A 56,452-nucleotide genomic window follows, 5' to 3' on the forward strand; every position below is an offset into this window, starting at 1 on the left:
GAATGGATGGGAGAAAAGAGGAAAGAGAATAGGGAATAGGGGAGTGACATCNTAATAGATGTTCTTAAAGTATCGTGTTTCTCCAAAAATGTGACTACATCACATAAAGTTCGAAATGTCAACGAATTCAGAGGAAATGAAAATGGATATNTAAAAAAACGATACCGTACATTCTCTAATAGAAGCACACCCTATAACTGCATCTGAGCTCAATAATCTCGGTTCCCGTCAAGGATATAAAAAAAGTGGTCAACTGATATAATATAGGTGATATTATTAAAAACCTTTTATTAGTTGATCACTTTTTAATATCTTTCAAAAGAACCGAGACAATTAAGTTCGAAGTGCAGGAATAGGATGGACTTCTAGTGGAGAATTATTAGAGAGATTCCGATAGACTTTACGGAATATCAGAAAATTTACGGTAACGAAGATTATTCTTATTTGGGAAGCTAGAAATATTTTTTTTTCGAATGCACAGTTATGAATACAAAATGCGAAAGAGGAATCTTCAGATGATCACATCTTTATCTCAATTCAATTCAATTATATTATGCACAATAATGGCTCTCCAACGAATGCAAAAATAGACCCAAACGGGCCAACACTAATATATCATTTTCCGGAAACATCGAAGAACTCATGAACATTTTTCTTCTTTTCCATGAATATATTAAAGAAGAGAACTGAAAGAGGGAAAAAAGAGGAAAATGAAATGGAAAACATATGTGATGGTGATGCATTGACAAAAACTGCACTATTCTGTTTTGCAAAAAGGGGTTCGAGTATCTTTTATCTCAAGTTTNGCAATCNTCGGCCCATGTTTCTTTCATAGATTTTTAGACAACTAACTCAACAAATTTCAGAATGGATAAGCGCACCGGAATTCGTCCCGAGATCTAAGCAACTAGCTGATGCTTTTGGATTCCCAACGCCTGATTTTGATAATCAGAATCCTCCTGAATCTGTTCCGTTTGGTAATGATTTTTCTGAATACTTTTAAAAGAGGCCAGACACCAAAAAAAGTTTTCCTGATATTTTGCATAGAGAACCCCCATGAGGGGTTGAACTCATGACAGGCAGCTCAGGGGTACAGCGCTGCTACCGGCTGAGCTACGGGGTCGCGAAAGCGCCTGACGACCGATGGTCTACATAAGCGCGGCGCGATTTCGTCCCCCGAACTGTCCCCCGAAATTTTTGCTGAAATTAAGAATATTTTCAGATCCGAATTACTACGAGTACTCTCTACAGAACCATTTTATTCCACAAGCAATGCCTGTTCCAACTCCATTCAATGGAATACCACCGGGTTATACAGCTAATATGACAACAATCAATCGTGAGTATTTTGAATTGAGAAACTGTGAATTACCATTGGCAGGTTTCCTTTTGAACCTACCGTAAAACCTGAAATAAAAAGGCCCCAAACTTTTAAATTTGAGCCAAATTTTCTGTCAGCGATATACAAAGTTGTCAACTGAAATACTTTTTACCATGATATCAGAAGTGTTAAGTCAGTTGACACATTTTTGATATCTTGAATAGAAATTGAGATAATTGAGCCCAAAAATAGCGGTGTGGGGGCTCTTCTATTACAGGTTCTACGGTATCTGGATTACTGTATAGCCGAGTTCCAGAGCTTCATCAGGTCAAACCAATATCGTTAAAAACTTCAGATTAAAATCAATTAAAGTGAAGATACAAATTTCTTGCAATTTTTGGTATTCCTGGAATACCGTAGTTTTTCAGATTTGATATTTTTTATGAGTTAGTTAGAGTTCAATTTATTAAAAAGGTCTAAGGGCGTTCCTCAACTTTTCATCACTTCATGCCTTCATTTCCCCCTTTATACAAACCATTCTTTCTCTTTTCTTCCACTCACTTTTGCCTCCTTCAGTACTAAATGTTCATCTTCTTTATCCCTTTCCGCCTCCGCGTCTTTTCTCTGCGTCTCTTCTTCTCATATACTGTATCTCTTATCACCTCTTGCAATCCTTGACTCTTTCCCCCTATCTCTCTCTCTCTCTCATAACCTTGGTCATTCTTAACCTTCGGGGCTCTAGACCGGGAACTGCCCAACTAAAAACTACTGTTTTCTTTTTCTCTTTTTCATCTCTTCTCCATCTCCATTTGCTCCATTTCAGCCGGCAACGGTCCGCCGATAGCAGCCATTTTGCTTCGGAAAAAGAGAAAACGTCGCTCAAAACATTCAACTAACTCGATGGTCAACACACATTCGGTGAGTATGGAGAATTCTTGAAGATTCTAAATTTATTTGATTCCAGACATCGCCATGTTCCTCTCATCCATCGGATCCAAATGGAGACATTTCCTCTTGCGATGAGTTCCAAAAGAATTCAGATGCTGAAAATTTCAGCGGATCTTGCCCGGATTTAACAACTCAACAAATTCAAAAATGGGACGACTATTTGGTATGTTTCATGAGAATTAAAAAAATTTTTTCAAAGTATAAAAATTTCCAGTACGAAACAGCTAAGAATGTGAATGAAAACGGGATTCTCCATGAGAGTACTGGTGAAAGAACATCCGAAGATCTGAGCTCTTCTGTCTACGAATGCGCCGCACCAGGAATATTGGAGACTGCTGCTCAGACGATTTCTGGAACTTCCAACAAAGAACTTCAGAAATTAGATCAGGAAATCAACGGGAATGTGATGACGTCATCGATGGTTTTGAGAAAACTCGCAAATCACCATACATACATTTCCGATGGATGTACGGAGAAGACATTGGAGCAAGAAATGAATGAGTTGACATTCAGAAAACCAGTAGTACCGGTAGGGTTCTGTCAGATACGATACGTAAAGGAATGACATTTTTAGCAGAGATACGGTTACCCACAAATTGATAACAATGTGTCGCCTTATGTTCATTTGGCTACCATCGATCCTAAGAAAAAGAAAATCAAAAATCATTTGATTGATAAGGATGCATTGAAAGCTTATGTAGGTTTTTTCCAATCAAAAATATCTGAACATTCCCTAGAAACAAACAACAATAATAGTTTTTCAGCTTGACGAGGAAGCAGAGGAAGAGGAAGATTTTCTAGAAGGACTAAACATCACTGTCAATAACTTTGACACTTGTGAAGTAAGTGTCACTCATACGAAACCCGCTAATACTAATAGCTTTCCAGGACCTGAGCCTTTCGGATGTGGAACAACCATCAAGATTCCAACAATTCCAAGAGGCGATTCGGAAGAATACGGTAGTGATTGCCACAGATTTGCAGGCACCTGATAGACAGTGTTGCACTATTATGTAGATATTGTTTTCTTGCTTAATAAAATGCTTTAATGTTCAAAAAAAGTTTATTTGAGAAAAAATAAAAAAGAGTTCAAAGAGAAGTTGTGCTACTTCCTCCACCACATAGAATTCTTACACTGCAAAAATGAAGAGTTATTGAGAATGAATGTGTTTTTTGAACTCACTTCCACCAACTCAATTCTTCTTTCGGTTCTTCAAAAACATTGACATCAAAGTTGCTGAAATTTGGAAGAAAACTTATTTTAACAAGTTTTCTTTTCGGTGTTTTCAAATCTTACAAGATTTCTGAGAAAAATAAGAATCACCTTTCTGTTGCTCCCTTTGCGAAAACTGGAGACATCGCCGGATTGATATCGAAGCCAACGGATTCTGTTTGCGAATGTGCTTCTCGCTGTTCACTGAAATTTCAAACTTCAAAGATCCCAATAAAATAATGCTAATCTTACTATGTTTCTTGAAAATCAATCGGTGCTGAAGTATCGCATACCCCACAACTCATTGCCAAATACCCAATTAAGCCAAACAAAAATATTATATTGGCTGGAAAATGTATATCTCTTTGAAAATCACAAAATTATAGACATACGGTAACAAGTGCTCAAAAATTCAAATCCGACGAGAAGAGAACTCATGTTTTTCCTTTTCTTTCTATTTACAAGAGAAAAATTACAGAGAAATAATAGTCATAGGCACTGTTAGGAATGAACAAAAACTAGAATAAACTGAGAATATCACAGATACGTGGAAGAGAAATGGTTGCGCGGGAATTTTAAAATTGAAAGACTTAAATCAAGGAAGTACAAAAATAGGTGTGACAGATGTCATCTTCATATCCTTCTTGACCAAACCAAATCTCTGAAGAACGTATCGACGGAGGGAATCCGAAAATATCCAAAGCAGATATGGATTTATACTTGCATACAAATCACTGAAGTCAAAATACCGTAAAACCTGTATTAGAAGGGATCTATTATTCTAAGGTACCTACGGAGGACCCTTCTATTACAGGGGAAATTCTATTTTCCAGGCCATTTTTTCCGAAAATTTTCATTTGAAAGTTCGGGAAATTCTCGTTCAAATTTCATGAAAATCCACCACTTTCACAGAATATGTCCTTCTATTTGGTGGACCCTTCTAATACAGGTTGTACGGTAATTTTACTCGAGACAGTTCTAGACACAAACCTCAATGCATTGTAAACCATATAAAATTGATCGGTTGAGAATCCAAGAATGTCAGATCCTCCAAAAATGAAGAGCAATAAAACCGACATCTGAACTCCTACAGTAATCGTGCTCATTGTGAATAGCTTTGCTTCTCGAATTTTCGTTTTTTCTTTTCGTTTCGATTGGTATCTTACTGGTTGAGACTAGAAAAGGCACAAATTCTTAGAACATTCTATGCGATTTCCTTACCAGAGTATTTTTATGTCTTTTGTGTAAAACGGCAAACAAATAACAATAAGTCAGGACCAGAAACAAACAATTTGCAAATAAGAAAACACCTCCAATCACGAAAAAAGTATTAGTCATTGTCACACTGAAACTGTTTCTGTGAAGATTTTTCAATTTTTTTAGATTTCAAAAACCCATACTTCAAAAACTTTGGTACAATCCCATTTTGCTCATTGCGAAAAAGTTGTGTGGGATTGAAAAATGTGGCAAGACCAACTGAAAGTCCTGATAAGTATTGAATTGAAATGGCAACCCAGATACAGTATCCTTGCCACATCTGGAAATTTTTCAAGATAAGAAAACAATTAACTTTATAAGTTGTACCAAGTGGAATTTAGTTGGAAAAAGCATTACGGAAAGACGATTTGCAGCCAGAATAGAGACTCCCATCGCCTGACAAATACCTGGAAAAAAGACTGAATTGGTTTTTCAGAATCTTCTAACCTGTACTCCAAGCAAAATACAAGTACACATGAGCGTATCCTTTTCCCAAAAACATATAAACGGGAACAAACATTCCCCATTTCGGAAACATCGCTCCCAGATAGTTGGTGAGAAGTGTCCCTGAAAATAAATCATTCGATTTGATTCCAAAATTGAATAAACTTGCAAATATCAACTCCAGCAGTTGCTAAACATAACTTGAAAAACGGGCTCATCAGTTCTTCAAATCTCCGATAATGAGCCTCAAATAGAGCCCAAACGATTGTAAAATGAACTGTGAGAGTGACACAGAAAACGAAGAACTGAATATTTTCAACAGTTCTTACGAGTTTCTCATCTTCTGCAGTTCTTGTATAGTTGATATCCGCCATTTCAAGATTCCAGAATTCGGAAGAAAGAGAAGTCATTTGACTTTATGGAATGGAATGAAATGAAGAATCCGATGTGACTGAAATGTATTCACTGCTCTCAGCATTTTCAACAAAAGTAAACAACATAATTAATAAATTCCGTATTCTTAGGAAACACTTCAAAATCACCTGTTTCATGCAATATTTGGGTTTTAAATGATGTGTTGTGTTATATGTAAAAGTCAGTTTTTTGAACCTGGACTAGTTGATCTCGATGTCAAACTTTACGGAGTTTAATGCATAGATAGAAGAAGACTCATGACAAGAAAAATTGTTCTCTCACATAAAATCTTCCGAAGTTTCGGGAAACAGAAAGAAATTCTAGAAGATTCTGGGGCTCATTTTCGAGTTTCTGATTGAATTCTGAAAAAAAAAATTATTTTTTTCAATGCTCATTCTAGGCCCAGTAGAGATCAGATAGGTAAAAATTACTGGGATTCTGATTTAGTACTCAGGTAATTCTCGAGAGAGTTGTGGGGCTGATATGAGGCGATGTGGGAATTACCCGTGAATTTTGGGAGTTACACAGTCCAAATAGAGTTATAGCTCTATTTGGAGTGTTATAACTCTATCCCCGGTTTGGTTTTAGGGCTTTTGAATAGGCTCATTTTCTAATAGAACATTCAGAAATCCAAAAAAAATCCGAAATTTAATATTTTCAAAAAAGTATATGAATTTTTCAAGTTTTAGAATGTGTTCTATCAGAAAGGTTATTTGAAAACTCCAAAATTGTTTTTGTAGTCTGAAATTTATCCATTCGCCTGTATTATTACGGTTTCAAAATGACGTCACCAGTACTGGTTTTGAAATGATTGGTTTCGAAGTGTCTCGGTTTCGAAGTGACATTGTCTGTAGTGATAAACTGTATCATTGGTAGAAACCATGTAACCTGCTAAATTGTTCAAATTTTCGGGTTGGTTTACATTTAAAAGTTTCCGGAGAAAATGAGTCATTTTTACTGATAAGCGACCGAGTTGTAAAAATAAATAATTTTTCGGACTGTTCATTCGCTTGATGTGCCATCAGTCATTAGAAAATCGCTGAAAAACTTCTTCTCTTGAAAACAGTATTTTTTTTCGCAAAGAAAACCCCATTTCTGAACCTTTTGCATTCATTCTCAAGAGCAAAACTATTGGCCGTGGACGAGAATGTTGCCTTTTCTCTTCCATTCTCCTCACTTTCTTCAAACATAAACAAAGTTTTGTTTTACTTAACTTTTTTCTTTTGTTTTCCTTCTTTAAAAAATTTTTACATTTCTAGGAGAAGTAAATGTAAATTTGCGTTTCGAATGGCGGCCGAAGATATCGCCCGTTCACGAAAAGACCTTGAAGTGCTGTTGAAACAGATCTGCGACACGAAAAATGTAATTTTTTCATATTTTGTTTTCTCAATTATTTTTGAGTTTTTTTTCAGATCAAACAAGGCAATAATGACAACGGTGAATACGCAGAGCAAATGGATGTGAGTCTGGTGATTTCGAAAAAATAAAATCCAAAAACCGATTCCAGAATAGAATGGCATTGTTCAAAAAAGTTATCAATTTTGCACTGAACATGCAAGAATCAGATCAAAGTTATGCTATCCGTGTCTTTACATTCGATTTTCTCGAAACCATGGTTCCGAGATTGGAAAACGCTCGAGTAACGATTTTTCTTTATTCACGTCAATTAAAAAACATTTTTCAGTACTCGGACCAGGATTTCTGTGAAGAACTTAACGATGTTGAGTTGAAGCTTCGTCAGCTGATCTCTACCTGGAAACCAGAAGCACTCGAAGCTGACATCATTCAGGAGATGCGCTGAATTCATCTATCAACGTTTACTCTTCCGAACTGGAATTGACCTATTATAAAAATCTCATATAATATATTGTGATGATAATTCTTTCCGAGTGCCTTTATTCAATAAAATATATATATATATATTCTATTATTGTGTTAAAGTTCAATTTGTTGTTCTCCAAAGATCATTGAAACATGATGTGTGGTGCAGAATATTGGAAGGCGAGAGATAACAGAAATAGAGAGAAATAGAGACAACTAGGAAACAAAAATTGATTTTTCGACTATTTGTTTACCAATGAAAACTTTTTGTTCTATATAAATTGAGATCATTCCAATCAGGTTTCAGATTTCAATGGCACCCAAAACAGTTTTCATAGCCGGAGCAAACCGAGGAATCGGGCTCGGAATTGTTAAAGAGCTTTTGAAAGTGCCAGGAATTGAAACAATCAATGCTGGAGCTAGAAATGTTGAAACAGCCAAGGTTAGTAATTTTTTGGAATTTTAACTCTAATAAAATTTTTTCAGGAGCTCCAATCATTTTCCCAAGCTGATTCTCGTCTTCATCTCATTTCTGTGGATGTTTCTGAAGATGAAAGTTTGGAAAATTCAGTGAAACAAGTTGAGGGTCTTGTTGGCGATCGTGGTCTGAATCTTCTTATTAACAATGCTGGAATTCTTGAACACTACCGTACTACTGATCCTCCAAACAGAGCCACTGTTCTGAGGACCATTGATGTCAATGCAGTTAGTGCTTTACTAGCTTCTCAGGTATCTGAAAATATAATATATCGTATCATTATTGACTGAAAAATTACAGTACTTCCTTCCTCTTCTCAAAAAAGCTGCTGAGCAAACTCAGGGAGACGAATTCTCCGTTTCAAGAGCTGGAATTGTGAATATTGGATCAGATTGCTCTTCTCAGACATTGAATGTCACTGGATTCTGCAACGAAACTCTCTTAGCATACAAAATGAGCAAAACTGCCATGCTTAGTTTTGCTCGATCCCTTGTTGCCGATTTCAAGACATTGAATGTTCCAGTCCTAGTAACAACTATCCATCCTGGAAGGGTACTTACTGATATGGGAGGACCTCATGCCGAGATTACTGTAAGCCTTCTTAAGTTCTGGTAGAATCCGATCAAAAGAATTTTCTTGCAGGTCGAGGAGTCAACTTCGAAAATTGTGAATAGTCTAGACAAACTGAACCAATCTCACAATGGAGGGCTTTTCGATCGTCAATTAACAGCTCTGCCGTTCTAAATTATTTATTTGTTTCATTTTTGGGATTTCTTGTCTCTTTTCATTTGACTGTGAAAAATAAAAACGCTGCTTTGGATAGAAGCGGATGAAATATTATACAAATTCATGATCTTTTTAATCTATTCTACTTCTGTCTGGAAACCAGAAGCACTCGAAGCTGACATAATTCAGGAGAAGCGCTGGATTCATCTATCAGCATTTACTCCCTTCTGAGCCCGGAATTGGCCTACAAATCTCATGTAATATATTGTGATGGTGATCCTTTCCGAGTTCATTCAATAAAAAACCTATGTTCTGTTTTTGTTTTCAATACGTTGTTTCTCCTAGATCATTGAAACATGATCTGTGGTCCAGAATATTGTAGAAGACGCGAGACGAAAACATAACAGAAAATGAGACAAATAGAGACAACTGCAAAACACAAGAATTGATTTTTGGATTGTATGTTTATTTACTGATGAACACTTTTTGCTCTATATAAATTGAAGGAGGCAAGACATCAAAAAAACGTTCTCCAGATATTTTGTGCCATTTTGTTACCTAAACTGTCCCCAAACTTTTTGCTATCTCCCGCCTTTAACATCTTTCCGACCAGTTTTCAGATTTCAATGCCACCCAAAACAGTTTTCATCACCGGAGCAAACCGAGGAATTGGTTTCGGAATTGTTCGAGAACTTTTAAAAGTTTCAGGAATTGAAACAATCATTGCTGGAGCTAGAAACGTGGAAGCAGCCAAGGTTAGTTTCCAGAGATGTGTGGACTCCGGTTTTCGTATTCCGTATTCCGGACTTCGAATTTTTTTGACCGAATTCCGTTTCTCCAAAAAGTCATTCCTGACATCTCTGTTAGTTTCGTTTTAGTTTTTTTTCAGAATTTTGGCGCTAATAAAATTTTTCAGGAGCTCCAATCATTTTCCCAAGCTGATTCTCGTCTTCATCTCATTTCTGTGGATGTTTCTGAAGATGAAAGTTTGGAAAATTCAGTGAAACAAGTTGAGGGTCTTGTTGGCGATCGTGGTCTGAATCTTCTTATTAACAATGCTGGAATTCTTGAACACTACCGTACTACTGATCCTCCAAACAGAGCCACTGTTCTGAGGACCATTGATGTCAATGCAGTTGGTCCTTTAATGGCTTCTCAAGTAACTAAAAGAAAAAATTGTCTGATCGTAATTTATTGAAAATCACAGTACTTCCTTCCTCTTCTCAAAAAAGCTGCTGAGCTAACCCAGGGAGACGAATTATCTGTTTCAAAAGCTGCAATTGTGAACATTGGATCAGATTGCTCTTCTCAGACATTGAATGTCCCTGGATTCAACGAATACACCCATACAGCATACAAGATGAGCAAAGCTGCCATGCTTAGTTTTGCTCGATCCTTGTTGCCGATTTCAAGTCATTGAATGTTCCAGTTCTAGTAACAACTATCCATCCTGGATGGGTGCTTACTGATATGGGAGGACCCAATGCCAAGATTACTGTAAGCCTTCTTAAGTTCTGGTAGAATCCGATCAAAAGAATTTTCTTGCAGGTCGAGGAGTCAACTTCGAAAATTGTGAATAGTCTGGACAAACTAAACCAATCTCACAATGGAGGGCTTTTCGATCGTCAACTCAAGCCTTTGCCATTTTAAATTGTTTCCCAGTTGTTCTTTTTATTTTTCACACATCAAGCAGGTGCGCCTTCGGCGCGATTCAATCTGTTTTTTTCAAATGTTCGTCGCTTCGTTTCTCACTTTTCCTAAATAAAAGGGTCATGTAAATATATATATGTATTTTTCAATTTTTTCAAAAGTCTACAAACGGACAGACGCCTTTAGCGTTTTATTAATAAGGAAGATTTCTCTTACTATCATTGAACTGTAACAAATAAAACAGCTGATTTTGAAAGAATTGGATAAAAAATAAATTCAGCATTTTCTTCTTCAAAATCTGGCCCGCTTCTTCATCTTCTTTTGGTGAATGTTTCCGACGATCAAGACTTGGAACATTTCTAATAGCTGGTGAGGGGAGTCTAAGCGACCGCAGGTGTGGCAAAAATGGGTGGGCGAGTTGAGGCTGAAAACCGCTGATGGGTCAATGATGGTCCGTCGGCTCAAAAATCTGGACACAATTAATTTTTTTGAGATTTTTGACAGAATCTTTCTTATATATAAAACGCTAGAGGCGTCTGTTGGTCCCCCTGTCAGTCTGTTGACTTTTGAAACGCTTGAAAAATAAGTATTGATTACGTGACCTTTTAAGAAAACATGAGAAGCGAAACGACGAACCAAAAAAAAACTAGGTTAAATTGCGCCGAAGGCGCACCAGCTTGCTGGTAGCTAACAATAAGAAATCAAATTCTAACGAACGTTTTTCGAACTTTTCTCAGAAACCTCTCAGTTATTCTAAACAGACGAATGGCGGCTGATCTGTGTCGGTGGGCTACTGACCAGTGAAAGTGGGAAGTGATTGAAAAAATAATGCGAATTTTGAAGTTGAAAAAACATTTGAAGACTACAGTATTGTCATGAACCTGGATAGCCTGAGCTAATCAAGGATGCTTTCAATTGCCTGCCGTCTTGCTCAAACTATAACTAAAATTTTGAAACATTTATTTTTTTAAATTTCAAGTTGACAAATATACAAAATTTTAACATAAGTAAACCTATAAAATTTCGACATCATTTATGTTTTTTGGTTCCAATGTTTTCTACAGCCCAAGCTGCAATTGGAGTACTAGCGACGCCAGCGAGAATTCCAAGCATTAGGAAAATTGATGCAAGCATTCCACTCAATTTTTGATATCTGGCAGGCACTTCTCTGAAACAAAAAGCTGGGATATCGAAAACAAACTAATACTTACACTGGAGTGTAAATCAATGCTAAGCTGCTCATATAACCACAAGTCAACGCCATAATCGTGCATCCAGTCGTGAACCACCACTCGTTTTCAAATAAAACTGGCCATAATCGGGTATCTGGACGATAATTACAGAAAAGATAATATGGTATGAAAATAGTTCGAAGTACAACTCCTATCCAGAGATATTTGGCAGATGGCTGGAAACGGATGTTTCAATTTTAAATAGTTAATTGGAACTCACAAATTGAACATAGTTGGCTAGAGAGGATCCAATCCAAGCAAAGAGATTAAAGTTGAGAAAAGTAGTAATTGGGTAAAATAGATTATCTGAATAACGGAAAAATATTTTTAATTTTTAAAAAGATTTCCAAACCTCCAAAAACAGAAGTCTTATTATGAGCGGGATCCGAATAGACACTGTCAGTCATCATTGCGGGAAAGATGAGAAGAGAGACAAAATAGACGTAAAAGTTGTTGAACAATTGGACCCAACACTTAAAGCTACGGATTGAAAACTAAATTTTAAACATCAAAATCACCATTCTGAAACACTCCCAATACTGTCGCAGGGATGGATTATCCACTGAATCTTCGGATCTTGCTTCCACCCCTTTTGCCATGTAGTATTGATAGAATGGCTGAAATTCCGGATTCGGCTAAAAGTTTGAGAGAATAAATATACTTACCAATCGAACTAAAAAGTAAAGAGAGCATAGACAAACAATCATGAATGCTAAAGAAATACTGAAATAGAGAAGTGCATTCAATTCGATGTCGTTTGGAGAGACTGCAATATTTTTAGTTTTAATTTTAATACGGTAGAACCTGTAATAAGGGCCCCACATTGTCAAGCTTAAGCTGATTCTTCTTGGCTCTCGTGCTAGATATCAAAATGTGTCAACTGATAAACTGTTTATAATAATATCGCAAACATTTCATCAGTTGACAACTTTCTTCATACCTTTAACAGGAACCGAGAAAATTTGCGTTAAAGTTATAAGCAAGCGCTCTTCTATTCCAGGTTTGACGGTATTTTGCCTTTTTTAACTCACTCAAAATGGTCATAATGCTGAGAACGGATGTGAAAACTCCGCATAAATTGTTTCCAATAACCAGAGAGTTAATATAGTTATCTGGGAAATCAGCAACTATTCCGTATACTGAATTCTGGTAGATTCCATTTGCCAAGTTCATTGCCATGATAATGACAAGCGTTACGATATAAAACCAAGTGACAGTATTTGGTGATGGGGTTACGAATATGGCCATAATAACAATCACAGCAATAAGAAAACAGTTGACTATCAAAGGGATAACAACTCGGAGCATCATGAATCCTCTGAAATATCATCTAGAAAATCTACCGTAAACCCTTTATTAGGCGGGCCACCTAACTTTAAAGATTGAGCTAATGTTTCTGAGTTTCTGTTGAAGATAGAAAAAAATGGTCAACTAATAAACAGCTGGAACATTTTTGATATCTCACACAGAAACCGAGAAAAATCAGATCCAACTTGACACCGTGGGCGCCCTTCTATTACAGGTTTTACGGTATGTTTTCTGTGGAATGACTTACACCATAACAACAATTGTATTCAGAATCATAATTCCAACATTTGGAATTTGAGAAGTCACTCCTATAATTGACATAAAACTATCTTGATAATTTGTATTATTGAACCAATAGTCATGATAGTATTGAGGAGCAATTGTGATGAACATGTTCCATGACATGAGCATTCCCATTCCATGCATTGTGAATATAATGTATACCAAATACCATCTATCAATTGGTTTACTGACTTTCCGTCCCCAAGTGTCCCGAGGTGTCACTAGTCCACTTTCCGAATTGTTGACTGATGACTCTTCGGATGTTTCGTCGATCATTGTGCTGAAAATTTGAGCCAATTAAGGATTTCTAGGGACGCGACTCTTCAATGAAATAAACGGCAATTATTTGGTTTTCGTACTGTCATTTGACCTCATAAAAAAAAATGGCAGAGATAACAAGAACAATAGTTACACCATTGTTTTCTGTTCTTCTCGTGGGTATTCGATCAGAGAGAACAGGTTCTAGAGGATGCAGACAGTTGAACGAATTCAATTTTTTTTTTCATTTTGATCCTTTCTTCTGACACTATAATAGATAGAACGGGGCAAGAGAAATAAAGAGCAAAAATCGACATGAGTCAGAAAAGCGAGAGAGTGAAAACGTTTCAAAATGTTATGTTTAAAACATCTAGATCATTCCAAAAGAGTAGTTTAAACTTGAAGAAAAAAACAAACTACGGACACATTTCGTGCACAATTGTCTTGAGAAAAAACTGATAACACAAAGTTCACAGACTCTTCATCAACACAAAATTTCTGACTTCTCTAGTTCTCTTTGCAATCGACCCATTATTTTTCTTTATTTTTCTTAATAATTTCGAAAAAAAACCATAGAACGTAGACAAAAAACACATAGAAACCCATAAAGAATAGTTGAAGAGGTGTGAAATTTTTGCAGTTTGTTATCAGCTCGAAAAGCACCACCAATCCGCTTTTTTTTTGAAATTTTTCAGAGGGGGGGGGGGTATCAGAATGTGTGACTTATCACCCCTCTTTCCGCTTTAGACAAGTATTTGGAAAAGTTGAAATATTTACCTGTTTAGTGGTTTCATTTCCATTTGGTCCATTTTATGAGTTCGGGGGTCTGAAGGCACCAAAATAGGTTTGATGTCGTTGCTCAAGTGGAAGTGTGAAAACCGGAAATCTGAATAAGGTTAAATGGATTTTTATGACACGAAAAGGAGAATAACTTGGTCAAGGTAAAAGTAAATATATCCGCATTTCGTGCTTTTCAACGTTCTTTGAAAAGCCAGAAAACAGGAACAATTACCGTTAAACCTAAAAATAGAAAGGACCCCAGCAACTGTCTAGTTTAAGCTAGATTATCTCGATTCCTATGCAAGATATCAAAAAGCCGGTAACTGACAAACTGTTGGTGATATTATGATAACTAATTTATCAGTTGACTACTGTTTAATATATTTCACAAAAATCGAGATAATTGAGCTCAAAGTGGACGGGATTTCATAATTCATCTTTTGAAATTTTGCTAACCTAATTTCTTATTGTTACCGTAGTAGAGCAGCCTGGAAAAATGTAATGAGCAATTTCCACTATTCTTCCTGTTCCAAGAAAAATGCTCCATTATCTGACCTGCTCCTAAAAACCTGAATTTCGAGAAGAAACCAAGAGAATCCCCTTTATGGATTTACAAAAAAAAATAGTAAAAATCATTTTAAATCAAAAATTTATTAAACAACGAAAGAGAAAAAACCAGGTCTATAAAAATTGCAAAATCACTGGTAAGAAAAAAGTAGAAAGTATTTTAATGGGAAATTACAATAGGCACCCGTATCGATCTGCCTCCATAACAAATCTTCTCCAATATTGTGCATTTCGGAGGGAATTCACGTTTCCAATAATGATTGTAGCTTGTTTGGCTCTTGACATGGACACATTGATACGGTTAGGGTTTGCCAAGAATCCGCTGATCATCTCATTTGTGCAACACAAGATCATAACTTGTCTCTCCATTCCTTGGAAAGAATCCACGGTTCCAATTTTGATATCTTTGTTTTTAATCGTTTCCAATAGCCGTGTAGTTTGTGCTTTGTAGAATGATATAATTCCGATGTCTTTCGGTTGGATAGTGCAGTTCGGATGCGAGAAAATTTGGTCGATGATGCTGCTCACCATCAGAGCTTCGACATGATTGAACATAGATGTATGGTATCTGGTACTGGGTGTACCATTGTGTCTGACCATGATCGGGCATTCGTGATTTGGCCAAAAGTCAGGACGGCTTCTCATGAATTCATCACGTTCATTCGGTTTTACATTGGTAACAAGTCGTCCTCCATAGAAAAGATCTCCAAGCATAGCAGTGATGAACGGATGACATCGGTAGACATTGCGAAGAACGAATTGAGGAAATAATCGATTCTTAATTGCTCGCTCCAAAGTGTTTCCAATACCGAATCTCTTCAAGTTGGTCGTGAGCAATGTGTCACAGTACGGAGGCAGTTGTTGGATATCTCCGACGAGTCCGAAGTCTGCATAGGGAAAATTGGAAATCACTTCGATCAAAGCAGATTCTGGCATCTGACTAGCTTCATCAAACTGGACTGTGTCGATTCCTTTGCTCAGAAATGGGATCACAGATTGAAGGGAATCGGCAGTTGTGATAACGATCTCTGGATTGAACGACTCGAAGAAAAACTCGCTGAGCCTTTCCAAATCCAGCCTTTCTACAACTGGGCAGTTACTGAAGAAATGTTGGCACACTGGATCCATTTCTTCGACTTTGAGAAATTGATACTCTTTCAAATATTTTGCCATCTCAATCATCAGCATCGTGTCGTTGATTTCTTTTTCTCCAGTGACATACGGGATGAAATACTTTTGCATTTGCACTGGGAAATCCAGCTCAGTTCTTGATTCATCGGGCAATTCCATCCAACTGCTTAATGACACGTATCGAACAACTGTACACAAATCGGAGAAACGATTTGTGATGTCCACCAAGTTGACTGAGGCAAAGTTACTCTGCGTAACCAGAAGCTGTTGATGTAGATCCCTCTCGACAGTGCGATATCGAAGAACACTGTAGTAGGCTGCTGTCGCAATCGTCATTGATTTTCCACATCCAAAAGGAGAGTTGGCTATGGTAATCGGAACTTTTCGGATGATACTATTCACATACTCATTTTGATCCACGTTCAAACGAATCGGATTGGCTCCCGGAAACTCGTAATGAACCCCAAAGAGGTGTTGTTCTTGTGGCAGACATGGTCCTCCATATAAAGCCGTTAGAATTCTCGCTCCATTTGATCCATGCTCCATCTTATCCACGAACCCTTCGACAAGTCCTTTTCCATCAGGCATTTCTCTCTGTGACACCATATGCACCTCGTCGGTGAACTCGAAGGCAAATTCTCTGGATAATCTAGCTGATATGTAGAGCATGTCTCCAAGAGGGATCACATTTTCAATCACGGCGTGGGCATCTCTTCTGGAGCATCCAATTGAGATTCTTGTATTTTGTTTCCACAGGGATTCTGGTTTCGGGTCCGAAATGTTTTCAATTTTGAAAGTGACAACTTCCTCAAGCTTTTGTGGATTGATCATTTTGAACGAGCGGCAATCAAAATTTCCAGTTAAAACCGCGTAGCTTGCTGATGCTCCCATAAGTGCACAGAACTCAACAACACCATTTGGATCCGGATTCGCAATGGAATATGCACAATGACCAATGTGCATCTGATTTGTGAAGTGTGGGCTAAACTCATAATGAAAGATGGTTCCAGTGGACCATGGATATCTCGTGATTTCTTTTGAAAGTCCCAGCAACTGAGTCTCCTGCATCTTTGAGTGGCCTGAAGCCAATTCAGGTACTTGCATAGCAATGAATCCACTTCCAACAAACACAAATGTTCCACGGTTTTCCAAATTACCATTATATCCTGTTTTGACAGTTAACGGTTCCCGCCATTTGAGTGCAACTGCAGCTCCATTATTCAAAAATACAAATGGAACATTATCGAATCTCTGTCTCATCAGAACTGTCATTCTCACGACCATCCAGACGCATGGTGACTCCTGATTCATATCTGATGTCTTCCAGCATCCCATCTCCCTTGGTATCCATGGTTGTTTTGCCAATTCACTGACAGCCACAAGATCTCCCAGTGCGAGGTATCCAATACAAGAGTATTCCGATGCATTCGTTCTGGTTCGAGAGTTTACTTCCAAGAAACGAAGATCTCCTCGATGAAAAGCGTGAACATTCAGATGACAAGCAAGTAAAATATACTTGTCTCCTTTATCCGCAATGACCCGGTATATCGCATGATCTCCGTCCATTTTGATGAATTGCCGGACCGCATCCATACCGTATGGAGCAAATGGAAGCTGAGCAAAAGGTGGTGGTCGAAGGTTCCAGACATGAGTCTTCGCAATGAATCGGAGAGCTTTGTGATGTGTGTAGTTATCCAGAAGAGCTTTAATATTCAGTGCGAGATTGTATTCTTCTGAAGATTTCCGTATGTCTGGGTAGTACGGTGTGAATGGATGAGTCTTTGTTTCAACGGCGAGCATTTTTCGAAGAGTTCTTTCTCCTGAAAAAATTTAAGAATTAGGAAAAGAGTCATTGGGTGGTTTGAGAAAACCTTATAAAAATGTATTCTAGATGTTCATTTCATAGGTTGCATCACTTTATTGTAACTGTTCTAAATTATGATATTAAAAAAGGAATGGTCTCTGACCGAAAGGAAAACACCTAAATACCGTGAACACTCGAATAGAGTACCATCCACACTTTGAACTTTGAGCCAATTAACCTCGGCTCCTGTCCAAGGTATAAAAACGTTTTCAACTGATAAATTGTTAATCATAATTTCACAAACATCTTATCAGTTGACAATTTTCGATATCTTTTGAAAGAACTGAGATAATTGAGCTCAAAGTGCATGTAGATGGTTGGCTTCTGTTAGAGCATTTACGGTATGCTTCACTTGAAATTGTGATTTTTTCGAGAAATGCTATCTAACAAGAATGAAAACACCTACTCAGGTATACTATATCATTATTTCGAGAAAGTCAAACTTCTAGAAGGAACAATTACAAAGTTGAAAAATTGAAAAACAGGTCAAATTTGTCTGTTTCTTGTTTCAGAATTTGTTAAACAAGGGGCTCTTGTAGTTGAAAAACTTTTTAAAAATTCATCATAATAAGATAAACCGCTTGAAATTTCATTCAAACAATTTCAGAATTACAAAAAAATGTTTCTTAAAAAATTTTTTGAAATAAAATTTCAGAGCACTCTTACAATTTTGATCAACTTTTGAGAGTGCACGCTCTCCCACAGAACAATTCCGAACTGAAATTTAATTTTTTGATCTACAGAAAAAAGTTTGGCGCGATCACAATTGCAGGTCTAAAACCATAATTTCAGAATTTTTTATCTGATTTTGTGGAGTTCCAAGATGATTCAAATAATTCTTAAAAATTAATTAGTGGGTATAGATTCATGTATGAACGTTTTCCGGAAAAAAAAAGGCAAAAATGGTCATTTTGAAAGGTTTGTAGAGAAAAGATCTATCGTCTCTTTCGGTTGTTGGACATTTCTAGGAGTTCTATAGCTCAAATAAACCGCAATTATTTTCTCTACATTTTCTATGAATGAATTTTTAATTTGTCTGATAAAACTGTTTTTATAATTCAAAAAACTCATGAAATTGCACAAAATCGCATTTCTGCGTTGTTTTTTGATTATAAAAAAAGTTTTATCAGACGAATTGAAAATTCGTCTATAGAAAATGTAGAGAAAATAATTGCGGTTTTTTTGAGCTATAGAACTCCTAGAAATGTCAAAAACTGAAAGAGGAGATAGATTTTTTCTGTAAAAAACTTTCAAAATGACCATTTTTGACATTTTTTCTTTCGGAAAAGGACCATACATGAATCTATAACCACTAATTAATTTTTTAAGAATTATTTGAATCATCTTGAAACTCCACAAAATCAGATAAAAAACTCTGAAATTTTGGTTTTAGACCTGCAATTGTGATCGCGCCAAACGTTTTTCTGTAGATCAAAAATTAATTTGCAGTTTGGAATTGTTCTGTGGGAGAGCGTGGAGTGTTAAATTTAGAAATTTTTAAGTGAAAAAGTCAAAACATTTCTTTCCCGGAACTAACCTCTCCTACAAGAATTTCAATCGGCTCTCTGTTGTTGTGCTCTTCTGTTCTCTGGCGTGGAACAAAGGTTGGACAGTTCAAGTGCCTTTGAGAGAATGTGGGAGTGGTTCTTGGGTCGCCTCTGAAATCACAAAACTGTTTTTTAAAGAATGATAATTCAAATCAACCTGTGCTGATGATTGTTGTTCTGACTTGCAGCAGATCTCCCATTTTGGTTCCCATTCATTGAGATTGAATCTGCAAAAAGTACAAGAATAAAGGTCTAGGGTTAAAAAAAGAGAATGAAAAAGAAAAAGAGAAGAAAAAGGGGAGACTGAGGAAAAGGAGGAAAAACGGAACGAGGAAAAATGCGAGGGAAATGAATAGCTGGTGAATTTATGAGTCATTCACATAAACTCTGGGAGGGTCATTTTCCATTTACTACAGGTCTAGACCAGAACACACAATTCATGCTGAAAAATGAAAAAAGACAGAAGGACGATTTATCATTTGGCAGTTCCGTTTTCTGAAAGATAGGAGGAATACACTTTCTATAGAGAAGATAAGAAAATTAAAAGGAGTTTTAGAGAAAAAGGACTCATACCTACATACTGATTGATTAGGAATTTGAAATATGGTGAAATACCAATTTGGATTGGTGAGAAAAAGAAAAAAAAAGAGATTTAATTAAAAAAGAAAACCGACGCATTGCTCTTTTCTGAGTAGATTGAATATATGTCTTTCATTTTCGCGGTCATTGATTTTGGAGAAAATTGCACTTTTCGAAACTATTCCGGTGTATTAATTTCGAACATCTGCCACCAAAGACAGCTGTAGACGATTAGCTTAAGGTGTCAGGGAGAACACGACCGGAATTAGTACATAGTGGCTCCTCTTCATGTCATCGCGCAAGAAAAAGACCAAAATGTCTATTCATATTCAAACTGAAAAGTCGTTTTTTATTGTTACGAAAAAAGAAGAAGAAGGGGACTAGCGGCAACGTTTGATCTACCACTTTGAAAAGGTTGAGTGTGTAGAACATGCATTCTTTTTTATCAGTTCCTAACTTTTTTGCATCATGATGAATTCAAAAAAATTAATTTATTAGCTTCGGCCTAGAAAATTTTTTTGCAAGATTTGAAAATAGAAAAAAGAAGGGGTAGATGAAATGGCCGATAATCTTACGCGGAGGAAGAAGAAGAAAAAAGAACAGAAGAAAGGAGAAGGAAAAGAAATCCTTCTTTTTCTCTGCTTGACTCTCAGCCGTTCAAATTCAAAAGTCCGGACGTCCGCACTTTTGGTGTATGTATGTGTGTATGTCAGGTTTTTTCTTCCACAGCATTTGCGCTCCACTGCTCACAGTTAAGAAAGAGCAAGAAAAATGGTTGAACTATGAAGTTAACGGGAACTAGAAATATATATTAGTTTTTTAATGAAGTCAACGAGAATCGAAAAAAAGAAAATTGTAGTAACTTGGATAAAGAATTCTGGATTTATAATGATGTCAGGGCCAATCAAGCAGGATTACAGTATACCTTTGAACGAAATTTTCCGTATACCTTAACAGTATACCATTGAAATTAATGTTTTAAATTATCTAAAAGTGCACCTAAAATAACATCTTCCATACAGCATCGGTCCATGAGAAAAAAAAACATATTTTTCAGTTGATTTTCCACCATTTTGATCATTTTCAGGAGTCTGGAGCTCGGCTCTCAAGATTCCAATCAATTTGGAAACACTGGAGGGTGTAAAACATACCTAGATTAATAACTTTCCATTCACAGAATTTTTTCAAAAACTCCTAGTTTTTCAGCTATTTGCCGATTTCTGAAAGACACCTTTTTTGCCTTTTTTTTTGTACTGAAAACGTGAAAAATGAGGTGTCTTTCAAACATCGACGAGAAAATCAACTTAACAACTTTTTTGTATATCTTATGGACCGGTACTGTATATATTCTATGTCTCTTTTTTTCCGAATGAATATAACAGTTTCGTTTTCATTCTGATTTATCTGTATCTCTTCTTTTTCTCACTTCTTTTTGACCATTTCGAAATTCGTGACGATGAGAGGAGCATTGAGAGCTTATGAAAATGAGTATTTCTATCATTCATTGCAAAACGGACAAAATAAAATATGCGAAATATGGCTGACGATGGGCGGTGTGTATTCAATTCAATTCAACAATTCAACTTTTATATATTTTGGACGGAAAACTGAATCAGTCAGTCAGAGGAACAGAGGACTATGTTGATTCCATTGATTATAGTTTTGTCTGTGATTCGTCAAGCCTCCACTTTGGTCACTTGTTCAAGATGTGAAACTGGAACTGAAGAGTGAGTTTTTAAAAAAGATTCTAGAAACTAAGATTTTGAATTTTGGAATTGTATTCAAAAAAGAATAATTTTCCAGCTTCTGAATTTGGAAAAGAGTACAATAGTGGTTGATCAGAAGCCTGTTCAGAGATTTTTTTAATGAATTTTATGTTTTACATAGTATACAGTGCGTAACTAGTCTCTAAAGTACAAGATCCACAAATGCAAAAAAGGGATAATTTCAGATGCAACTACTCTAGAAGCACATGCCGTGGTGACTTCTGTTACCATGCGCAATATTATTATGGAAGCGAAACGATGTCAACTATACAAAAAGGATGTGTAATTGGGGAGGTTGCGCCAGAAGGATGCAGAGTCAATCACCATGGAAATGTGATGTGTTTCTGCTCCGAGTGCGTCGTTTTCCTTCTCTCATAAACTAGTCTAGGCTGAAGGGACTATGATTGCTCAGCAAATTTTTGGCACAGGATACGAGTTCAAACACCTCCGTGTCCCTTTCAGAGTGCCCTTGGAACACTTTACCAGTGCCGCTCGCAGGTGGTGTGTATCTAAAGTGGCGTTGCCGTGCCTAAAATTTTCTGAGATATTAAAAGAAGGGACGAATTGGTTCAAGCCACTAGAATTCAAAAATGGCAGATTGCACAAGAAACCCCTTTTTTCAGTGCGGATTACTGTAACTCGAATTTCACATCAATTTCTGAAATAGCAACCACAATTCTTCCTGTTCAAACTTGCCAACCAGAAAAACTGAACAACATGCCAAAACCAAGATGGACAAAGCCATGTGCAGCAAATTACTGCACGTACATTGCTGCAAAGGTATCATCTGTTCAAATACAGTAATCTAACAATTTTTTTGAGACCCTCATGGAAGTGGACAATGCTAACTACACATGGTCCACTAAAGATTGTAGTTTGGAGAATGAATTCGATTTTTTCCCAACTCTCACCGTTTTCAATTTCTATCCAGGAACATGCGTTTGGTTGAATTATGGTGGTCAACCTGACACACATGCTTGCTATGGATCTGATGTAAAAACTTGGATCTTTTATTTTCCATTATTTTTTCATATTTCAGTCTCTCGATTCTACATTAGTTTTTGATACAACAACAGCTACCACAGAATGCCACGTAGATTATTTCAATCCACGACTTCCGTATACGAAGTCTTCCGGCTCGTGTTTGGGACAGTTCTGTTTCATCAGTGCAACATCAAGAGGAGAAGTATTCAGAGGATGTGTGAACAGCCAGACAGTTGAGGGTGCCACTCCATTGAAGGTTCAATTTTTTCTAATTAGTCAAGGGAACATGAAAAAAGGTTTTTTCTCAAAATTTGGTTCATATAAGCCTCTCGAGGAAGTGGACGCTATGGTGACGGGCCGCCGTTCAGCCGACAATCGATCGTCCGTTCAGAATTGAAAAAAAAGATTTATGACAACAATTTGGACCGAAAACTTTCTGTATCTCCTCCTTTAAACTAAAAAATGTATTTTCAGATTGGCTATACCCGTGCATACACTGGTCTGGAACAATGGATTTGCAGTAAATCCTACTGTAACGCTGATTTGAAATCTGCTGAACTTTCATGGCCACCAGAGTTATATTTATACAGGTTGTGGTTATTGAAAACTGAAAATCAATTTTTCTAATTTCAGAAATATATCAAATCTCCGAGAGTTCAATGTTTTCTACATCGACGCCGCTAGCTCGTCATCGATTTTTCTTGCCATTCCCCTCGTTTTTCTGATTAATTATTGCCTTTTCCATTGATTTAAATTCTTGTCTGTTATCTCTTTCTGCTCTTTTCCAAAACCATGCTTTCACTTATGAACAAATTTATTAATTATGTTTCAAATTATACTTCAATTCAATAAAAATGCACCGGAGACTTTTTCGCTCACATTGTTTCATTCTTCATCGATTTTTCTCTGAACCCATACTATTTTCTTTTGTTCTTCTTCGATGAGTTTTTTCAGCTGAAAAATATATTTAGAAGAGAATAAATTTTATATTGGGCTTACCTGCAAGACAGCATGAGTCATCATGAAACTGACATTATTATGACTTGGAACCACCAAAGTTACAGATCCATCTAGATCTTTCTCGATTTTTAGATCCTGGAAAGAATATATTGATTTCTGACATTTGAAAAATCAGTTACTTTTTCGATAAGCTGCTTTGCTTCCTTTGAACTAATTTTCTCTCCACAAATATGCTCATTCACATCCTTCAATTGTTTCACTGACTTGAAACGAATCTTGACTAGAATTGGGAACATTCGACACCTCTTCAATCTATCGATTGCTGTTTGGTCTACTTGTAGAACACAGTGAAGTCTGGAATAGTTCCCATAATTAAGAGGTGTTCTTCTCTGAAATAACACTAACCCTTGAGCAGTAATATCCATAATATGAGCTGTTGATATGACATGATACAGGTCGTAGACATCATCATTTTGTTTTGAATCAATCACAACTTTATCCTTCAGCAATGCGGATACTTCATCGAAACTTGCAGTCAGAGATTCTCTTGCCACAATCGAGAACTTGTCAGATTCATCAACCAACATTTGAAGAAACGGTTCTACAACTGCTCCGAACAACAGAACAGGTCTCTTCACCTTTGTATCCAACTTCTCCACCCATTCGTATGCTTTCTTTGGGAATGGATTCGCATATTTATTGGCACGAATCGCTTGATAAACTGTTGTAGAACTTGGAATAGCTCCATGATCTCTCTGCCTGCCCTCCTTATCCACTTTCCATGCCATCCATCTTCCCGTTTTGCCCAGTATCCATGTATTGTCTACGAAGACAACGTCTCCACACTTTAATTCCAGTTCATCCTTATTCTCCATTGGTCTGTCTATATTGACTCGAAGGAAGAAGCTGTCTCCATCGGCTCCTAATCTTAAACGGTTCAGACGATCTCCTCCATCTTGGACAAGCAGGCTTGTCAGTTCAGTGTCATCTGCTAGCAATGTGTTGATCGCACACTCCAATGTTGTATTCCGAACACAGTTTCCGTCGATCGAAAGGATAAGATCACCTTCCAACAGTTCAGATCCAAGGGATTTCTCAGCAAGAATTCCTATTGCATTCCCTCCACACAACTTCACATCACACCTCGGAACTTCTACAAGTCTCGGTTGAGATGATCGATTGACAAGTAAAGATTCTGAATGGTGGTTCCCACGTGGCATATGGGGATATTTCTTTGTAGATCTTCCTCCTTCTGCGTAGCTGTGCATTGCACTTCCAGTGGTTGAAATAGAAAAATCACTCCCATCTTTACTGATGCAATGACGTGGAGGTGCACTGTTTCCGCCAGTCAAACTGCATGCAGCTGAAATGGATAAAAGATTGTGCTGATTTTTAGTAGTATCAACTTACAATTATTAGGATACTGATTTGAGAAACTGGTACTTGGGAGACGTATCGAATTACTCGAAGACATTACCGAGGATAATGAATCATCTCGGATTGTTGGGTAGGCTGGAGGATGAGATGGACTGTACACCTGTGATCTTCTGTGTGGTTTCCCTTCCATTATGGTAGATGATGTAGGTGTGAAATGCATTGAGTATGGTCTAGCATCTGACGTTGTTGTATTCGAAGAGAAGCTCGCCCATCCCACCCGCTCCCCCGGTGTGCCGATGATATTTGGGACATTGTTCGTTTCTGTTCACTGTTCTGGCGAATCAGTCGTCTGAAACACTTTTCGATAGAAGGAAGACAAGCTCAGGTAACTTACCTGACAGGAGAAGTAGGCGTACTGAATATTGTGTTCTTCGGAACATAAACTGGGACACCTTCAATGTTAGTTCCAGCGAAAACGAGACTTTTCTCATTAACTGATGACGGACTCCATGGAACAGATGGCGCTGCAGTTGAAGAAGAACTAATTTCTAAATGGGCGGTTGATCTAAACATAAAGATGCTGTAAAGAAGAACTTTAAAATAGGAACATACGCTCCATTGAATCTTTTATCCAATGTGTCCAACATTAGTTTTGAGTGATCAGCTACACTATTCGAGTATGTAGGAGCTCGTAGTGACCCATATCGAACCAATGGGCTCACTGATGCAGGTGACGCTTGTGGCATTCGTAAAGAGCCTTGGCGAAGCAAAACTTGGTCATTCGAGCGGTCGATATTGGCTTTTGCAACTACAGTTCGCTCTTTATCAGCGCCACCATTTCGACTGAACCACTAAAAAACGGAGTGTAATTTCTTTTTCGTATTTGGGAAGTTCCTCACCCTCGAAAAAATTGTAGGTCTACTTTTATCTTTTCCATTCTGATCTCCCCTTTTTGTTGACTGCAGGATTCCAATGACAAGTGGTTCACGAGCGTTTTTAATCAAAAGTTCTGCATGTTTAGCATCGTAAACAGGAGTGTGCATCACATGAACCACTCTCTGACCTGGAGCCAATCCACTTCTAGAAGCAGCTCCATTTGGTTCACAAGAGTTGATGAATACTCCATTTGCAAGTTCAAGACCTACTCCTGGAATTTCAGAGATACTGAAAAATGAATCAACAAGACACTCACCATAATTTAAAGGAAGACAGACATCACTGATTTTGTTACAGTTGGATCTTCTTCTAATGACTAGATGAATGTGATGTGAGTTTGATAACATTCCCATGACGCTTCTCTCATCCATATCGGTCACAGAAATATCATTGACCATCATAATATGATCTAGCTTTTTCAATAGATTTTCAAAAGGAGATCCATGGGCAATATGTCGAACATAAATGGGTCCATGGACGATTGATCCATCATCTGTACGACCTCCACCAAGCATTATTCCGAGATTCGGCTTATTGAATGGCTGAAAATAAACTGCAAAATTGAAAAAAAAACCACGGAAACTCTTACCAAGTTAACTTGAACTGAATGCGTATTCCAAATATCAACAATAGCATCAACTGAAGTTTGTTTACATCTCATAAGTGCTTCATCCCTCTCTTCGGCCAGTCTGATTCCATTTTGTTCTACTTCAGATAGTCTCGCGAGTGCTGCATCTCTTCTTGCATTTGCAGTTACAGTCTCTTCCACGTTAACTTGCAGAAGCCGTCGGGTGTTTTCCAATTTCTTCTTTAATGCTGCCACTTCTTCTGACTCCTATAAAATATTTATGATTGAGCGTACAGAAAATCGGATCTGTGGATAAGAAAGGCTGATGGAGGCGACCATGGCCGAACTACCGTAATTACCAATTTTTAAAAATAAACTTGGACCGAAAATTTCAGGTTACTGTGGTTTTACTCGTTTTTGTACGAGCATCATACCTCTTTCATTTTTTCGATCTGCTTTTGAAGACGTTCTCGTTCTTCCAACTGCCGAGAGTTCTCTTCTAAAACGATACTTCTCTCCTGCATCGTTTCTTCATAATCCCGTTGAAGTGCTTCATACTGTAACCTTAAGCGTTTATTCGCTTCTTCTATTTCCATTTTGTATGTTTCACTTCTGAATACGATTTTTTTAAATACAAATTTTTAATTTTTCTAACGAAACCTGTGTACTTGTATCTGCATACTATCAATTTTCTCCTCAAACTCATCAATTTTCCTTGCAATTTCATCTCGCTCTTCTGTTGCTTTCCTCACTTTTTCCATCCATTTTCCTTCCACTTCTCTTATTTCCTTCTCCATTTCTTCTTCTATTCGTTTCCTTTCTGATTTCTCCAACCTCAATTGCTTCACCAACTTTTCCTTCTCTTCATTTTCATATTTTTCTTCATTCTCATTTTCATCCTCTTCAACTGACAACGACGGTTTTCCGTCCACTTCTACCATATAGAATTCTGAAGAAAAAGACGAGAATAAATGGGTCAACTGGCGGACGGACGAAAGAAGACGAATTCGACGACGGAAAAGAACTAATTATAGGAGAGAAAAGATAGAAACCGGTCGGAGAAAACGAAGAAGACAAACGAAGACTAATATCACATTGATTTGTTCGTTCGTGTTGAAAAAAAGAAACAACGAAATCGGAAATTTCTTCAATTAACAGAATTGGTTGAAATTTGAAGGTTACGGTTAAGACCCACAGAAAAAAATGTCTAGTACTCTTGACAAAAATAGATGGGAATACAGCAGCCGATCTTTGAGATTCAAAAATCCTGAACGAGTTTTCAGACTTTTAAAACTGAAAAATACTAACTTTGTACTTTGAGCCAATTTATCTAGGTCCCTGTGGAAGATATCAAAACGTAATCAATTAACGAAATGCTTATTATAATATCAGTTGATAGCTTTAAAAATATTGGCTCAAAGTTAAAAGTCATGTTCTTACAGGCAGGGATGTTCGGAATGATCTTTTCGGAATTTTTCGGAATGTAGAAAATTCCGATTTTGAAAGTTTCGGAAATTCGGAATCTCGGAATATTCCGATTTTTAAAATTTTCGGAATTTCGGAATTTTCGGAATGTTTTAAAATTCAAATTAGAAATTAGAAATTCCATTTTCCCATCACAAAAACGCAAAAAAACTTGTGAAAATTGAAAGAAAGATTTCGGCAGCGCAAAATACTATCAAAAGTAATTCAGTTCGAGACCTGCAAACGAATTTTCCTCCGACGGACCATAGTCAGAAAATTTAGACTCCGAAAAAAAAGCTTCGGAAAAATTCCGGTCGGAATTTAATTCCGAAAAAATCTTTCGGAATTATTCCGACCGAAATTTCATTCCGAATTTTTTTCTCGGAATTATTAAAGGCGGAATATCATTCCGAAAATGGTCGGAATTTTCGGAATTCCGAGTTCCGTTTCGAACATCCCTGATTACAGGTCATGCGGTAGGTAGTCTTATAAGTTGAAACTATAACAAAACTTGCTGTTTTCAGAGATTCAAAGAAATCAAAAGAATTCAAATCAGAAAAAACTTCGATAACGAGTACATTTTTGTTGAAGATGTTGTATTCATGATATAATCCTGAAAAACAACCCAAAAAATAAATACAATTCACACGGAAGTTGCTAAATGCGTTGATAGTGGGCGGTGCATGGGTCCGCAATAATCCTCTGAAGAAGGAGTGGTAGTTTGAAGGAAAAGAAAAAAAAACACTAAAAAGAAGAAGACAGTCTTTTCAATCACAAATTCAGTCTATAGTTAGAGTCTGTGAGGCACTTATAGAGAACCGTTCTAGACCTTTTTGGGAATTGGCTAACCTTGAAGATGGGAAAAGACTTAAAATGTTTTGGTTTTAAAGGAGGCGAGACAGCAAAAATTTCGGGGGACAGTTCGGGGGACGAAATCGCGCCGCGCTTATGTAGATCATCGGTCGTCAGGCACCATCGCGCCCCCGTAGCTCAGCCGGTAGCGGCGCTGTACCCCTGAGCTGCCTGTCATGAGTTCAACCCCTCATGGGGGTTCTCTATGCAAAATATCAGGAAAACTTTTTTTTTTGGTGTCTGGCCTCCTTTAAATAAAGTTTGATATTTATAAAAAGTTTTAGATCAATTCATTTAATTTCTAATTATTTCTGTGAATATTTCAAGTTAACTGTTTTGTACGGAAAAATGGAACAATGTGAAGTAATTATTGCCGTAAAACCTGTAATAGAAGGGCTCTCTAAATTTTATTTTTGAGCCAATTTATCTTGGTTCCTATCAGAATATCAGAAATGTTTTGTCAGTTGACTCATTTTTGATATCTTGCATAGGAAATGAGATAATTGAGCTCAAACTTGACAATACGGCGACCCTTCTATTACAGGTTTTATACTGTATATCGAAATTGGGTTTTCAACTATAAGGATTTGGCTAAAACTCCTTCGAAACCCCCCAAAACCACATGACTTTTTTCACCTACGATTTCTGTGTATTTACAATGTTTGAGATGTGCGAATCGAATTATTTGAAGTTAGTTCGAATTGAATTGAAATCAAATAGTAAAGAGGGGAAACGAATCAAACACTACTTCTTTCGACAAAAGATGACAAGATTCTGTACAAGAGTTTTCAAAACTTTTGGACTCAAACTTATGTTGAAAATATTCACAAATGTAATAGAATAAAAAAATAAATTCGAGAAAATGTCCAATAACATAAACCACTTCATTATCCTCTCCTCTTCTTGGTCTTCCTTTCCGAGTAGATGAAATTGAAGAGAAGTAGGTTATCAGAGAGAAAAGAGGATACAGGTCGGTTGCTGCTATGGAGGCGCTCTCTCGCCGAAAACGAACAGTTCCTGCGCTACCGGTGAAAAGAGAAGAGTACGGGAAACAGAAAAGAAAAGAGAAATTAAAAAGAGAAGAGACAGAATGTTGAAGTATTAGAGAGAGTTTAGAGACAGGACAACCAGAGAAGAAACTGTACGATATGGACGCATGGAGACAAACACGCTCGTTTCTCTGTGGCTTCTTCTTCGCCTGGAATCTTTTACTTGACCGTGTTTGTTTTATAGGAACAGGAGAGGGGGAGAACGAAAAAAGCATAAAACAAGACCACTTAGTGTTATCCATAATATTTATGTCTTGTTATTATTGTTATGCTGGTATGCAAAAATCAGAGCTGTGGAAGAGAACATCTGTTGGCGGCGGTCACAGCCGAACTACCGTAGCTAGCAATTTTTTTCCGTTTTTCGGAAATTTATTCAATTCAGAAAAATGTTATTTTTCGACTTGTTGGATTTTTCAACACAAAAGTTGTCGAAAAGCAATAGTAATCGAGGAAAAAGTACAGAGAGTTTTAGGTTACCTTGGTTTTCGTTACGGGAACCGTTGGCCACGCCCACAAGCTTTCTTTTCCCCCAATTCCTTACTTTAAACCAAGCATGATAATGTTACGAGAATAAAATGAAACCGAGAGCTGGAAAGATATGGGAACCATGATGAACGTTTGAAACTGACACTCTAGGAATGGGAACTTTCAAAAGATTTTAAAATTGAGAAGATAAAACAAATCACAACATTATACAGGCAAATAATTTGAAGGAAAAAAACCTGAAAATTTTAGATTTTTCGCATTTATGGAATTTTTAACGCTAAATCACCTTGTCCTTGTACACCGTTGTACCTTTCGAATGATGTGCCTATTATATAATTACTGTAAACACTCCGATAGACAGCCACCCGATTTTGAGCCCATATATCTGGGCTGCTGTAAAAGATATCAAAATTGGGTCAACTGACAAAATGTTTTTAATTTATGATAAACATTTTGTCAGTTGACAAAAAATTGATATCTTTCACAGGAATTTAGATATTTCGGCTCAAAGTTAACTGATTGGATGGCATTCTATTTAAGTGATTACGGTATATCACTGGAGATCTCTGAAAATTCCATGTAAACTTCCAACATGTAATCAAATAACAACATCTGATCCTTTATCATCCATAATAATCTAATATTCGAACACCGCGGATCACAAGGACACTCATCTCGATATGCGGATCTTTCGGCGGACCCTATACTTACTTTCTTCTCATTTACTTTGTCTTCAGTTTGTATAATTAGACATTATACTTCATAGAATCAGAGTTTTCTTTTTTTGTTTCATTTAATATTTGACATCCATATTTGTCACTTTCAAAATTACCGTAAACACTCTAACAGAGTTCCATTCAAACCGTTTACTTTAAACCCATATATCTCATTTTCTGTAAAAGTTATTAAAAAATTGTCAACTGATAAATTATTCATCATAATATCACCTATAATTTATCAGTTAACCACTTTTTGATACCTAGGAATCAAGATAATTGGGCTCAAAGTCGACGGTTTCGGTGGGCTTCTCGTTTAGGAATCATGGTAGTACCGGTATGGGTCGTCGTGATTGACGACTCGTCAAAAAAAAAAGTTAAATTAGGGTCCATTGTGGATCTCGGTTCATTTGGAAAACTACAGTATCTCTTCCAGTTTCAGAATGGATCGTCTTCTTGCTCTTTATTCCCAACAGAACACGCATTCAACTCCTGCTGAAATGTGTCGAAACTATCTACTGGATCTTCTGAAAAGCGGAGAAGAAGGATCTATTCAATGGAGAAATCTTGACGCATTGGAGTTCGAAATTACGGACGAGATGGATTTGAAAAGGCGATTCTATGTTAGAACAGGAAAGGATTTCAGCCGTGTTTTGAATGAAGGAACTCGATTTTTCAGAAAGGTTAGTCTCTTTTTTTTTGCTTTTAAATAAGAGTAAATAATTTAGGTCCATGGCCTGGACAACGTTTATCGCTTCCATTTTGTCCCCAGACATCTTCGTCCTCTAATTCCTAACAAAAAATTTGCTCAACGTTTGATGTTCTCTACTGAAACTGCTGTTTGATGCTTTTCAATTTTTTATTAGAGAAAAAGATCTCATTAAATAAAACTGACAAAGAAACCGAAAAATTGTGTTCAAAATTGAAGATAAACGAGGGTTTGATAACAAGCATAAATTACTAAAACAGAGAATCCCAGCAAAGAAACAAATAGAATGCAATAAGAACATTTTTCCGTTGTTAGTTAAATCAGTTTTTAGCAGCTGCCTTTTTGGCGTCCACATCGATTGGAGCTGGCTTCACAAATGGAATGAAAGTGCGGTATTGCTCAGGCATCCATTGTTGAATAGCCTGAAAATTAAGTAATCCTCTAAATGATGATTTCTGAAACTTACAGTTGGAACGTTGATTCCCTCTTCTGTTTGATTGTTTTCAAGGATGGCGCAAATGACACGAGTAGTTGCACACATTGTGGCATTGAGCATATGCACAAATGGAACCTGATAAAACATTGTTTAGTCGTTATTTTTCACATTTTGACAATTTTACCTCTCCGTTCAACTTCTTGGTTTGTCCGTAACGGACCTTCAGTCTGCGAGATTGGTAGTCGAGGCAATTTGAGCAGGAGACGAGCTCGCGCATTGCTCCAGATCCTGGGAACCAAGCCTCGAGATCGAACTTCTTGGCAGCAGCGTTGTTAAGTTCTCCAGAAACAATGTTCACGACGTGGTATGGAATTTGAAGTTCTTGGTAATAGCTCTCTGCGTTTCCAATCATTTCATCAAACAAGGTCCAGGATTCGTTGTCATTTGGACTGCATAGAACAAATTGTTCAATCTTTTCGAACTGATGAACACGGAAGATACCACGAGTATCTCTTCCATGGCTTCCAACTTCTTGACGGAAACAAGTAGAGACTCCAGCGTATTTGATGGGGAGTTCGGTCTCCTTGATCCACTCGTTGCGGTGATATGCGGCAATTGGTTGTTCAGAAGTTGCAATCAAATATTTCTCATCGACTGTGGTATCTCCAGCAACCTCGGATCCTTTTGAACTAACTTTGTAGAGCTCGTCGTCGAATTGACTGAGCTGAGCAACCTCTTGCATTACTTCTTTGCGCATGAAGAATGGAGTGTAAAGTGGTGTGTATCCCTTGAGGTTCAACCGCTGGAGAGCGAGTTGAATTATAGCTTGCTCCAGGAATACCAATGGGCCCTTCAAGAAGTATCCGCGGCCTCCAGCAACAACGGTTCCTCGCTCACCGTCGAATCCATCCACCATCACCACCAAATCTACATGGGAATACTTCTTTCTTGTTGTCAAGTCTCCAAAAGTTCTTTCCACTTTGTTATTATCTTCCTTGTCTGAAACAACGACCGAATCATGGAGCAAGTTTCCGATTTGAATGAGCTTCTCATGACGAGCAGTTTCATGAGCAACCGCTGCAGCTGCGGTTTCTACAGACTTTTCGTCTACAAGAAGACGCAACTTTTTCAGCTGAACAACGGTGAGCGTGGAGAGTTCGTCAAGCTTCAACTCGGCAAGACGAGCGACAATGTCCTCAGCGACGGAATCATCATTTCCTTGAGGCTCTTTCTTCTGAAAATTGATTTCATTGAAAAATAGTCGAAAACAATTTCAGGTAACTGGGCTATTCTGATTGTGGGTGAACAGTTATTATTTTGGATTAGAATGTAAATTTTAAATGAATTGCTTGCCTTCATTTTCTCTCCGATTGCTTTTGAAATGGCATTTTTTTGACGATTAAGCCGGTCAGCTAGGAATTTCTCTTTTCTCCATTTCTCATCCCACTCGATGACTTGATCCACCAAAGTAACATCCTTGTAACGATCACGTTGAGATTTCCGGATTACATCCGGGTTTCCTCCTACAAAATTCGAGAATAAGTCGAACCTCGTTCAAAATTGACACCTACCCCTCTCCACGCGGAACAGGTCAATGTCAAGAACCATTTTGGAAGTTCCGGAAAATGTGAATTACCCTGAAGTAAGAAAAGTGTTGTTTTGAAACTTTTCAACAAGAAAGGTCTTCAAAATTTTCATAAGAAAAAAAGTCGGAAATGTGGGAGAGATTTGGTAAAATTTCGCAAGATTTATTTTGAGGCCTAGAAATTTAGAAATTTACGCACTGGCCGCAGTTGTCCGTACGTTGTAATGCCGGCTGTGTGAAATCAGCTACGGTGAAGCATTTCATTATACGCGCATTAAACATCAGATAAATAAATACATTTATTTAGTTATCGGGTCCAAAAAGTTTTTTTTTTCAATAAAACATAGGTAAGAACTTTGAAGAGTCAAATATTTCTACTGGAACGCTCAAATTTTCATCGAATACAGGCTATCATAATTAGTGAACAAGTAATTGCGTCATATTACAGAGCTCCAGATGAGCGCAAACACGACTCATGCACCCATCGGCTTCAAAAAACGGACAGATGCGGAAAAATTTGCAATAGATTTACTAATTGGTGGAGTTTCTGCCTCCGTCTCGAAAACTGCGGTTGCTCCAATCGAACGTGTCAAAATCTTGCTTCAGGTATTCAAATAATTTGTTCGTGATCAAAAAAAGCTGTAACTATGACTTCAGGTTCAATATTCTCATAAAGATATTCCTCCCGATAAAAGGTTCAACGGTATCATTGATGCATTTATCAGAGTCCCAAGAGAGCAAGGATTTTCTTCGTTCTGGCGAGGAAACCTTACGAATGTGATTCGCTATTTTCCAACCCAAGCATTCAATTTCGCCTTCAACGATTTGTACAAATCGATCTTACTAAAAAATATCAAGCGGGAAAATGTAAGATTTTTTAAAAAATTTAACATTGAAAATATGGATTTGTTTTCAGAATGTTCTATCCTACAGTATCCGAACGCTCGTTTCTGGAGGACTTGCTGGTTGCTCATCTCTTTGCATTGTTTATCCATTGGATTTTATCAGAACACGTCTATCTGCCGATATCAATCACCACACCAATAGAGAATATAAGGGTCTGGTGGATTGCACCCTGAAAACCGTTCGAAACGAAGGTGTCGGTGCTCTCTACAGAGGATTTGCAATTTCTCTTCAGGTAGCTTCTTCTACGATTGTCCGAAACCTCACAATATTTTTCAGACGTATTTCATTTATCGATCAGTTTATTTTGGTTTGTATGATGCAGTTAGAAACACCATAAATACTGACAAGAAGAAGCTACCATTTTACGCTTCCTTCGCTATTGCTCAGGTAAAATAATTAAACTCAATCTTGGTATTATTCTTGTCAGAGAAAAAAAGGCTGAGGCGAAGTGTATGCGAAGTTTGTAAACAAATATCTGAAAGCGTAAACAAAAAAAACGTAAACAACACAGTTGAAACGAGTGCGACAGTAACCCGGCGGGAAAATATTAAATTTACTCATTTTTTAGCTTTTCGCATATTTTGCAGCAAATTTCGTCGAATATATTTTAAAATACCGCAAAAAACAATGAAAAACAAACCATGTTCGACGAAATTTGCTGCAAAATATGGGAAAAACTAAAAAATAGGTAAATTTAACATTTTCCCGCCGGGTTACTGTCGCACTCGTTTCAACTGTGTTTGTTTACGCTTTCAGATATTTGTTTACAAACATCGCATACACTTCGACTCAACCTTTTTTTTCTCTGACAAGGATAATAATTACAAAAATTCCATATTACAGGGTGTAACTGTTCTCTCCTCATATTTGACTTATCCATGGGATACTGTACGGCGCCGAATGATGGTCAAAGGACAGCTGAGCACATCAAAAGCGTTTGCAGCGGCAAGGAAAATTGTACACGAGGAAGGATTCCGAGGATTATACAAAGGAGCTTTAGCCAACATTTTTAGGTAAGGAATGTTCTTAAATAATAAAAAAACATGAGGTTTTGTTCAGAAGCGCTGGTGGTGCACTTGTCATGGCTCTCTATGAAGAAATTCACAAGCATATGTAGCAATTTTTATTAATTTTTGACAATTTATAACCGCATTTCTCTCATGTAGATTCTCAGCTAGCGATTGAAATCCTTGTTTCATTTTTTACGATTATTAGGAACAATTTAGACTTTTTTCTTGTTATTAACCGGTTGCCATCTGCCCAGCAGGTCTTTTTTTACTTTTCTTTTCAATTCAGCTATCAATAAAGCCTTTCTGCAACAGTAGTGTGACGTGGCACATCAGACACTTGTCGCATGCATGCACTATTCGACTCGTTTCATCGATTTTCGATATTTTTCTCACCCATCAAACTCTATAATAAAAAAGAAAGCAACAGAAAAAATTGTTAAGGATAAAAACATTGAAAACAGTATGGTGATAGTATGGTAAGCTCTCTTTAGCAGGTTTCGGTCTTTTAATGCGAAAAAATTTCAGTTATTAACGAAAAATGCGCTGATATTCGTTGCTCTGTTCGTCAATTCGTTCTCTCGGAAATCAACTGATAACATTTTTTTGCTCACTGATGAGGAGATTCGGTATTCATCGATCTCAAAAGTGAGTGAAATTTGATTTTAAAATTCCTTTTCAAATATGTTTGAATACAGGAGGATATTGAATATGGTCGATCGAAAACGCGGGAAATGTTTGAATTCGGATGGAGAAATTACATGGAATTCGCATTTCCAGCTGATGAACTAGATCCGATTCATTGTCGTGGGCGTGGGCATGATCATGATAATCCGTAAGCATGATTTAATATATTGAAAGAGCTCGAGTTTTCAGAGACAACATCAACATAAACGATGTACTGGGGGATTATTCATTGGGACTAATTGATACTCTCGACTCGCTTGTTGTCTTTGGTGAGTTTGATATTCGTATAAAAAATGGAAGTTGTGGAAGAGAAACGCCGGTGGCCGTGACCAAAGATTCCACAGCGATGACTACAGTAACCTAATGATATTCTTATTTTCTCGTTTTTTACGGATTTTTTCCTAAATCAGTCGAAAAATGAACATTTTCAACAGAAAAAAACTTACTGAAAACGGACAAAAACCCAGAAAATATCAATATTTTTAGGTTATTGTAGTTTCCTTTTGTTTCTCTTCCACAGCTCCGATTTTTGATACAAGCATAAAATATCCATACATTTTAAAAAAATTATTTAAGGAGACGCCGATGAGTTCAAACGAGCTGTGAATTTGGTAGTCAAAACTGTTTCGTTTGAAAAGAACACCACGATCCAAGTCTTTGAATCCACTATCCGAGTTATGGGCGGTCTTCTAGCTGCTCACATGATTGCTGTAGATAAAACAAATCGTTTTGGACCATTTTACATGTCGGAGTATGGAGGAGAACTTCTGACACTTGCCCATGATCTTGCTGGCCGCTTACTTCCTGCATTTGAAGGAACTGCTACTGGGATTCCCTTCACAAGAGTCAACCTTCAAAAGGGAGTACTTCCAGGAACCACCAATTTCACATGTACATCTGGAGCTGGATCCTTGTTGCTAGAATTTGGTAGTTTACATTTAATACCGAGACTTTCAAAACAGACAGTTTTCAGGTGTCCTCTCGAAGCTACTCGGAGACGATTCGTATGAAAAATTAGCACGACGGGTCAACGAGAAGCTTTGGACTCTGAGGAATCAGGCAACTGGGTTACACGGAAACTTGATCGATATCCAAACAGGAGAATGGGTTGGGCATCTTGCTGGTCTTGGGGCTGGAATAGACTCATTTTATGAGTATATGCTGAAGTCATACATTCTATTTGGCAATGAAAGAGACCTCGATATGTACAACGAATCATTCCAGCAAATTGTGACCTATATGAGACGTGGTAGAAATGTTTGTGCTGATACGAACGGAGATTCTCCAATATATGTGAATGTGGATGCAAGAGATGGAAGCACATCGAACACGTGGATTGATTCATTGCAGGTACGTTCCGGCTACAAAAGTCACTCAGAGAAAGGTTTTTTCAGGCAAGCTTCGCAGGGGTCCTCGTGCTTGCTGGGCAAGTAGATGAAGCCGTTTGTCACCACGCTCTTTACTACGCAATTTGGAAAAAGTACGGTGTTCTCCCTGAACGATTCAATTGGCAACTTCAAGCTCCTGACGTTTCTTTTTATCCTCTACGGCCAGAATTCATTGAATCGACATATCTACTGTACACAGCTACCAAAAATCCTTTCTATCAGCATGTTGGTCTCGAAATTCTTGAATCATTGGAAACGATTACACGAGTCAAATGTGGGTTTGCTACTGTACACGATGTGGCGGATAGAAGTCTTGAAGACCGAATGGAATCTTTCTTCTTATCGGAAACATTGAAATATCTCTACTTGCTATTCGATGATAACCATCCGATTAACAAAAAAGAACAAGAAAGAGTTTTATTTTCTACAGAGGTAGGATTCAAGAGTCCAATGCTGATTATTGAAAATATTGAATCTTTTCAGGGGCATTTGCTCCCAATTTCCTCATTATTCAATTCGCCATCTAGTCCGCCTTCTATTCTCGATCCTCCACTTTCTACATTGCCACGTGGGAACGCCTCTTCCTGTGAAACTGGCTACGAGTTTTCCGCAGGAATCCCTCCGCTTCGCCATCCTCAAATGAAACAGCTATTCGAAGTAGTTGGAGTAAATTCAAATCTTCACAATTGGGTATAACAAAACCTCTTCATGCTTTCATATCTGACAATTGGGTGCCTTAATTTTCAAATATCGTGTTTTGCTGTGATAGCTGTGATAATATCGAACTGTGATAGCTGTTTTTTAAGCCGGTAAATAAAATAAAGTAAATTATATGTTTTATGTTTCATGATGCTCTACTTCCAACACTGAATTCCATCAATAAAACGGTTTCAATAAAAATGAGAAAATGAAACCTCAACCCCCATACAGTATTTCAAGTTTTCGATAAATTGTCGTAGTTGTTTTTTAAACTGAATCACCTGTGTTGATTTCTGCGGACTTAAACAAAAATCAATCGGAGGCCGAATAACAATGACGCAGTTTTGTAAAACTATCAAAACGACGATACTCTTCTCCAAACCGAGATACGCAGACAAAATGATAAGAGAAGAGAATGCTCGGTGAGCAAAACATGTCCGAGCGATTCGCAATTCAAGATTCTCCTCCCCAGAAGTGTTCTTTGATTGATCTTTCAGTGATGATCGCTGTTTGATGGGCCTCGTGTTGATTGCCAAACGAAACAAGCCGTTGATCGCGATGATGTCTGCGATACTCTTCACTGCCGCTCTGTATTTTGCCACGAGGTATGTTTTATCTATTCTATTCATGGTATTCATATGCAGAGTATCTTTGTTCAGCTATTTATTCAGATCCAGATTGCCTTGATTTGGTTTTCTGGTTTTCTACCTCTACCGTATTCAAACTTAGCTCGTACGCATTTTCATGTAGTTTCTGACGTGTAGTGTGTAAACACCAGTGGATTTGCTTTCTCGCGAAATTAGTTCTTCACCAACACAGTTTTTTGTTCAATTTTCATTTCTTTTTCGTTCTTTTCACATCTGTAAATGTAATTTTTTGTAGAAAATAAGAATAGTGACATTCTTAGTGAATCATTGATGTCTTGAAGAGCTTTCTTCTATCATAGCTACCATATCAGAAAAAAGTTGTCGTTCCTAAAACTGTAAATTACTCCTCATATAGAATTCCTTCGAAAACGGAGATTTGCTTGAAAATACTCTTTATGATTGCTTTTTTCGACAAATGCCCAACTCTATTTGAAGACCTTCAATACTAAGCTTATATCCGCGAATTCACATCTCGTGGTTTCCGAATAGTATGTAAGATTATCACTATCAAATGATAGTAATTCGTTTCGTGCCAATTTGAAATGTTCAAAAGCTTTATAACCGATCGAGACAATTCCATAATTTCAAGGTGAGAGCTAATATTTTCGAATACCCCTGCTCCCTTCATATGAAACGAAAAAAGAAAGCACTAAATTAATTTGTTAATCTTTTTATCCTTTGTTTCAATTTTAGTCTAATCCTCTTCTCGTGACGACATACATAAATCCACACACTATCACCAACTGCATGAAAATGTGCATGCGCAACAGCGTCTCTCGTGCCTTCTCATATATCTCACAAATGTCTGTAGTTGTCATCATCTCTTCCTAGATGATACTGGGCGGTCGAAGTGTCTCTGTGTCCAAGGGGTTTCTGTTATCCTCAACTCGTTTCCTTATGGGCTGTGCAGCAAGTCAGGAGAATGCCATCGCCACCGTTTCCTCGTCTTCCAACACCACTACAACCTCTATCACAGCAAACTCACAAAAATGGGCGACACCCCGAGCAATTCAAGCCTCTCATCCGATCAATAGTAACTTAACACAGGCAAGATATGATCGTTGTGTAGTTTCAGTCTTTATTTTGTTATGTGTAGGTAGCAGCAATACACACCTCTTCAATGGATTCTGGCAGTGAAACGGTGCAATTTTCGTCGCCTCGCGGTAGCTTGACAACTGCTTTCTCTTCCTCGTCTTCTGGAGCGCAACGAAAAATGTCGGCAAACTCGGAGAGGAGTTTACACACCAGGTTGCGTGATGATGTTGTGGCCCTCTTGTTTTTCTTACTTTGGGAGATATATTCAGATAATCCTACTTGATATCGTCACAGCGAGAAGACTAAAAAGTGTTATTTGAGACACTGAGAACAAATAGGTTTACACCGTTCTTTTGGGGTCGACTTTTTTAACCTAGAGGTTTTCAATGGCCAACTCCATAGCAGTATTTAAACAAATACGAAGTGTAGGCGTACTGAACTTTGCACATTCCGCGAATTTCCCTTTTTTGACAAACGGGCGGTGTCAGCTGATAAGGTGCACATAGACACGAAATAAGAAAAATTATGGGGAAAGGTTGCCTATACTTATGCAACAACCCACTCTTTCTACGAATTTCACATGTTGTTTTTTGATGTTATAAAAGTGGTTATTTAAAGCAAGATTTACTTTTCTAGGCATTGCGGACCTCAGGGCTGTCAATGGCCGGTCGCGTTGATAAACTTTTTTAATACGGCCCCGGCCCCGTGGCCTCGGCCGGCCGTCGTTCAAAAAAATTAAGACGCAACTATGGGTTTTCAACAAAAACATTAACTTTTTTCTGATTTTGAGCAGATTTTTTTGACAAGTAAAATTCGAAATTTACAAATTATGACTTCTATTCAATTGTCTCTCTAGTGTTCCCTTGAGTCACAAAAATAATTATTTTTCATGTTAGTTACTCCCATTTGAAAAATAATTATTTTTTAACCGATTTTCCATGTTCTGGTGAGCATTTTCATTTCGTATGAAGTTTCCCTCGGCCCCGCACGGCCGGCCGGCCGAGGCCGGTTTTTCGGCCGCGTTGTCGCTTTCAAAAATAAAAGCCGCGGCCTTCCGGCCCCTCGGCTTTTGGGCCGCAGCCTCGGCCGGCCGTTATTATCGACAGCCCTGGCTGACCTAACACCGTGAACCTATAAGTTCTTCTGCTTCCGAACGTGTCAAACGTATTTTTAGACAACAAAAAGTTTTCATGTTGTATCCACGTTCAGGTCATAATACAAAATTTTAGGAGTTGAATGAAAATTAGCTTAAATACAATTTTGCGAGAAAATGTTTTCTTGGCTTTTCTGTGGACGTTGTTTTCGTAATCCTAACAAGTTCGTTTCCTTTTTAATTAGGTTCATTGTGCTCCCATCCCTGATCGTGTCTAATTATTTATATACAACACTATATATTTTCCTTATCAAAAGTCAATTTGAGTCGTTTCTCTTTCAGGCCCTTGGCGGATACTGCTGTCATCCATAAGACTCAATCATCCAAAATGAGCACTGGAGCCGGAGATTCCCCAGTCTATCAAGCCGTTGAGCGTGGATCTTTGTACAGCTTGGATTATAGAGTATTCATTAGTAAGCCAGATCAGTTCCTCAATTCAACTTCCCTTTTCAATTTTCAGAGGGACCTCAAGGAATCGTTTCTCCATGGCACGACATTCCATTGTTCGCTGACAAAGAAAAGTCAGTCTACAACATGATTGTTGAAATTCCTCGCTGGACTAATGCCAAAATGGAAATGGCCACCAAAGAACCATTCTCACCAATCAAACAAGACGAGAAGAAAGGAGTTGCCCGTTTCGTTCACAACATTTTCCCACACAAGGGATACATCTGGAACTACGGAGCTCTCCCACAAACCTGGGAAGATCCAAACCACGTTGTTCCAGACACCGGAGCTAAGGGAGATAATGATCCAATTGATGTTATTGAGATTGGATCAAAGGTCGCCGGGCGTGGAGCTGTTCTCCAAGTGAAAGTCCTCGGAACATTGGCACTGATTGATGAGGGAGAGACTGATTGGAAGTTGGTTGCTATCGATGTCAACGACGAGAACGCTGACAAGTTGAATGATATCAACGACGTCGAAAAAATCTACCCTGGACTTTTGGCGGTATTGAAATTTTTCTCATTGGATCTGAGTGTATATTTCGTTTTCAGGCCTCCGTTGAATGGTTCAGAAACTACAAAATTCCAGCCGGAAAGCCAGCTAACGAATTCGCTTTCAATGGAGAATTCAAAAATCGCGAGTACGCAGAGAAAGTTATCGCCGAAACTAACGAGTTCTGGAAGGCTCTGATGAAGGAAGCCTCTCCAGCTCTTAACACGTAAGGATACTGACGAGTGACAGTTGTTATAATAGCGAATTTCCAGCGTTTCTCGTGTTCCTGAAGCTGTTCATCAAGCAACAGATGACTCCGCCGCGGCCGCCATCGCAGCAACTCCTGAGCATGGACCGTCCGTTGCTCTTCCAGGAGACGTCGACAAGTGGCATTTCGTTCAGGGATGACTAGCACGCGTCGATGGCCGTCCGGCTTCGGCAAAACTTTAAATTTATTGCACTTTCGTAATTAACTATGGCAACTAAATTCTTTTTTATGTTTCTCCTCAGAATATATTTTTCATTCCATCGTTCGTAATTTTTACTTCAATAAGACACTTTTCAATAATTTCAGGATATAATCTCTTCGGTGTTAAGCCCAAATCAGCCAATACCTTATTCTCCGCGCTTATGTTTCTCACTAGAAAAGGAGGTTTTTAAAAAGGTTTTTTAAACTGGCGCCTGAAGATCTGCGTGTCGTTATAAATCTTTATAGCCGGTTGCGATTTTGTCAAAAATTTTGTACAATTCTCGAGTTGCTACTCTGATTCAAGGAAAAAACGGGCGAAGTCTGAGTTTCCAGCTGCGCACGATTTTGCCGCACAGTTTTCTTTTAAAGTTTGCCATGAAAAAAACTGTGCGGCAAAACCGCGCGCAGCTTGCATATTATGCTTGTCTGAGAAAAAAAAGGTTAGAGAGTATTTTTTGCAGTCTGAATACGGTAGCTGTATCGAAGCGGAGAGCCTAAATATCACACAAACGGTGGAGACGCAGACACTTTTTCTCTGTGTCTCAACTTTTTTTCTCAGACAAGCATAATATTAGGCTCCGCTCAATTTCTTTTCGTAGGAAATGAGTTCCTGGGAATTTGAAGAAACTCGTTAAAATCAGTTGCTGAGGAACTGCTGCCCGTTTTACAACATTCGTGGCGAGACCATAATTCTACCGTAATCTTCTGTTTCTCATTACACATATGTCCCTTTGAAAAATCATACTGTAGAAAATTTGTTTTTCAACAGAAAAACATAATATTGTTTTCCTTTTATGTTCTATACAGTCTCAGATACAGGTTTGCATACTTCTTGGGTGGTTTAAGTATATGTAGAATTTGTTCTGCACATGTATTGATTTTCAAAGCAGTAAAAATGTTTTCTTCTCGTTTTTTTTATAACAAAAGAGCTTCCGGTTTTTCCTGTGTGGATAGACTTGTTAATCTAACTCATGAACCGCAGTTGATCTATGCAAGAGCGCTCTGACGAACTGGTATTTTTTTAGGGTCCTCGGCGCGATTTTTCTTTTTCGTTCGTTTTCGTTTGCCACCTTTGAGTTTGTCTGATCATTCACTCACTTTGAGAGAAAAAATATCTTTTGAATTCTGTTAATTTACCTTGATTATCTCATCCGTTTCAAAACTCTATAAAATCGTACAATTTCGGCCAGTTTCGTTTTGTTTCGTAACCGCAGTTTTCCAGAATCATTGTCTATCGATTTTCATATTACTTGTAAGCACCCTTCTTACTCAAATGTAAGAATGTTCAGCTCTAGAATAGGACCATCAACTAGTTTAGTTTTTTACTTCTGGGTTTATGATTTCTCGAACTTTTCATTCAAATCTTTCTTTCGGACATCTCCAATTTAGACTATTTTCAGTGATTCGAATCTTGCTGCATTAATGACTACTATCCTTGAGCAACCGTCCCCCAACAGTGCCTCTACGAAGGCTTCAATTAGCAAGCAGCGTCAAGGAGATAATGATTATCCTCCAGCGAAGAGATCCAAGGGAGGGGAAGAGGACGAGACTGTGAAAAACGGAAACGGACAGTCCGTTGATTCCTCTAAGCAACAAACGCTGTCTGGACACGATGTAAGTGGAGCTCATTTGTAGTTGAAAAATAGACGGATTCGTTCTTTTTTTTGAATTTGGATTGATGCGAATATAACTACAAAAATTTTTATTAGGGTGTTATCAGTTTTTTATTAGTGAATGTTATGAGTATTCAAAGGTGGGCCCATGACAATATAACTTTCTCGAAGTTTCGATCGTATAAGACCAACGAGAATTTTAACTTATGAGAGGTCATGCTGTTTTAGAACATTTTGTTGTAGCCAGAATGATAACACAAAAGTTTTTCATCTAGAGGATGACTCTCATTAGAAAAACTTCGGTATTTCTCCCTTGCTTTCTATTTTTGATCTCCATCCACCCAGAAAATTAGGGGAGATGTTGCTGTGGCAACGGGGCAATAGCAGATATGCTGCTTCATTCCTAACGGGGGAATAATACTAGTAGATGTGATTCTGAAAACTGATATGAAAACAACTGCTTTTTGAAATCATCAGCGCATTTTGTTTATTGGAATTTGTTTCTTCGCAATGTATACGGCTTATTTGAGGCAATTCTATCCAGATCGGCGCAAGCTAAGAAAGGTGGGTTTCAAGTAGGCATATTGGGCAAATTTTTCTGTACAGTCATGGATTCTCATTGATCATCAATTAAACTTCCGTGATTTGGATAGGTTTTTTGAGCAATTGTTTTCTTCTCAATTTCTCTGTATTTGTGAGTTTGTGTGTTTGTCAATTCTTGGTTTTCTCTTCCACTCTATGTCTCTCATAGTCATCATTTTTCGTTCGTCCTACTCATACTTGATTTTTTTTTTAAAAATTGGAATATCGAATATATTCAATCAATAGCTCTTCTGGGAATGTGGGTACTTTGTATTTCTTCCCTGTTAGGTGAGGGTTTGTATTAGAACACCAATGGGCGGTTCAACTGTCCAGCTGGCCGTCGTCTGCGTCTCTCACACTTTTCATTCCTGCGCTTCCTTTTCATTTCGCAACGATGTCTCTTCGTGCTGTAGGTCTTATTTCTCACACTTCTTTTCGCGTACTTTCCTTTCGATTCCTGAGTAATACGGAATAGTTTTGACATATTTTGTAATCCTTCCATTTCGCTCAATCCACGTTCTCATAGGATATGTACCATCCAGGATGGTGTCATGATAACATAGTTTGCTACGTGTATGTCTAACTGTAATTATTTACAGCAATCCGGAAAAGTCACTGTTAAATCTACCGATAACGGAGGCCAAGACGAGAAGATGGATACCAGCAATAATGCAGGCGGAAATGGGGGCAACGCAGATGAACTTCTTGACAAAAACCTCTATTCTCGCCAAATGTGAGTTTTTGAAAGCATTAGAATTCTTTTATGAGGTTCTTTCAGCTACACCTTGGGAGAATCTGCAATGGTCAATCTCCGAACAGCCTCAGTGTTGATCTCGGGTCTTGGATCTGTCGGAGTGGAGATTGCCAAGAATCTCGTTCTCGGTGGAGTTAGACACGTTACTATCCACGATACCAAGCTTGCAAAATGGACTGATCTTTCGGCACAGTATTATCTCCGAGAAGCTGATGTCGGACACAATCGAGCAACTGCTTGCTACGAACGACTTGCTGAGCTTAATGATAGTGTCAACGTTGAAGTATCCACCGCCGATCTCACCGAAGACTTTGTGAAAAATTTTGATGTAAGACTTTTTTATTGATTTGTGTGATTCAATTTTCTGTTTTCAGCTCGTTGTGCTTACGGACGCTACGCGCACTCAACAGCTTCAAGTATCTAGTTGGACCCGATCTCATAACCGCAGAATTCTCATTGCTGATGCTCGTGGTGTTTTCTCCTACATTTTCAACGATTTTGGAGATAACTTCCGAATTGATGATACAACTGGAGAACAAGTTCGCGAGTTCTTTATTGAGCACATTGATCGAACAACGGGTGAAGTTACCACACTGGAAAACTTGTTCCACGGGTTGGAAGACGGAGATCATGTTACTTTCTCCGAAGTGAAAGGTCTCGACGGAATCAATGGATGTGAACCAATCAAAATCACAGTCAAAAATGCTTCAAAATTCAATATCGGAGAGTTCGCTGCTTCTTTCCCCGATTACATTGAAGGGGGAAGATGCCGTCAAGTGAAAGTTCCGATTTCTGTAACGCATACTCCATTCAAGAAATCTTTGGAAGAACCGGAATTCGGAATATGGGATTATGCTAAGTTCGAATATCCAGCACATCTTCATGCTCTCTGGACTGCTCTCTACGCATTCGAGGAAAAGAATGGCCGGTCTCCAGCTCCTCGTTCGACGGAAGATGTTGCATTGTTGAAGTCGTTCATCCCAGCCGGAACTGAAGAAATTCCAGAGAAATTGATCGAGCTGTTCTCCTATTCTGCTGCTGGAAATCTCGTCACCGTTTCTTCTGTTGTTGGAGGAATAGCCGCACAAGAAGCAATGAAGGGAGTCACTCACCACATGACTCCTCTAAAGCAATGGCTGCACTTGGATCATGTCGAAGCTCTGCCAGGAGATTGGACTTCCTTCGACAACACAAAGCTGTCGGAGACTGACTGTCAACCACGGCAGTCACGTTACGATGGTCAAGCTGCAGTTTTCGGTTGGCCTTATCAAGAGTGCCTCTTCCATCAAAGATGGTTTGTCGTTGGAGCAGGAGCTATTGGATGCGAGTTGCTGAAGAACTTGGCAATGATGGGAGTTGCTTGTGGAGAAGGCGGTCTCATAAAAATCACGGATATGGATCAAATTGAGATCTCCAATCTCAACAGACAGTTCCTTTTCAGACGCAAAGATGTTGGGGTTAGTTTTTGATATCTGTTTGCTTGGAATAACTCAAATATTTTTTTCAGGGCAAAAAATCTGAATGCGCCGCTCGTGCTGTCACTTCATTCAACTCCGATGTTCGCATTGAGGCCCTTGCTGAACGTGTGGGCGTCGACACTGAACACATTTTCAACGATGACTTCTTTGGAGAGTTGAACGGAGTTGCTAATGCCCTCGATAATGTCGATGCTAGAAGATACATGGACCGTCGTTGCGTGTACTATCGTCTTCCACTCCTCGAGTCGGGAACTATGGGTACTAAAGGAAACACTCAAGTCGTTTATCCTTACCTTACCGAGTCATACTCCTCTTCAAGTGATCCACCAGAGAAGGAGATTCCAGTCTGCACGCTGAAGAACTTCCCCAACGAAATTCAACACACCATTCAATGGGCCCGTGAACAATTCGAAACTTTCTTCGCCCAACCAGGAGAAATGGCTAACAAGTTCCTGTCGGATGAGAGAGCTTTCAATGATCACATCAACAAGCTTATCTCTGGGCAACAGATTGATATTCTTCAGAAAGTGAAAGACGCTCTTATCGATGGACGCCCAAGTTCTGCCGAAGAATGCATTCATTGGGCTCGTAATCAGTTCCAGGAGCTGTATCACAACGCAATCGCTCAAATGCTTCACTCGTTCCCACCAGATCAACTTACTGATTCTGGAGCCAAGTTCTGGTCAGGAGCCAAACGTTGCCCACATGTTTTGAACTTCGATCCATCGAAGGAAGAACATTTCAACTTTGTTTACGCAGCTTCTATTCTCAGAGCGGAAATGTATGGTGTTAAGCCAATTCTTGATCGTGAAGAAGTCATTCGCATTGCATTGTCCATCAACCCTGAACCATTTGAACCTCGTTCGGGTGTCAAGATTGCTGTAACTGATGCTGAGGCTAAGGAACAGAACGAGAGAGGAGGCTCTTCCGGACTTGGACTTGATGATGATACGGCCATCGAATCATTGAAGTTGAAACTTGCCACTTTGAACGTGCAAGCCACCAACAAGTTGAATTGTCTCGATTTCGAGAAGGATGACGATTCCAATCATCATATGGAATTCATTACTGCTGCATCCAATCTTCGTGCCGAAAATTATGACATCTTGCCAGCCGATCGCATGAAAACCAAGCAGATTGCTGGAAAAATCATCCCAGCCATCGCAACAACTACTGCCGCAGTTGCTGGTCTCGTTTGTGTCGAACTTTATAAGGTAGGCATTTCTTTCTTCATTGACTTCATATTTTCACGATATATTTTCAGGTCGTTGACGCTAACGGAGTTCCAAAAACCCCAGTCGAGCGCTTCAAGAACACTTTCCTCAATCTGTCGATGCCATTCTTCTCTTCCGCAGAGCCAATTCTCGCTCCGAAGAAGAAGTACGTGGACAAAGAATTTACTCTGTGGGATAGAATCGACATTCAAGGACCGCTCACTTTGAAGGAATTCATTGACGAAGTTCAAAAACAGACTGGAGGCTGTGAGATGTCGATGTTGTCCGCTGGACAGTGCCTTCTTTTCTCGTTCTTTATGAATGGCGCTAAGAAAGAAGAGAGACTCAAGACTGAGTCAGTTTTCCTTTCCATAGTGTTGACTTTTATTGTCTTTTTTTCAGAGTGAAAGCTGTCTACGAAGAATTGCTCAAGAAAAAACTTCACGAGTCGGTTCGCGCAATTGTTCTGGAGCCAATGATGACTGACCCCAATGATGAAGACGTCGAAGTTCCGTATATCCGTTATGCTTTCTAAATTGCATTCAACAAGATGTTTATATGTTTCTCTCTCTCTCGCACCCCCATCTCCCTCCCCCATCCTGTAAAAGTTTTATTTATTTTTTATCACTTCTGATTTCCGTTCATTCGTAAACGGAAATCGTATTTATTTATGGTTTTAATTTGCACTGTGGGGGTTTCTGATAGATTCCCACACACACAATGTCCCCGTACCTCATCATCTCTTTCCACTTGATCCGTTTGAAAAAATACCACTTTTTTGATTAACTAAATGAAATCACTTTTATTAAGCCAATTAATGATATTTAAGTTTACAACCGGTTTTTGAGAGGGGGAATTTTTTCAAATTGCACAACAGAAATTGAGAAGGAAAAGTGAGCAGAGATAGGCGCATCTGCAATTATGGCATTGTGAGAATAAAATTAATTAACAAAAAAGCAATAATTTAACAAATGGTCTGATCACTTGTGTCAGTAAAAACGATTTTCGAAACTTCAAGAGATCCTGATTTTCCAGTTTCAGAGAGCCGCGAAATTATGTAAACCTGAAAGAAAATGAATGTCAAATTTTTTTTTCAATTTCAAATACCTTTGTATCGCTGGCCAGAAGCTCAATGTAATCGTTTCCTTCTCGTCCTTCTACCTTGAAACAGCTTTCCAATTCTTTCGTTCCACTGTCATTGCAAATGAACAAATTGGCGTCTCCCTTGAATAACAAAACAGAAGAAATATAAAACAATAATTTCAAGAATTACCTGTAGTCTATAATCGAAATGAAGGCGTGCTACGGTATTCAGACGGAATTGTGGCGACTCCAGAATGAAAACTCGTTTTGATCGAGTCAAGAATGCATTCAATTTTCTATTGGCTACCTGAAAGTTGAGAAATTCGTTTTTCAAAAATGGAAATTTTTAAAAAATTGACATACTCCGTGCATAGCAGAATTAGAAACTTGTGAACTTTCATAGAGGCAAGCATGTCCCAGATGGAAATCACATGACAGTAGTCTACAAACGTTCGGGTCTGGAATATCAGCAGTCGGTCGGAAAGTTTTCGATGAGAATTGCTTGGCAGCGGTTGGTGGACAGATTTGACCAGTCACAATGATATCATCAATCAGAACCATTCCTTGATCTTCTGCTTCTGCCGAGAATGCAACTCGGAATGGACGACGGATGCGTGGAAGATCTACAACCACATCGCCACTGCTGGCATCTTGGCAATCGAGAAGTGATGGGGAGGATTCTTCGACAAGGCAAACCTGAAAGAGTTCGGGATTTTGGATAGTTTTCCACAATCATCTACAGGAACTAAATACCTTAATTTTAGCAGTTCCAGTAGTCCACAATTTGAATTGAACGTGCACATTATCAAGTGCACATCTGACGACTTCTGACAGAAGAACTGCGCTTCCTCCAGTTTCGAATTTTGCTAATCCGAATTCTCCTTCTGGAATCTCAGAAATTCCAGTCAATGAATACAACTTCTCATCGTTCAATGGCCCATGTCCAACTGTCCATGTGTTTGATGCAATATCAGATGAGTCCTCGTCCTGATTCAACATTCCCCAAAGGCATGCAGATGCTCTCTTTGAGAAATCACAAGATAGATCTTGAGCTGTATGCACATTTCGGCTCAGAAGAAGAGAAAGCATTGGAGTAGAAACGAAAGAATCTCCGATGTCGAATACAGACAGTGCGTCAGTGCAAAGTGTTGCTCTATAGGAGATGTCATCAACAATCACCATGTTATCAAAATCAGAATTCAAAGAAGAAACTCTAATGATGATCTGAAAAATTAATATAATAAACTACCGTACTTCCTCTAATAGAAGCCTACTTAAACCATCAACTTTAAGCTCAATTATCTCGATTCCTGTGAAGATATCGAAATTTGTCTACTGATAAATTGTTTAACAAGATATGGACAATATTCTGTCAGTTGACAAACTTTCGATATTTTTTACAGAAATCGAGATAAATGAGCTCAAATTTGACGGTGGGCTTCTAAAATTCCTTCTCACCATGAAATTTTTAGTTGCTTTTCTGAATGTCAATTTAACATTTGCCGGTGAGCTTCCACGTGGAATAGGGACGCATTCAATATCTTTCAACATCAGGTCGACAGCGCATGCTTCCAGTTCAATTTGCCCGAATTCCCAGAATCTGCAATGAGGAAAGTATGGGTACTATAAAAAGTTGAAACTTACCTAAAAGTGAATTCATTTTCGGTCAAACTCTGACAAGTGATAGGGTCAGATCTCAGAATATCCAATGATTTCTTTTGTGTTCCTTGTTCGACATACAGTACCGCATATCCGCCACGTGGTCCTACTGTAGTTCCGGTGGCATTCAGTAGAAGAGGACTTGGGAGAGCAGATGACGAACGGCGCCACATCTTAACATTTCATTTTTGAAGAAGTACTCAAGTTTGGGTTCAGCGGAGCATGCCGTAAAACCTGTAATAGAAGGGCCCTACACGTTCAATTTTGAGCTCAACTATCTCGGTTTCTGTAAGATATATCAAAAATTTATCAACTGACAAAACACTTCTGATCTATGCTAAACAATTTATCAGTTGACGCTTCTGATATATTTGAAAAGGACGGAGAAAAATTGCTTGCCCCAAGTTCAAAGTTAGGGACCCGTCTATTACAGGTTTTACCGTAATCAAGCCTTTCGAAACAACTTACCACCATAGCATCACCTCCAGATCTCCATCTACACTTTGAGTCAAAATTATCACATTTAAGCTCGGCGGCAGTATCGATATGTTTTCCACTTGCTCCCGTTTCCAATGCATTTGATTTGAAAGTATCTCCAACGTCAACTGAATTCAAGCAATATTCAAAAATCTAAAATTCGAAAACTCACTTCCAACTTTACACAAACTAGCCGAGTACAGAATATTGTCAATCATCACAAACGATCCGTCCGTATTCGAAATTTCGTATGCACGGATTCCAATTCTGAAATTGAACTTTATTTTTTGAAATATTTTTTTAAAAGGAAAAGTACCTGAATGGTTTGTCTCTTGGTGGAATTTCAGCATGACATTCTGTATTCAATTGAATAGTTCCACAATCCACGTATGGCTTTTCTTCAGATGGATCATCGAAAATCATCTTATATCCTCCTCTACCGTCGTCTTCCAACAAAATCACTTCGACTCGTGCGCTATTGTACACCCAGTATCTGTAATTCAAGTATTTTTGAAATACCGTATAACCTGTAATAGAAGGTTTCCCACACTGTCAATTTTGAGCTTGATTATCAAAAATGTATCAACTGATAAAATTTTTGTGGCACTATAATAAACAACTTATCAGTTGACAACTTTTCTATATCTTTGACAGGAACCGAGATAATTTGGGTCAAAGTTAAAAGTTTCTGTTCTTACGTAAATGTCAAATTTCCAGTCGAATTCTGACAATTGATAGGTGATGAGTAGAAGATTGCATGCTGCTCTTCTCGTTTCTTATCACCCACAAATATCATTTTGTCTCCTTGTTGAATTTTCGATGGTCCGGGACCAACACGAAGAACTGGGAATTCGGTGTAATCGATTTTCTCGAATAGATAGAAATCCTAAAATTTGGAGATTCTTGGAGAAACTAGAAATTGAAAAAATATTACTCTTGAATCCAATTGGTTCTCATCAGCCATATTCTTCCATTGACATTTTTCCGGATGAGAGAAGTCACAGTTCAAGTCAGATGAGTGTCGAATTGGTTTCTTTGGTGTCCATCCTGTAAATACAGTTTGAAGATTATCTGGATTACTGTGAACACTCTAATGGACCGCCCCCCCCCCCCCCCCATTACTCGAAGTCGTCAACTTTGAGCCCATATATCTCGGTTCCTGTTAAAGATGTCAAGAAGTGGTCAATTGATAAAATGTTAATCATAACATCAAAAATATTTTGTCAGTTGACCACTTTTTGATATTATTTGCAGGAACAGATATAAATTGGCTCAAAGAATAAAGATCCAGATGTGGTTCTTCACTCGATCTATTTTTATGATATTTTTTCAAAAATGTATTATTCCATTTGTACTGTCGAGAACTTCAAAATGAGCATAAACATGACTAGATTTGGAAAATTTTGAAATTTTGGGTTCAATACTCTAACTCAACCAGTTTTTGTCGGATTAAAGTGACAATTTTATCATTGAACGTAACTTCGCAAACCCTTCAAAATGAGTATATTCATGATTAGGTTTCGATAATTTGGCTTCTGGGTCTCGCAGTGAAATTTCAAAAATCCACCGTAGCTCGGAACATTTTCCACCGCTTTTTATTTTTCATATTTAGCAATCTCTTTGTCATACACTTATCAATTGTTCATATTCTACCTTTTTTCGTTTCTCCCCTATGACTTCATTCTTTGGATGACGCATATATTACCCAAAACCTTCCACTCTTTGATTCATGTTCTCTGTGTACACACACCAATCTTAAAAGCCAAAAAAGATGTGTCAATTTCATCTTCCCAGGTCCTTCTCTTGACCATATACAACACAATTGGCGTCATGAAAAAGAAGAGAGAAAAGCTGGTTTCAAGGGACAGGTTCGGTTCATTTTAGAATTGCCAATAGGCGAAAAAGTAGGCGAGAGGAGAAGAAAAGAAGAGGAAACGAAGACATTAATATAGACCTAAATTGGGAGAAAATTGAATGAGATTCTCGAGAGAATATGAAAGTGGCAGTTGATGGTATCTTCTTGTTAATTGGATTCTATTCATCATTATTGTGGTGAACGATATCTTCGATAATCTTTTGGTTTTCTGTTTTAGTTTGGGAACAAAAAGTTTGGTTTCCGGATTTGTTAGAGATGGAATTATTATGTTCTGAAATTTAGAAAAAAGAAACTGTAATGAAAACAAACCCTCTCAATTATTGTTAACTAAGAATATTACCGTAAACACTCTAATAGATGGCCGCCCGAACCGTTAACTTCGAGCTTATGTATCTTTGCTTTTATGAAAGATGTCAAAAAGTAGTCAACTGACAAAACATTTCTGATATTATAATAAACATTTTATCAAATGATAAACTTATATATTTTTCGTTTATTCGAAGGATTTGAAGAAATAAGGAGTGATGGTAACCGGGGAAAGAAAATGGTAAAAAACGAAGCTAAGAAGGACTAACCCGCAAACTCTTTGATAGCTTTTACAGAAACTGAGATATATGAGCTCAAAGTTGGTGGTTTCTGTGGTCTTCTATTAGATGGTGTACGGTATTTGAAATTATCAAATAACAGCAAAGGAAGAGTGTCATTTTTTGCACCCAGAATGTCATCGATTTCAGGGATTACAGAATTTCCTAGTATAATACAGCTTTTATTCTGGTACAAAAAATCGGAGCGTTTGGAGAGGGAATCTGGTAGCCGAACTACCGTAGTTAGAAAATTATTTTTGCTTTCGAATTTTTTTCTCGTTTTTCCTACGTTCTCAGTCAACTTTTTTTTGTTTTGGAAAAATACAGAAAAATTAACGGAATGCAGTGAAAAACAAAAAATCAATCAAAAAAACAATCAATGTAAAAAATCAATCAATGTTAGGTTACGGTAGTTATCGCAATGAGACCTTCGGCCACGGCCACCGGCGTTTCTCTTCCACAGCCCCGGTTGTTTCGTAGCAGGAAAAATGTGCAATATGAATCTCCAGAATTTAAAATTTTTCCGATTGAGTTACTTCTTCTCATTTATTTTTTTTCTATTTCTAATTATTACAGTGTTGTTGTTGCTGCTGTACTAAACTAATCTCATCAAAACATATCCTAATTCTTGCTTGTTAGTATTGTCTGTATGCTTATTCTGTTCTTGTCTTGTCTCTGACTCAGACATCCACCCGATCCTTATCTTTCCTTTTGCCTCCCCGAATTAGGCTTTCTCCGATTTTTTCACTCATCGCCCGATGGCGTAACATCTGCCTTAGGATGATATAACGTTGATATGGATTACGAAGGGTAGGAACCAAAAAAACGTGTTTGTTCAAGGATAATCGTTATCACTCACTATCAGTGAGAAATGAGACACAGAAGGACATTAGAACGATCATTGAGGTGTTTTTAGTGGCAGTCTGGAGAGTCCGGAGAGGCTTTTAGAGAAGACATATATTTATGAAGTTGAAGTTAGTATAATCAAAAGTACATTAGAATTATTTCGGTCTTATTTATGACACAACTTTCAGAAGAGTGATGGCAAAATTTTTTATTTATTTAATTTTTTAATTATCTCGATTACTGTGAAAGACATTGAAACTTTGTCAACTAACAACATATTGCTGATATTACGATGAATAATTTATCAGTTAACAAAGTTTTGATATCTTTCACCGGAATTGAGATGATTGAGCTCAAACTTGATGGCTTCTATTAGAAGAAATACGGTAGTTATTCAATACTTTTTGTACGTAGGATTCATAAGAGTAGCTGGAAACTTTTGATAAATGCACAAAGGAAAACAACTGCAAGTGCATTTTTCTAGTCACAGAAGAGACCCAGATCAATCAAGGGTCTACCATATCAAACAGAATTCTAGTGTCCCAAGAACAACGACTTATTTCAACTGAATAACTTCTAACCTGACTTCGCAAGGCCATTCTGTATCCATTCGATTCCTAAATGCTCCCGCAACCGATCTCTTTCTGCTTCATAACCAGGCATACATGCTTCCACATCTATAACACATTTAGGATAACGAATACAAAATTAACAGGTGATACCAGGAAATGGTATGAACCCAATAAAAGCTATAAGAAGTAATAGTATTGTCATCTAGTAAGAGAATTAGACAGATCTAGAAGCTCTTCTGGCGTTTTGGTGGTTTGGCAGGATAGAGGATGAGACGAAGCCAATGTTATCGTTTCCTGCCCTGTACAAAAAACAAGCTCCGCCTCCATTTCCCTCCTATTGAATAAGCTTGAAGAGGGGGAAGAAGCAAGCATCAGGTACTCTTTGTCTCTCTATTTCTCTTTCGATTCTTTTCCATGTTCATTTCTGATATAAATGCATAAATAGAAGACCGATCTTGTTGCGTCAATGGAATAGGCGGGAAGAAGGAGGGAAAGGCAGGAGAAGGACAGCTACTTCTGATGCAAAAACAATTGAGGCAATTCATTGTAATTCTGAAAAACGGGAAGAGGCGGAAAAGAATGAAAGCTGCTTCTCGACGGGGAGGAATAACGGGAGATAAACATTCAGTTTCAGGAAAGCTAGTTTTGAAAATTGTTTTATTAGATACGACATATATTATTCTGGTACAGAAACATTGGAGCTCTGGAAGAGAAAGCCGGTGGCCGTGGCCGAAGGTCCCGTCACGACAACTACCGTAACCTAACAAGTTATACCCTTCTCCCACAGTTCCTTTTTTTCCAAACCAGTGGCTGTTTTATCATTGCATTCATTTTTAAAGGAATCTGGTTGTAAAGCTGTAAAATCGAATATTTTAATTGTTCCAATTTTTGAGGTTCTGGTTGGTTTTGCGGGTGGTTGCTGTTTTTTTTTGTAGAATATTCATGCTCTTTGTTTCTTCTTCAGTTACAGATGTTAAAACAATATTGGAACAATTCATGAGAAACTCCAGATATGAGTTTGACTATTTACTAGAGTTGTTTTTTTTTCACGAAATGTTTTTCTTCGTGGGGTTATG

At 38.0% G+C, this 56,452-nt stretch overlaps 15 protein-coding genes across 15 annotated transcripts in view; 9 read left to right on the plus strand and 6 right to left on the minus strand.

Moving 5' to 3' along the window:
• CBG03425 overlaps positions 1-3,286 on the plus strand; it is a gene marked incomplete at both ends in the record, with an annotated part of 3,947 nt that extends 661 nt beyond the window's left edge. Inside the window, 8 exons of the mRNA XM_002633694.1 lie at positions 867-977; positions 1,223-1,339; positions 2,145-2,239; positions 2,286-2,432; positions 2,484-2,798; positions 2,844-2,966; positions 3,034-3,111; positions 3,158-3,286. Coding sequence (XP_002633740.1) covers positions 867-977; positions 1,223-1,339; positions 2,145-2,239; positions 2,286-2,432; positions 2,484-2,798; positions 2,844-2,966; positions 3,034-3,111; positions 3,158-3,286 — 1,115 coding nt within the window. The remainder of the gene's footprint in view (positions 1-866; positions 978-1,222; positions 1,340-2,144; positions 2,240-2,285; positions 2,433-2,483; positions 2,799-2,843; positions 2,967-3,033; positions 3,112-3,157) is intronic.
• A 72-nt stretch (positions 3,287-3,358) lies between these two features.
• Cbr-srv-12 lies at positions 3,359-5,593 on the minus strand (the record flags this gene model as incomplete). The annotated part of the gene is made up of 9 exons (XM_045235747.1): positions 3,359-3,404; positions 3,453-3,506; positions 3,594-3,686; positions 4,473-4,657; positions 4,704-4,827; positions 4,883-5,019; positions 5,067-5,146; positions 5,187-5,373; positions 5,513-5,593. 9 exons carry the CDS (start codon positions 5,591-5,593, stop codon positions 3,359-3,361), a joined length of 987 nt encoding a protein of 328 aa, XP_045092394.1.
• Positions 5,594-6,884: 1,291 nt separating this feature from the next.
• On the plus strand, positions 6,885-7,398 carry CBG26394 (the record flags this gene model as incomplete). The annotated part of the gene is made up of 4 exons (XM_045235748.1): positions 6,885-6,959; positions 7,010-7,057; positions 7,105-7,236; positions 7,282-7,398. The coding sequence occupies 4 exons, from the start codon at positions 6,885-6,887 to the stop codon at positions 7,396-7,398; spliced, it is 372 nt and encodes a 123-aa protein (XP_045098204.1).
• Positions 7,399-7,731: 333 nt separating this feature from the next.
• Positions 7,732-10,042, plus strand: CBG03429 (the record flags this gene model as incomplete). Its single annotated transcript, XM_002633697.1, has 6 exons — positions 7,732-7,860; positions 7,905-8,147; positions 8,197-8,487; positions 9,243-9,377; positions 9,539-9,781; positions 9,830-10,042. The coding sequence occupies 6 exons, from the start codon at positions 7,732-7,734 to the stop codon at positions 10,040-10,042; spliced, it is 1,254 nt and encodes a 417-aa protein (XP_002633743.1).
• A 1,259-nt stretch (positions 10,043-11,301) lies between these two features.
• Positions 11,302-14,161, minus strand: CBG03430 (the record flags this gene model as incomplete). The annotated part of the gene is made up of 9 exons (XM_002633698.2): positions 11,302-11,440; positions 11,484-11,680; positions 11,725-11,810; positions 11,857-11,977; positions 12,023-12,121; positions 12,170-12,270; positions 12,536-12,822; positions 13,060-13,374; positions 14,130-14,161. 9 exons carry the CDS (start codon positions 14,159-14,161, stop codon positions 11,302-11,304), a joined length of 1,377 nt encoding a protein of 458 aa, XP_002633744.2.
• Positions 14,162-14,870: 709 nt separating this feature from the next.
• On the minus strand, positions 14,871-19,457 carry CBG03431 (the record flags this gene model as incomplete). The annotated part of the gene is made up of 5 exons (XM_002633699.1): positions 14,871-17,650; positions 17,820-17,907; positions 18,361-18,411; positions 19,232-19,352; positions 19,399-19,457. 5 exons carry the CDS (start codon positions 19,455-19,457, stop codon positions 14,871-14,873), a joined length of 3,099 nt encoding a protein of 1,032 aa, XP_002633745.1.
• Positions 19,458-21,458: 2,001 nt separating this feature from the next.
• Positions 21,459-23,318, plus strand: CBG03432 (the record flags this gene model as incomplete). The annotated part of the gene is made up of 7 exons (XM_045235749.1): positions 21,459-21,547; positions 21,772-21,924; positions 22,210-22,366; positions 22,409-22,579; positions 22,626-22,826; positions 23,045-23,160; positions 23,204-23,318. The coding sequence occupies 7 exons, from the start codon at positions 21,459-21,461 to the stop codon at positions 23,316-23,318; spliced, it is 1,002 nt and encodes a 333-aa protein (XP_045092395.1).
• Positions 23,319-23,455: 137 nt separating this feature from the next.
• CBG03433 lies at positions 23,456-27,352 on the minus strand (the record flags this gene model as incomplete). Its single annotated transcript, XM_045235750.1, has 11 exons — positions 23,456-23,524; positions 23,570-23,665; positions 23,710-24,893; positions 24,941-25,228; positions 25,266-25,301; positions 25,324-25,472; positions 25,520-25,758; positions 25,807-26,385; positions 26,433-26,678; positions 26,846-27,023; positions 27,072-27,352. The coding sequence occupies 11 exons, from the start codon at positions 27,350-27,352 to the stop codon at positions 23,456-23,458; spliced, it is 3,345 nt and encodes a 1,114-aa protein (XP_045092396.1).
• A 4,069-nt stretch (positions 27,353-31,421) lies between these two features.
• Positions 31,422-31,823, plus strand: CBG03434 (the record flags this gene model as incomplete). Its single annotated transcript, XM_002633702.1, has 2 exons — positions 31,422-31,661; positions 31,707-31,823. The coding sequence occupies 2 exons, from the start codon at positions 31,422-31,424 to the stop codon at positions 31,821-31,823; spliced, it is 357 nt and encodes a 118-aa protein (XP_002633748.1).
• A 184-nt stretch (positions 31,824-32,007) lies between these two features.
• Cbr-sars-1 lies at positions 32,008-33,731 on the minus strand (the record flags this gene model as incomplete). The annotated part of the gene is made up of 5 exons (XM_002633703.1): positions 32,008-32,109; positions 32,154-32,258; positions 32,308-33,357; positions 33,477-33,646; positions 33,695-33,731. 5 exons carry the CDS (start codon positions 33,729-33,731, stop codon positions 32,008-32,010), a joined length of 1,464 nt encoding a protein of 487 aa, XP_002633749.1.
• Positions 33,732-34,164: 433 nt separating this feature from the next.
• On the plus strand, positions 34,165-35,731 carry CBG03436 (the record flags this gene model as incomplete). The annotated part of the gene is made up of 6 exons (XM_002633704.1): positions 34,165-34,314; positions 34,366-34,575; positions 34,625-34,846; positions 34,891-35,001; positions 35,458-35,627; positions 35,674-35,731. The coding sequence occupies 6 exons, from the start codon at positions 34,165-34,167 to the stop codon at positions 35,729-35,731; spliced, it is 921 nt and encodes a 306-aa protein (XP_002633750.1).
• A 366-nt stretch (positions 35,732-36,097) lies between these two features.
• Positions 36,098-38,392, plus strand: CBG03437 (the record flags this gene model as incomplete). Its single annotated transcript, XM_045235751.1, has 8 exons — positions 36,098-36,100; positions 36,150-36,269; positions 36,320-36,456; positions 36,498-36,577; positions 36,885-37,235; positions 37,282-37,658; positions 37,703-38,128; positions 38,180-38,392. 8 exons carry the CDS (start codon positions 36,098-36,100, stop codon positions 38,390-38,392), a joined length of 1,707 nt encoding a protein of 568 aa, XP_045092397.1.
• A 516-nt stretch (positions 38,393-38,908) lies between these two features.
• On the plus strand, positions 38,909-42,577 carry Cbr-pyp-1 (the record flags this gene model as incomplete). Its single annotated transcript, XM_002633706.2, has 6 exons — positions 38,909-39,025; positions 40,139-40,290; positions 41,513-41,643; positions 41,691-42,181; positions 42,229-42,395; positions 42,442-42,577. 6 exons carry the CDS (start codon positions 38,909-38,911, stop codon positions 42,575-42,577), a joined length of 1,194 nt encoding a protein of 397 aa, XP_002633752.2.
• Positions 42,578-44,060: 1,483 nt separating this feature from the next.
• Cbr-uba-1 lies at positions 44,061-48,814 on the plus strand (the record flags this gene model as incomplete). The annotated part of the gene is made up of 7 exons (XM_045235752.1): positions 44,061-44,261; positions 45,433-45,566; positions 45,612-45,915; positions 45,962-47,044; positions 47,095-48,279; positions 48,330-48,634; positions 48,682-48,814. The coding sequence occupies 7 exons, from the start codon at positions 44,061-44,063 to the stop codon at positions 48,812-48,814; spliced, it is 3,345 nt and encodes a 1,114-aa protein (XP_045092398.1).
• A 429-nt stretch (positions 48,815-49,243) lies between these two features.
• On the minus strand, positions 49,244-55,467 carry Cbr-mam-2 (the record flags this gene model as incomplete). The annotated part of the gene is made up of 13 exons (XM_045235753.1): positions 49,244-49,342; positions 49,387-49,503; positions 49,553-49,669; positions 49,726-50,058; positions 50,116-50,586; positions 50,821-50,962; positions 51,007-51,194; positions 51,490-51,626; positions 51,671-51,765; positions 51,815-51,991; positions 52,197-52,384; positions 52,412-52,545; positions 55,386-55,467. The coding sequence occupies 13 exons, from the start codon at positions 55,465-55,467 to the stop codon at positions 49,244-49,246; spliced, it is 2,280 nt and encodes a 759-aa protein (XP_045092399.1).
• Between the last annotated feature and the right edge of the window lie 985 nt (positions 55,468-56,452).

The sequence above is a fragment of the Caenorhabditis briggsae genome, assembly GCF_000004555.2.
Source record: "Caenorhabditis briggsae complete genome, chrIV, whole genome shotgun sequence".
Taxonomy (NCBI): Eukaryota; Metazoa; Nematoda; class Chromadorea; order Rhabditida; family Rhabditidae; genus Caenorhabditis; species Caenorhabditis briggsae.